The following is a 72,089-nucleotide window of genomic DNA, read 5'->3' as shown; positions in this document are numbered from 1 at the left end:
AGAGTAGACCCACAGAAAATAAAAGCAGCTAAGAGTTGGCCTAGGCCGACGGCCCCTACAGAGATTCGTAATTTTCTACAGTTCGCAGGTTACTACTGTCGTTTTGTTGAAGGGTTCTCTTCAGTAGCTGGCCCGTTAACAAAGTTAACTCAGAAAAATGTGAAGTTCCAATGGTCTGAAGCTTGTGAGAAAAGTTTTTAAGAACTCAAGAACAGGTTGACTACAACCCCAATCCTGACGCTACCTACCCCTACAGGTAAATTTGTGATCTATTGTAATGCTTTCAGAGTAGGATTATGATGTGTTCTTATGCAGAATGATAAGGTAATTGCTTATGCTTCTAGGCAGTTAAAGAACCATGAGAGAAATTATCCTACCCACGATCTTGAGCTAGCAGCGATTATGTTTTGTCTAAAAATATGGCGCCACTACCTTTATGGAGAGCAATGTGACATTTATACAGATCACAAAAGTTTGCAGTATATATTAAGGCAAAAAGAGTTGAATTTGAGACAACGCAGGTGGTTGGAGTTTCTTAAAGATTATGATTGTAATATCCTTTACCATCCCGGCAAAGCGAATGTGGTTGCTGATGCTCTGAGCAGAAGATCCATGGAGAGTTTGACCAGGTTGTGTGTGGTCGAACGTCCAATTGTTAAGGAAGCCCAACAAATAGTTAGCCAATGGGTTTGTCTCGATGAGAAGTATGGTGGAAGGTTGATAGCAAGTATGGGTTCTAAGTCTACTTTAGTAGATCAAGTTAAAGACAAACAATTTGATGACCCTAGCTTGCTTAAGCTCAAGGAAGGTGTCCTCAGTAGCAAGATTGAGAATTTTGCACTTGATGAGAATGGTGTGATGAGACTTGATAGCCGCTTATGCGTGCCTAATGTAGAAGATCTTCGAAGGGCAATTATGGTAGAAGCTCATAGCTCCAGATATTCAATACATCCAGGTTCTACCAAAATGTATCATGATTTGAGGGATGTTTATTGGTGGAATAATATGAAGCGAGATATTACAGATTGTAAGCACGTAATTTTTGACCCGTCACCTTTTGAGCTATTTTTAGTGTTTAAAATATTTATTTAACTTAACTTTAATTTTTATGGAGTTTTAGTCAATTTTTACTTCAAATTACAATTTAAAAAACACAAAAATATTTTCATCTTTAGTCTAAGGTCAATTAGTATATTTATGTTTATAGTATTTTAATTTTGCCATGACTTTAGCCTATTTTCTCTACTTTTATTTTATTTTATTATAACATTTGAAAATACAAAAATAGTTTCACTTTTAATATTTAGTTTTATTTTAGTAGTTTATTTTAATTAATTAAGAGTAATTTTTATTATATTATTTTTAGTCTTTTTGGCCCAAATTTAAACCCAACATGACATGGACCCAACCCAATTTTCTAAATCCAAGCCCAAATCCCTCAACCCTAAAAAATATCCTATATCTTCTTTCACAAAAATTGAAAAATACACCGAAGAGACTGTCACGACCCAAAATCCCATCAAAGGCGTCGTGATGGCACCTATTCTCTAAGAATAGGTAAGCCGATTTCAATTACCTTTTGAAGCCATTTTGTTTTTGAAACTAACAACGGAAATAATTACAATATACAACCTACCAATACTGGTAGTACTGAGTCACAAACTCTAACTGAATAAATGGAATGATCACGAAGACCGAATATATAATACTGTTTGATTATAAATTAACAGTACAATGAAATGAATAGACTCCAAGGGACTACGACGACTAAGTAGCTCTACCTTGAATCCTTACGATCTTGCTTTAACTCTGCTCAAGTCCGATATCTCCAATACCTGGCTCTGCACAAAAATGTACAGAAGTGTAGTATGAGTACACCACGGTTGGTACCCAGTAAGTATCAAGACTAACCTCAGTGGAGTAGAGACGGGGTACAGTCAAGACATTCACTAGTCTAATAACCTATGCAATATAATATACAAAATAATAGGAAATAAATAACAATAAGGGCAACATAAAACAACCAGTGATGTACACAGTAAGACAATAAAATCACTATTAATATCGCTCAACAATTGATAAATACATTTACACCCAGTTAAATCAAGTTCTTCAATTAAATATCTTTCACACATAATTCTTACGAATAAAACTCTTTTCCAAATATAATTTCCTCAAATAAACATCTTTCGAATATAAAATTCTTTCAATAAATATCTTCAAACATAATTTTCTTAAAATAAATATCTTTCAAATACAATTCTTTCATATAATTCTTTTTGAATAAAAATCCTTCCAAATAAATATTTTGAATATAATTCTTTCAATTAAATGTCACCATGTGACACCTCATTTCAAAATCATAAAAATACGGGTCTCGGCCCATTTTCATATTTTTCGTAAACATGGGTCTCAGCCCATTTTTCATGTTTCCACGACACCTCGTGCTCATAATTAAATCATGATATTTCTCCGGCACCTCGTGCCCTCATTTCATATCACAACTGCACGGATAACTCACGTGCCAAATATCATTATCATTTTATCACATCAATTCATGCCCACATTTCATATCTCAACTGCATGGATAATTCATGTGCCAAATATCTTTATTATTTACTCACGGCACCTCGTGCCCACATTTCATTTTATAATCTGCCTGGCCATAGCCACAAGCTCTCAATTTCAACATAAATCAGATTGTTATCAATTTACCAACAACACGATAAATTGCACAACGTATAAAAATAAACACAAGAAAACCACAACATCACATGAAAATCATCAACACCACAACCCCACATCATCACATATCGTCCCTGATAATAGCCACCCTTATCGCTCCTATAGCCATCCTTATCGCTCTGCCCAGACAATATCAATAGCCATCCTTATCGCTCCGCCTAGACAATATTCCAACAACACAACAACAGTGAAATGCCACCCTTATACCCAAATAATATCGACGGTGAAATGCCACCCTTATCTCCTCAAAATAATAATTCATACAACACAATAATTTACACGGCAAATTATCACGGCAACATAACAAAATCAATTCACATTACAGTTTGCTCAATGGCCACAACAAATTCCAAGGATATAACAAAATCAATTAATTTCACAACAAATAGCCAAAAGCTCCATACTATGTGTACAACACCCAAAAACAACCAATAGAGATAGAAATTACTCAACATAAAGCAAAGTCTTCATTAAATTCAAATTTTTAATAATTATATAAACACCTCTTCTTAAGCTCATTTAATTAATTATTTGCAGAGGAAAAATCCATAATGAAATTCAATTACAATAATTATCAAACCGACAAATTCACAGAATTACATAAATAATCAAGTAACAATCACATCAAATTGTTATATAACAACAGATTCAACAACAACAAGGGTTTAGACATGACAAATAGATGATTAAATATATACCAACAATTACCCAATTTACCACACAATATGCTCAAGACTTTAACTCAATAAAACTTTACACATATAAGCCGAGTACGTACTCGTCACCTCACGTACACGGCTTTTCACATTTCACAAATGGCACATAAGACTCGATGCCTAAGGAGTAATTCCCCCACTCGAGGTTAAGTAAGACACTTACCTCTTTGAAGTTATGTTGATATTCCAAAATCGCCAATTGCTTGAATTGACCTCCGGACCGCTCAAATCTATCCAAATTAATGGTATAACTTCATTAAAATTCATCGGAAACAATTAAGAATAATAATACGTCAACTTAAAAATTCATTCCAAAAAGTCAACAAAAGTCAATGCTGGACCCGCCCCTCGGAACACGGCATAATTTTCATAAAATCCGAATACCCATTCCGATATGAGTTCAACCATATCAATTTTATCGAATTCCAATAACAACTCGACCTCCAAATCTTAAATTTTCGTTTTTGGAAGATTTTACAAAAAGTTTGATTTTCCTCCATTTAAATCCGAATTAAATGATGGATTCAAAGACATAATCATGAAAATTAATCAAAACTAGATAAGAATCACTTACCCCAAACACCCACGCAAGAATCTCTCCAAAAATCGCCTTCTACCGAGCTCCCAATTTGATTTTGAGTTATGAACTCAAACCCTCATTTTTGGGACTTTCAATTCTACCCAGATACACCTTCTTCGCGTTCGCGACTATTACTTCACGTTCCCGAAGGCCAAAACCCAGCTGCCTCAAATCCTTCTTCGTGTTCGCGTGACCAGAGTCGCGTTTGCGAAGGCCAACTGTTCCTGCCCCATCATTTCCTCTTCGCGTTCGCGACCTCCTCGTCATGTTCGCGATGACCAGCTGACCAGCTCTTTCGCGTTCGCGAAGGTCACACGACCTCAGCCCCAACTCTTCCTTTATTCGTCGCGTTTGCGTTGACTTGGCTGCGTTCCGAAGGCTTTCCCTGCTCCTTCTTCGCGTTCACGTCCACAGCTTTGCGTTCGCGAAGAAGGAAACCAGACTTCAGCAACAGTAGTCCAAACAGCTCCAATTTGGTCCGAAACCACCCTGAAACACACCTGAGCCCCTCAGGACCCCGTCCAATCATACCAACCTGTCCCATAACATAACACGGACCTGCTCGAAGCCTCAAATCACATCAAACAACATCAAAATCATGAATCGCACCCTAATTCAAACTTAATAAACTTTGAAACTTCAACTTCTACCATCGATGCTGAAACCTATCAAATCACGTCCGATTGACCTCAAATTTTGTACACAAGTCACATTCGACATTACGGACTTACTCCCACTTCCAAAATTAGATTTTGACCCCGATATCAAAAAGTCAACCCCCCGGTCAAACTTTTCAAAATTTTGAGTTTCACCATTTCAAGCTTAAATTCCACTACGGACCTCCTAATAATTTTTCGGACACACTCCTAAGTCAAAAATTATCATACGGAGCTAACAGAACCGACAGAACTCTATTCCGGAGTCATTTTCATACGGTTCCGACTACGGTCAAAATCCTAAGACTTAAGCTTCCTTTTAGGGACCAAGTGTCCCAAATCATTTTGAATCATCCGGTAACGGAATTCAACCACGCTCGCAAATTAATATGCGTAATATGAAGCTGCTCCGGGCCTTATACTGCCGAACGGGACTTAAATTCTTGAAACGACAAGTCGGGTCGTTACATTCTCCACCTCTTAAACACGTTCGTCCTCGAACGTGCTAAGAATCTTTCTGAGGACTTTAAATTACTGAGTATATTCTTGCACACATACTTATGCGCGATTCTACATTCCTGCAATTTAACACGGGTCCGACAACACCATCTCGATTGAGATTATTTCTTTTCTCCATTCTTATAAGCTTTAGAGCAAAAATCCCTAACTCTCCAATCATTTTCAAAATGTCTGATTTTTACTTCGACGTACGGTATTAGTCTCAACTGGCTATAGTAACTCGTGCCTATGCACACATTAATCTTCTTGATAGTGTTGAAGTACTTCAAAATTTTTCTGGGGTGTTTCATTCTTCCCCGCTTAGGATCATTTGCCCTCAAACACATAACACAATTTGTCTCTTCTTTTGCACGTTTCAATCCCTCAAATTTTTACTAACTCTCAAATTTTTCAGAAATTTTGGTAGAGTCTCCCTTGTAATTGGGCCTAACCACCTGCCAAAGTAACACCAAAATAACTCCTACAACACATCCGTAACCTAACAAAACACCACAGGGTATATATCAATAACATTAATCTCAGTATTGCATTATCATAATGATATCAGAACACGAAGCACATCATATGTATGCTCATCACCACATATCTAGTCTTAAAAGTTATTCATAATTAATTCCAGCATCATCAATTGATCTCATATTAACCACCACCTCATTTCGAATTTGTACAACACTGACAACAGAATGTGAGGTATGAAGACCTCATAATTGCTTACTCGGATTAATGAGTCACATTTAACGCCACTTGGACACTCATCTCATAGGCTAAAACTAAATGTTCACAGCACGAAAATGGCTGAATATGCACAGAAAATATGCAAGAATTATCAAATAAGCCTAACATGCATGATTCCCTATTAATACTATTGTACATTTAAATTACACAAAGGAAAAATTTTAAACTCATAAATATTTCAGCACAAGGACCTCGTCCTTACATAACTTCCACTGCAGCTTACAGCCCAGTTTAAATATTTCACATCATGTAAAAATGCGAGGATCTCATCCTCAACTTCGAATCACAAGTATGTTGCATATTGTGCTAACTGAAATTTTCAATTTCTTTTCTTTCTTCTTTTCATTATATTTCATAAACAATTTTCATAACACATAATGAACCCTCATACCGGTAGGGCGTATAATTCATAAATATTGGAATCAATTATTCTGAAACACATTAAACCCACTGTAATGAATAATAAAAATTACTTTTGGACTTATAGCCCTCAATGGTGTACAAAAATAAATGACAGACACGGGCTCACACCTTCAAATCTCCCAACATAGATAAACATATAATTGGGTCACAAATTTACAAAGCTCACCCATAAGTGGAGCATAATAGGAGGACTCACCTCAATATTCAGAATCGAATCAAATTAAAAAAAATATCCTTTTATAATAAAAATCAGGATCGTACCTGTAACGACACCATCTGGTGTATTGGACTCAGCCAAATCATAGTGATTAAATCAACGGGTCGGGCCTCCACCTCTTAGGCTCCCACTACCCGCCTGTCCTCCACCTCTAGCTGACTGTGCACGTGGAGTATCAACTGGAATAAAGCTTGTAGCTGGAGTGCTCTGATGAAATCCACCCTTCCTAAGTCCGGCACAATCTCTTATGATGTGCCTAGTATCACCACACTCATAACAACCCTTCTGAGGTCGCGGCTGCTCGTATTGAGTCTGTGCCGGATAACTGGAATAACCACTGTAAGAATCTCGTGTCGGTAGTACACTATAAACTGGAGGACCCCGAGTAATCTGATGTGTAGACTGAGCTAACCGACTGCTCGAGCCTCCGCTATAATAGGTCCTAGCTGAAGAGTAAAATTCACTGAACTCTCTAGATCTTCGAGACCTTTTGGCCTTCTTAGACTCCCATTCCTCGCCTAAAACATCCTCAATCTTCCTTGCAATCTCCACTACTTGTTGAAATGAAGTATCAGTTTGCAACTCTCGAGCCATACATATTTTAATATCATAATCGAGCCCCTCAATGAATCTGTGAACCCGCTCTCTAATTGTAGGAACCAAGATCGGTGCATGACGGGCTAACTCATTGAACCTGATAGCATATTCTGACACTGTCATAGTGCCCTGACGCAACCGTTCAAACTCTGTGCGCCATGTATCTCGGAGAGTCTGGGGAATAAATTTTTTCAAGAACATTTCCAAAAATTGAGCCTAAGTTGGTGGTGTTGCATCGACTGGTCTACCTTCTTCATAGATTTACCACCACCGACACGCTACGCCTGATAGTTGAAATGTTGTAAAGGAAACTCCGCTCACCTCTACAATACCCATGGTGCGGAGAATATGGTGATAATTTTCTAGAAATTCTTGGGCATCCTCTGTAGCTGTGCCACTGAAAGTAGGTGGACTATACCACTTAAACCTTTCAAGTCTCTTTTGTTCTTCTTCTGATACGTCGGGCCTGGCCTCAGGCCGAACCGGAATAACAGGTTGTACCGGTGCTACACCCGGAACCTGACCAACGTTAACCTGCTGCTCTGGAGTTGTGGTAGGAGTCGGAGCTACTCCTTCAATCTGTGAAATATTTGGTGCAACGGAAATCAATCCCGCCTGAGTTAATGTACCAAACATACTCAGGAACTGTGCTAAAGTCTCCTGAAGTCCGGGGGTAACAATAGGTGCTTCTGGTACCTGTCCCCCAACTGGAGCTACTAGTGGCTCCTCAACTGTTGTTCTGACAAGTGCTCTAGTCGCAGAACGTGCCCTTCCTCATCCTCTACCTCGGCCTCTACCTCGGCCCCGGCCTCTTGCAGTCCTAGCAGTATGTGCGGATGTCTGCTCAGCTAACCCAGTAGCATGTGTCCTCACCATCTGTGAGAGAATGGAGATACAAAGGTTCAAATTCCAAATTCAACAAATTCCGCACAACAGGAATGAAAGAAAGTGGAAATTTCCTAACATTTTTGTAGCCTCTCGAAAATAAGTACAGACGTCTCCGTACCAATCCACAAGACTCTACTAGACTCGTTCGTGACTCGTAGAACCTATGAACCTAGAGCTCTGATACCAACTTGTCACGACCCAAAATCCCACCACAAGAGTCGTGATGGCTCCTAGTCTCTAAGACTAGGTAAGCCGATTTCAATTACCTTTTGAAGCCATTTTTTTTTAAACTAACAGCGGAAATAATTACAATATACAACCTCCCAAGACTAGTAGTACTGAGTTACAAACTCTAACTTAATACATGGAATGATCACGAGGATCGAATATACAATACTATTTGATTACAAATTAACAGTACAATGAAATGAAAAGATTCCAAGGGACTGCGACGACTAAGCAGCTCTACCTTGAATCCTTACGATCTCGCTTTAACTCTGCTCAAGTCCGATATCTCCAATACCTGGTTCTGCACAACAATGTGCAGAAGTGTAGTATGAGTACACCACAGTCGGTACCCAGTCAGTATCAAGACAAACCTCAGTGGAGTATAGACGGGGTACAGTCAAGACATTCACTAGTCTAATAACCTGTACAATATAATATACAAAATAATAGGAATCAAATAATAATATGGGATACATAAAATAACCAGTGATGTGCACAGTAAGACAAAAAATCACCATTAATATCGCTCAACAATTGATAAATATATTTACACCCACTTAAATCAAGTTCTTCAATTAAATATCTTTTACACATAATTCTTACGAATAAAACTCTTTTTCAAATATAATTTTCTCAAATAAACATCTTTCGAATATAAAATTCTTTCAATAAATATCTTCAAATATAATTTTCTTAAATAAATATATTTCAAATACAATTTTTTCATATAATTCTTTTTGAATAAAAATCCATCCAAATAAATATTTTGAATATAATTCTTTCAATTAAAAGTCACCATGTGACACTTCATTTCAAAATCATAAAAATACGGGTCTCAGACCATTTTTATATTTTTCGTAAACATGGGTTTCAGCCCATTTTTCATGTTTTCACGGCACCTCGTGCCCTCATTTCATATCACAACTGCACGGACAACTCACGTGTCAAATATCATTATCATTTCATCACAGCACCTCGTGCCCACATTTCATATCTCAACTGCACAGACAATTCACGTGCCAAATATTCTCATTATTTACTCACGGCACCTCGTGCCCACATTTCATTTTATAATCCGCCTGACCATAGCCACATGCTCTTAATTTTAACATAAATCAGATTGTTACCAATTTACCAACAACAAGACAAATTGCACAAGGTATAAAAATAAATACAAGAAAATTACAACATGACATGAAAATCATCAACACCACAACCCCACATCATCACATATCGTACCTGACAATAGCCACCCTTATCGCTCCTATTGGCACCCTTATCGCTCCTATAGCCACCCTTATCGCTCCGCCCAGACAATATCAATAGCAACCCTTATCGCTCCTAGTGCCACCCTTATCGCTCCGCCAGATAATATTCCAACAACACAACAACAGTGAAATGCCACCCTTATACCCTCATAATATTAACGGTAAAATGCCACCCTTATCTCCTCAAAATAATAATTCACACAATACAACAATTTACACGGCAAATTATCACGGCAACATAACAAAATCAATTCACATTATAGTTTGCTCAATGGCCACAACAAATTCCAAGTATATAACAAAATTAATTAATTTTACAACAAATAGCCAAAAGCTCCACACTATGTGTACAACACCCAAAAATAACCAATAGAGATAGAAATTACTCAACATAAAGCAAAGTCTTCATTAAATTCAAATTTTTAATAATTATATAAACACCTCTTTTTAAGCTCGTTTAATTAATTATTTGCAGAGGAAAAATCCATAATGAAATTCAATTCCAATAATTATCAAACCAACAAATTCACAGAATTACATAAATAATCAAGTAACAATCACATCAAATTATTATATAACAACAGATTCAACAACAACAAGGATTTAGGCACGACAAATAAATAATTAAATATATACCAATAATTACCCAATTTACCACACAATATGCTCAAGACTTTAACTCAATAAAAATTTACACATATAAGCCGAGTACGTACTCGTCACCTCGCGTACACGGCTTTTCACATTTCACAAATGGCATATAAGACTCGATGCCTAAGGGGTAATTCCCCCACTCGAGGTTAAGTAAGACACTTACCTCTTTGAAGTTATATTGATATTCCAAAATTGCCTTCTTGCTTGAATTGACCTCCGGACCGCTCAAATCTATCCAAATCAATGGTCTAACTTTATTAAAATTTATCGGAAACAATTAAGAATAATAATACGTCGACTTAAAAATTCATTCCAAAAAGTCAACAAAAGTCAACGCTGGACCCGCCCCTCGGAACACGGCATAATTTTCATGATATCCGAACACCCATTCCGATACGAGTTCAACCATACCAATTTTATCGAATTCCAATAACAACTCGACCTCCAAATCTTAAATTTTTGTTTTTAGAAGATTTTACAAAAAGTTTGATTTTCCTCCATTTAAATCTGAATTAAATGATGGATTCAAAGACATAATCATGGAAATTAATCAAAACTGGATAAGAATCACTTACCCCAAACACCCACACAAGAATCTCTCCAAAAATCGTCTTCTACCGAGCTCCCAATTTGATTTTGAGTTATGAACTCAAACCCCCGTTTTTGGGACTTTTAATTCTACCCAGATACACCTTCTTCGCGTTCGCGAAGGCCAAAACCCAGCTGCCTCAAATCTTTCTTCGCGTTTGCGTGACCAGAGTCGCGTTCGCGAAGGCCAACTGTTCCTGCCCCATCATTTCCTCTTTGCGTTCACGACCTCCTCGTCGCGTTCGCGATGACCAGTTCTTTCGCGTTCGCGTTCGCGAAGGTCACACGACCTCAGCCCCAACTCTTCCTTTCTTCTTCTCGTTTGCGTTCACGCTGCATTGGCCGCGTTCGCGAAGGCTTTCCCTGCTCCTTCTTCGCGTTCACGTCCACAGCTTCACGTTCGCAAAGGCCAAATCATCAGTCCCTCAAATTCCTCTTCACGAACGCGGGACTCCCTTCGTGTTCGCGAAGAAGGAAACCAAACTTCAGCAACAACAGTCCAATTAGCTCCAATTTGGTCCGAAACCACCCTAAAACACACCCGAGCCCCTCGGGACCCCGTCCAATCATACAAACCTGTCCCATAACATAATATGGACCTGCTCGAAGCCTCAAATCACATCAAACAATATCGAAATCATGAATCGCACCCTAATTCAAACTTAATGAACTGTGAAACTTCAACTTCTACTGTCATTGACGAAACCTATCAAATCACATCCGATTGACCTCAAATTTTGTACACAAGTCACATTCGATATTACGGACCTACTCCCACTTCCAGAATCGGATTCTGACCCCGATATAAAAAAGTCAACCCCCCGGTTGAACTTTTCAAAATTTTGAGTTTCGTCATTTTAAGCTTAAATTCCACTACGGATCTCCAAATATTTTTTTCGTACACGCTCCTTAGTCCAAAATTTTCATACGGAGCTAACGAAACCGACGGAACTCCATTCCGGAGTCGTCTTCACACAGTTACGACTACGGTCAAAATCCTAAGACTTAAGCTTCCTTTTTAGGGACCAAGTGTCCCAAATCACTTTGAATCATCCGGTAACTGAATTCAACCACGCACGCAAGTCAATACGCGTAGTACGAAGCTGCTCCGGGCCTTATGCCACCGAACGGGACTTAAATTTTTTAAACGACAAGTCGGGTCGTTACAGAGACCTGGCAACAGCAACAGAATTCGTCTCTCTGAACTTAGCCACACCTCCTCCGACATCAGCCGAAAATAACTCTACATCACCACAAAAACGCAGCCATGGAGCCATTGAAACACCTCTAAAACCAACCATGGACATCACCTTAACTCCAGCTCCAAACAACCATGAAAACCAGCCTTGAAGCTCTAGTGTTTCAGCCATTAACCACTCCAAACTCCTGCTGAAATTCAGCTCCAAACTCAGCTAAAAAAACAGCCCTTCGAAATCAGCAAAGCAACTGCGTAAATGACTCCGAAACACAACCATGAAACTCCTCAAAATCCCACTTGAAACCAATGTGAAAATCAGCCAACACGCGGCTGAAAGCCAACTCGGAACTTAGTTGAAATCTGCCTTTCAACGCTTAAAACTAGCTCCCAAAACACCATTAGAACACAGGCTTTAGTTGAGTTTGAGGTTGAGGACGAGTCGAGGTCATTGTTCGAGCTCCGGTCAGCGATCTTGGTTGGAACGTCACTGTTGGCGTCAGTTTTCATAGCTGAAGCTCATATTTTTGTACGCAACAAAAAAGGTTAGAGATCCTTCAATTGAAATGTCCACTCCTAAATCGTTGTTGGTTTAATGTTATATGCATATGGGGGTTTGTCTCTATTTGTGTGTATTTCTGCATGTATATATAATTTTGATTCAAAGTTGTGGTATTTTTGTTGAAAGTTTGATTTTTGTAATAAAGTTGAATTTGGGTTTTTATGTGTTTGCTGTTTGGTTGTTGTATCATTGTTATGGGATTTTGGGTTTTCACTTCAAATAGCAATTCAGTTATGTTTAATCATTTGAGAACCAGCTGTTCGTTAAAGTAGCACTTTAAATAGCTAATATAATTCTTGACTCTCACGTCAATTTCATATCCATAAGTCATGCCTCACAACAATCTCAAATTAGATTTAGAAAAATAATTAATATACATACGTAGTTTATTTTAGGCGCGATTAATAATAAATCATCGTAGTTTGTGTCACGTGACTCGACCATAACTTCAAATAATAATTATAAACACGTTGTAAATCACGGGTGCGTTTCACGTGGCGCGATTCGCAATGTATACAAAAACAAACGAGTGTGCGACATAGCGATTTGTTCAAACAAATTTCATAAATATTAAAAATGGTTTAAAAGGTAAAAATACACAATAGGTTTTAAACATGTAATACAATTAGATAATTAAGCTAATTATTAATAGTTGAGCGACCGTGCTAAAATCACAGAACCCAGGAATGGCTAATACCTTTTCTCGGGTTAACAAAATTCCTTACCCGGTCTTCTGTGTTCGCGGACCATAAAATAGAGTCAATTTCCTCGATTTGGGATTCTAAAATGAACCAGTGACTTGGGACACCATAAATTATCCCAAGTGGCGACTCTGATTAATTAAATAATTTCATTTCGAATAATATCACTTAAATTGAAAAAACTCTCTATCCCTTATCCTCTCGGGAAAAAGGAGGTGTGACAGCTCTGGTGACTCTGCTGGGGAAAAGAACCCAGAATATCTTGTTCAGGGTTCAGAATTTGAGCTTAGATGACTTTTATACTTGGCTTTTGTTTATTATATGATCTTACGTGTTTGGAACTAATGTGCTAATTGCCGCTCATTTACCGCTTTGATATTGATTGAACTGTATATAAACTGTTAGGAAACCCTCTTCTCTCTAAGTCTTCTGAATCTTCTGGGAAGCGTGCGCTTCGCGTGGCTTCCTTTCTATTAGAGTCATATCCTAATTTTAGAACGAGGTACGGACAAGTTGCAAAGTCGGTGAAACTTCTGTATTTTCGGTACGCTGCCTCCCTCGGCTCAAGTTGTCCGCTCGGGTAAGCCAGGTCTAGAATAATACACCCTAGGATTTAAGCTTAGAATAATATAACCTCATGCCGGATCCCTAGTAGGAATATTTATTTGCATCACGTGCATATTGACTTTGGGGACTCAATACAGGGGTTGGGTCCATCTAGGACATGTGTACCCAATTTAAAAAGATCATCCTCATGCATCTTACGTGCTACTTGCGCATTTGTTTGTGTCGGCTTGCATGTTGACTGGCTTCTAGAATATGAAAAGAAAAATAAATAAATAAATAAATAAAGAAAAAAAACAAGAGTGAGAGGTAGGTATTTAAAAAAAATCGAAACTCTACCGAAATTTTGAAGGAAAAAAGAAAGAAAATAAGCCAATACTTTCAAAAAGTCATGTTTCCTCTGTTCCGTCAAAACTGACTAAACTACGCGGGTCTGATTCTCATCGGATGTGAGATACGTAGGCAAACCTCATCGGTTCTGGCCCCAATTTTCAAAAATCCAAAAATATTTTTCTTTAATTCCCTCTTTAGAAGTTTTTCCTTAGAAAATTCAAAAAAAAAAAATTAAAACCAAAAATATTTTCTCTCTTTTTAGAAGTCTTTCATTCAAAAAAGAAAATCGAATAAAAATCTAAAATATTTTTTTTTAGAAGTTTTCATGGTCCGATTTTTAGAAAAAGTAAACAAAAAAAAGGAGTTAGTTTATTTAGTTCATTTCTTATCTTCCCGAACTATGCAAGATCTGATTCATGTTCTTACATGATACATAGGCAACCCACATCAGGTTCGATCGAATGATTTTAAAAAAAAAAAAAGGAAAAAAAAGTGACAAAAGAAAAAGAAAAAAAAAGAGTGTTCATTCTAACGTATTTATTGTTTTGAAATAAAACCTGGTTTAAGGTGGTCGGTTTGTTGATTTGCAATGGCGAGTCTAGGATCTCTCAGAAATAACAAGATCTTCTCAACCGAATGAACAAGTACCACTATTGTGGATCCAACTAAGGTCATGAAAAGACAAGTAGACAAGTTGGTGACAAAAATAGATGTAAATGTTGGCTGACTTCTACCAGTTTTGAGCAACAGGACATGCTTTGCTGGATGATCTATGATGATAGGGAGACATGAGAATTCGTCTAAGTCCTTTGGCGAATTAGTAACTGTGAAAATTCCCATGATGTCAATCCTGAAATCTGACAGCCAATATGGGGAACTGTTTGATCAAAAGTCAAAATTTGAGTGTTGAATCCAAAGCAATCAAAATGGTTAAATGTCGTAGTAATGCTGATGTGCGAATGTGTGGCTAAAATGTCGCTTAGTAACTGGAAAGTCACTCCTCTTTTAGCCATGGTAGCTTATTTTGTCGTCTTTTCTTCTTCTTTTTGTGTTATCGGACCCTGCTATCCTTTATTCAATAAAAACAACCAGTCATTTTGTATCCATTTTGTGTATTGTTCTTTTCACACTAGTTCTAGGGACATGACATGCATGCCGAATTTTTGGCCAGATCTTAGAAAACTGATTTAGTCTTGAATAGGATAACTGAGAACAAGACATGTTTGAGGATGAATAAAGAGTCGAAATACTTTGGAATTAAGCTCGGTTCAAATTCATATGGAACTAGAATAGTCATACCCGTAGAGGTTAATGATCTTTACCTTCAAATCATTGTGAAGGTCGGGTTTGAGGAAGAACCAATTGAAGTTTGGTGGAAAGTTTGATATTAATGGATGGAAAGTGTCTTTCAACCACGACACACCAAGAAGACATACATGTTCATCAATGCTGTGACCGCGAAAGGATACTATGTTTGGCATTCTCGAGGCTGGGAGGCCCTTTTTCTACTACCCAAATACTTTATACCCTTTGTTACCCCTTTTGAGTCTGTGTTATTTTCTTTGACCACCCTCTTTTGGAATCAAGTTTAGAGTTAAAAGTACCAAAAAATTAAAAAAATAAAAAAAAGTCCATGCCCCAAGAGTACAAATTGGGGCAACTCTTAGAAAGTTCAAGTAAAAAAAAAAAGAAAAAGAAAAAACCCAGTCAAAGGCCCGTGCCCCCAGAAAATAAACGCCGGGGCAACTTATTTTGAAAGAAAAAAAAAAGAAAAAAAAAGACCAAAAAAAAAGTAAGATGAAAAAAAATAGTTAGGTCAGATGTTTGAACTACGTTTGACCCGATTCCTTTAAAAAAAGGATATGGAAGCAGCCTTACATGGTTCGGTCCAACCAAATAAGAATTCATAAAAAAAATTCAAAAATCCCCAGTATCTAAAACTGGAGCATGAGTTTGTTTTAGTTTTTTTTTTTTTGAAAGAGTCAATTCCAAGAGTTGTAAATGTACAACCCATCATATTGAATCTACTTTGAGCCCTCATACTGCCCTTTCTTTCCAACCATATCCAAAAACTTTCCTAATAAGACCTCCCGATAAGCCTTCAAGAATGTCAAGAGAAGCATGCAATGAGCAATGGTTGTCACGCGACATAGGACACTGTGAAGTTGCTCACACAAGAAAGTAAAAGAAAAATAAAAATAAAGAAGAAAAAATGAGAGTCTTACTAGTGAAAACCCTCACGGGCACTGTTAGACAACGGTAAGTAGAGATAAAGAAATAAGATAGACTTGTTGGTGAAAATCTCTCGGGGCACCACTAGTCGAAAGTGAGTCGTGAAGCTGATGCAAAGAATTGGCACAACAATCCCGACTTTAAAGGTCATAGGAATGGTAAAAGGAAAGATTAGATCAGTTTGATAGATCAGGCCGTTGAGTCCAAAATGTATGTCCCAATCATTAAGGCTAGTTATTGAAAAAAAAAACTCTTTCTTCTGTCCTTCCCGACAAGGGCATTTCTTGTTAATATTATTTCTTTGCATCATTGTGTCCTTCACTCTGAGTCCATCCTTATCAAAACAAGCAAGAAAAGATTTCAAAATCTGCTACCAGCTTTTCAGTTGCACAAAGTAAATTTGTCCAGTACACTTAGTTGTTACAGTCTACATGCCTTGAGGATTCATGCAAAGGCTCCCCCCAAAAGACACTTGTCAGCCTACTTGGCTAAAGCAAGCAAAGATAACCTCAAGGTTAATCATGGATTCTCTGTAGTATCGAATAAGGACTATGAAGTGTGCACATCGTGCAAAAGGCACTTACTAATTGTGATTCTCTTTGACATACAAATTGCTCCAAAAGCAAAAGCCATTCAAGATATCAGAAAAGGTTATCTAAGAAAAGAAATCTCTTTTTTGAGACAAGGCTGATTGAGCCACAAAACACCAATGGCATTGGAAGCGAAACAATCAGGGTTGATACAGAAAGTAAAGGTCCCTTGAAAGCAACAACAGAGTCTTCCAGCAGTGCAACCAACTACCAATGCAGTTGATCTTCCGAAGGCTGGATGATCACAAAGCCAAGCTGCCCAAGACTCAAGGCCACAAATCGACCACCACTTTCAAAACTGACAAAATTTTCTTTGTTTGAAACAGGATCAAAGCAGTGCAAGGATAGTGGTTCAAAAAAAGATTAAAAAAAATAGGATGAAAAAAAGAAGAAAAAAAGAATGAAAAAGAAAAAAAGAAAAGATCCACAAAGGGAAGTTTCTCAAATCTTGCCTTTATCTGTCTTGCTAGTGTGCATAAAAGTTTTGCCATTGCTCTTCACATTTTTCCTCCTTGGATAAAAAGTCCTAGTCTGATGAATCTTTCTCCTAAGATAGAAAACCTAGTCTGATGAATTTTTTCTAGGATAAACGTCTTAGTCTGATGAATCTTTCTCCTAAGATAAAACGCCCTAGTCTGATGAACTTTCTCCTAGGATCGAAGTGTTAATCTGATGAATCTTTTTCCTAAGAAAAAAAAAAAACCTAGTATGATGAACTTTCTCCAAGGATCGAAGTCTTAGTCTAATAAATTTTTCTCCTAAGATAAAAGAACCTAGTTTGATGAATCTTTCTCCTAGGATAAACGTCTTAGTCTGATGAATCTTTCTCCTAAGATAAGTAAACCTAGTATGATGAATTTTCTCCTAGGATACAGAGTCTTAGTCTGATGAATCTTTCTCCTAAGATAACAAAACCTAGTCTGATGAATTTTCTCCTAGGATAGAAATCTTAGTCTGATAAATCTTTCTCCTAAGATAATATATTAAAAAACCTAGTCTGATAAACTCTCTTCTAGGATCGAAGTCTTAGTCTGATAAATATTTCTCCTAAGATGACAGAAAAAAAAAAACTAGTCTGATGAATTTTCCCATAGAATAGAAATCTTAGTCTGATGAATCTTTCTCCTAAGATAAAAATCTAGTCTGATGAATTTTCTCCTAAGATAATAAAAAAAAGTCTAGATTAAAATAAAATAAAAAAAAGAGGTCATTTGTTCTTGCCCTCAGAAAATAAGCGTTGGGGCAATTTATTTAAAAGAATGATTTTCTCAAAAGTAAAAAAAAAATGATGATGCTAAAAAAAAAAAAAAAAATCCTTCTTGGTTCGTTTTAGCATAGGGTACACAATTCCCTAGTTAACGTAGGGTCTCCACTCTCTAGTTGAATTTTATTTTTAGACATACGGTCTCTACTCCCTAGTCTTCTTTTCCAACATAGGGTCTCCACTCCCTAGTTGATTTTTTTTTTAAGACATAGGGTCTCCATTTCCTAGTCTTTTTTTCCAACATAGGGTCTTCACTCCCTAGTTGATTTTATTTTAGACATGGGATCTCCCTTCCCTAGTCTTCTTTTCCAACATAGGGTCTCCACTCCCTAGTTGGTTTTATTTTAAACATAGGGTTTTCACTCCATAGTCTACTTTTCCAACATAGGGCCTCCACTCCCTAGTTGATTTGATCTTAAATACAGGGTACAACACTCCATGATCTTTTCGGGGTACACCATTCCCGACCTTTTATTGCTTTCAATAAAGAAGTAGTTTAGAATTTTGTTACAAATAACTCACAAAAATTTTTTAGTGAAAATTGGGGCATAAAAATTTCGTTCGTTTATTTGTTTTGGTGTTTGAGCAGGTTTTACCTCGAGGCACAGTGTTTGAGATGACCAAAAGAAGAAGTCTCAATCCAGAATAAAGAAAATAAAAGGAAAAGAAGTGAAGCCAAAATGCAGAAGCGGATGAAAGGATATGGATTGCTCAAGACATGACTGAAGTCACGAGCATTGCATTTTCCGTTTTGATCAGAAAAAGTCGTAGAAGAATGAACTAGCACCTGCAACTAGCAAGTATCAAAGTTCAAGTCAAAAGTCTGCATGAAGAACCATTCAAGACTCAAGATCAAGCTTCAGAAGACTTATAGATAGGAATCTTGTAAATCATAGCTGATAGGCTTATTTAGTTCCTTTAGATCTTGATTTTGATGTAATAACAGGACCATGGACCGGAGCCTCGAACGGTACCTCACTCGACTCCCTCATCCTCTCCACATACTCCATCACTTCATTCACTGTTGAACTACATGTGGCCTGATTCCTTTATAGCCAAGGATATGTAGGCAGCTCAGATACCAGGGTTCGGTCACAAACTTTTGTCCATCTTCATTTTGTTTTGAATAAATGTCGGGTTAGAAATCAATTACGCCGCTTACTTGATTCTTTGCTCAAAAACACTTCGTATTTCCAAGCAAAGAAGGGCAGCTGTAAGCACGTAATTTTTGACCCGTCACCTTTTTGAGTTATTTTTAGTGTTTAAAATATTTATTTAACTTAACTTTAATTTTTATAGAGTTTTAGTCAATTTTTACTTCAAATTAAAGTTTAAAAAATACAAAAATATTTTCATCTTTAGTTTAAGATCAATTAGTATATTTATGTTTATAGTATTTTAATTTTACCATGACTTTAGCCTATTTTCTCTATTTGTTTTACTTTATTATAACATTTGAAAATACAAAAATAGTTCACTTTTAATATTTAGTTTTATTTTAGTAGTTTATTTTTATTAATTAAGAGTGATTTTTATATCTTTATAGATACATTGTATTATTTTTAGTCTTTTTAGCCCAAATTTAAACCCAACAAGATATGGACCCAACCCAATTTCCTAAATCCAAGTCCGAATCCCTCGACCATAAAAAAACCCTATATCTTTTTTTCAAAAATTAAAAAATACACCGAAGAGACCTAGCAACAGCAGCAGACATCGTCTCTCTGAACTTAGCCACACCTCCTCCAACATCAGCCGAAAATAACACTACATTACCACAAAAATGCAGCCATGGAGCCATTGAAACACCTCTAAAACCAGCCATGGACATCACCTAAACTCCAGCTCCAAATAACCATAAAAATCAGCCTTGAAGCTCTAGTGTTTCAGCCATTAACCACTCCAAACTCCTGCTGAAATTCAGCTCCAAGCTCAGCTAAAAAAAAACAACCCTTCGAAATTAGCAAAGCAGCTGCGAAAATGACTCCGAAACACACCCATGAAACTCCTCAAAATCCCACTTGGAACTGTCACGACCTGAAATTTTTCACCGACGGGACCGTGATGGCGCCTAACATTTCACTTGCTAGGCAAGCCAACGTTAGAGAATCATTAAACCAATTCCTTATTTCCATTCAGTAATTAATAATAATTAACTAAGATAAAATATAATAAGTGCGGAATATCATAAAACTGTATTAATTACTACCACCCGGATGTGGAGTCACAATTCATGAGCATTCTAGAATTTGCTACAAGTAATAGTCTGAAAGAAATACAACTGTCTGAATGAAAGAAATAGTAGAACAAAAAAGATAGACGGGGACTTCAAGGTCTGTGAACGCCGACAGATCTATCTTGAGTCTTCGGACAGCGGACCAATAGCAAAAATCTCGATCAACCCGAGCCGGTATCAAAATATGCACATAAAGTACAGAGTGCAGTATCAATACAACTGATCCCATGTACTGGTAATTGTCGAACCTAACCTCAATGAAGTAGTGACGAGGCTAAGGCAAGGCACCTACAAATCAACCTTTACAATTTAACAATGTATATACAAATAACAGAAATGAACAACTAAACAGGAAATGTCGGGAGAGGAACATACCGAAGGGAATACAAGATAAAGAACAACAACAGAATAATCACCGGAGCAGTTAATATACCATGAATCAACAGGAATAGTGAATACAGTAAGGAAAAATGCACGGCATCACCCTTCGTGCTTTTACTCTCAATCTCACCATAAAATTAATAGAAACGGCACGGCATCACCATTCGTGCATTAACTCTCATATCATGGAACGGCATCACCCTTCGTGCATTAACACTCACAATATGGCACGACATCACCCTTCGTGCATTAACACTCACAATATGGCACGGCATCACCCTTCGTGCATTAACACTCTCCCTTATCATAATGCAATGCATAAATAACAACAGGGAAATAGAATAATAAGTGCAAACCTTACTTCAACATTTGGTTCCATAATATTAATCTCAACTTTGCAATAAAAACTCAATTATCACCAGAAAATCCGTAAACATGATAAGAACGATAAATTAAACAACACTAGTATAACACGTAGCAATTAGGCATAGGAATGAGACAATATAAGAAAACAGAGAAACATGAAAAATAGGTAAATTGGCGGCGCCAAAGTACTCGTCGCCTCACATATACGCCACTCACATGAATTTTACTTAGCAGGTAATCTAAGGTTCCTAATTCCCTTAAGTCAGGGTTAGACATAACACTTACCTCGCTCTGAAGGCCACTTAATTCTCAATCACAATTTTTCCTTTAGAATTCACCTCCAAACCACCCGTATCTATTCAAAAATGACTCAATAATATCAAATATTGCTAAAGGAATCAATTATATTGCATAAATTAAATTTCCCAAATTTTCCTCCAAAAAGTCGAAAAATCGACCTCGGGTCCGCTTGGTCAAAACCCGAGGTTCGGACCAAAATCCATTTACCCATTCATCCCCGAGCCCGAATATATAATTGGTTTTGGAATCCGACCTTAAATTGAGGTCTAAATCCTCAAGTTCCCGAAATCTCTAGTTTCTACCCAAACCCCTAATTCTACCATGAAAACTCTAGATTTTAGATTGTAAATTCAAGAAATGTAATGTGTAATTGAAAGAAAATGGCTTAGAATCATTTACCAACAATTTGGGAAAGAAATGTCTCTTGAAAAGTCGCCTCTCACTATTTGGTTTTTGAGAAAATGAATTTTTGGCTAAAATTCAGTTTTTGGATTCTATTAAGTGTTGGGCGACAGTGTTCATTGCGTTCATGATAGCACTGTCGCGTTCGCGAAGGGTACTAGCTACCAAGCCTTCGCATTCGCAAGACCCAGCTCGTGTTCGCGATGGTTACTCCCCCTGGCCTTCGCGTTCGCGAGGCATTGCTCGTGCTCGTGATGAAGGAACGGCTGACTCCCCCTCCCGAATGTCTAACACTACGCGTTTGCGATGGGCTTGTCGTGTTCGCGAAGGGTAACGCCCCCATCACTTCGTGTTCGCGACCAAGCCTTCGCGTTCTCGAAGAAGAAATCTTCAGCTGCCCAGTTTACTCTTCGCGTTCGCGAGAGTACCTTCGCGAACGCATAGAAGGACATGCCAGAACATCTGCTACAGCAAAATACCAGATTTCCAAAGTCCAAAACATCCTGTGGCCTATTCAAAACTCACCCGAGCCCTCGGGGCTCCAAACCAAACATGCACACAAGTCTAAAAACATCATACGAACTTGCTCGCGCGATCAAATCGCCAAAATAACACCTAGAACTATGAATTTAGCACCAAATCAAATGAAATTCTCAAGAACACTTTAAAATTTGTATTTTCTCAACTGGACGTCCGAATCACGTCAAATCAACTCCGTTTCTCACCAAATTTCACAGACAAGTCTTTAATATCATAATGAACCTATACCGGACTCCGAAACCAGAATACGCACCGGCACTAACAATGCCAAACATCAATCAATATTTATAAACAATTAATTTTCATCAAAAATTCATAACTTGAGCTAGGGACCTCCGAATTCGATTCCGGGCATACGCCCAGGTCCCATAATTCGATATGGACCCACCGGGACCGTTAAAATATGGATCTAGATCCGTTTACCAAAAATATTAACCGAAGTCAACTAAAATCAACTTTTAAGGTAAAAATTCTTATTTTCATTAGCTTTCAACATAAAAGCTTTTCAGAAACCTGCCCGGACTGTGCATGCAAATCGAGGAGGGTAAAAATGAGATTTTTAAGGCTTAAGAACGTATATTCGAGTTCTAAAACATAAGATAACCTTTTGGTCATCACAATCTCCACCTCTAAAACAACCGTTCGTCCTCGAACGGACATAGAAAAGTGCTTGGGCTGGTGAAAAGGTGGGGATATCTACTCCGCATATCGGACTCGGACTCCCAAGTAGCTGCCTCAATAGGCTGACCTTTTCACTGCACTCGAACTGAAGGGTAACTCTTTGATCTCACATGGCGAACTTGCCGGGCTAGAATTGCCATCGGCTCCTCCTCGTATGTCAATTCCTTTTCCAACTGGACAGAGCTGAAATCTAACACATAGGACGGATCGCCGTGATACTTTCGAAGCATGGACACATGGAATATCGGATGAACAGCTGATAAACTAGGTGGTAACTCAAGCCTGTAAGCCATCTCTCCTACTCTCTCCAGAATCTCAAAAGGTCCAATATACCTAGGGCTCAACTTGCCCTTCTTTCCGAACCTCATTACACCCTTCATGGGTGATACCCGAATTAACACTCTCTCTCTGACCATGAATGCAACATCACGTACTCTACGGTCGGCATAACTTTTCTGCCTGGACTGAGCTGTGCGAAGTAGATCCTGAATAATCTTGACCTTATCCAAGGCATCCTGTACTAAGTCTGTACCCAACAACCGAGCCTCTCCCGGCTCGAACCACACAAGTGGAGACCGATACCACCTACCATATAATGCCTTATAGGGAGCCATCTGAATGCTCGACTAGTAGTTGTTGTTGTAGGCGAACTCGGCAAGGGGCAAGAACTGATCCCACGATCCTCCAAAGTCTATAACACAAGCGCGGAGCATATCCTCCAAGATCTTAATAGTACGCTCGGACTGCCCGTCCGTCTGAGGATGGAATGTTGTGCTCAACTCAACCCGCGTACCTAACCCACATTGTACTGCCCTCCAAAAGTGCGAGGTAAACTGCGTACCTCGATCAGAAATGATAGGCACGGGCACACCGTGAAGACGGATGATCTCACGAATATAAATCTCTGCTAACCTCTCCGAGGAATAGGTAACTGCCATAGGAATGAAGTGCGCTGACTTAGTCAGCCTATCCACAATAACCCATACGGCGTCGAACTTCCTCTGAGTCCGTGGGAGTCCAACAACAAAGTCCATAGTGATACGCTCCCACTTCCACTCAGGAATCTCCATCTGCTGAAGCAAACCACCGGGTCTTTGATGCTCATATTTTACCTGCTGACAATTTAGGTAACGAGCTACGTAAGCAACTATATCTTTCTTCGTCCTCCTCTACCAATAATGTTGCCGCAGGTCCTGGCATATCTTGGCAACGCCCGGGTGAATAGAATACCGAGAACTGTGAGCCTCCTCAAGGATCAACTCACGAAGCTCATCAACATTAGGCACACAAATACGACCCTACATCCTCAAAACTCCGTCATCTCCAACAGTAACCTGCTTGGCACCACCGTGCCGCACTGTGTCTCTAAGGACAAGTAAATGAGGATCGTCATCCTGCCGATCTCTGATGCGCTCAAACAAAGAAGACCGAGTAACTGTACAAGCTAGAACACGGCTGGGCTCAGAAACATCTAACCTCACGAACTGGTTGGCCAAGGCCTGAACATCAATTGCAAGCGGTCTCTCACCAACTGGAATATATGCAAGGCTACCCATACTGACTGACTTTCTACTCAAAGAATCTGCCACCACATTGGCCTTCCCAGGATGATACAATATGGTGATATCATAGTCTTTCAATAGCTCCAGCTACCTCCTCTGCCTCAAATTGAGTTCCTTCTGCTTGAACAAATACTGCAAGCTCTGATGATCAGTGAATACCTCACATGGCATGCCGTAAAGATAGTGCCTCCAAATTTTCAGCGCGTGAACAATGGCTTCCACCTTTAGATCATGAACAGGGTAATTCTTCTCGTGAACCTTTAGCTGTCGTGAAGCATATGCAATAACCTTGCCACCCTGCATCAATACCGTACCCAGACCAATACGAGATGCGTCACAATATACTGCATAAGATCCTGAACCTGTGGGTAACACCAATACCGGTGTCGTGGTCAAAACAGTTTTAAGCTTCTGAAAGCTCGCTTCACACTCATCTGACCACCTAAACGGGGCACCCTTCTAGGTCAATCTGGTCAACGGGGCTGCTATGGATAAAAAAACCCTCCACAAATCGACGGTAATAGCCCGCCAAACCCTGAAAACTACGGATCTCTATAGCTGATGTGGGTCTAGGCCAGTTCCGGAGTGCCTCAATATTCTTAGGATCCAGCTGAATACCCTCTGCTGATACAACGTGACCCAATAAAGCAACTGAACTCAACCAAAACTCGTATTTTGAGAACTTAGCATATAACTGGCTGTCTTTCAGAGTCTGAAGAATGATCCGGAAGTGCTGCTCATGCTCTTCTCGACTGTGGGAGTAGATCAAGATATCATCAATAAACACAACCACAAAGGAATCCAAGTAGGGTTTGAACACCCGGTTCATCAAATCCATGAATGTTGTTGGGGCATTTGTCAGCCTAAATGACATCACTAGAAACTCATAATGCCCATACCGAGTCCAAAGAGCTGTCTTAGGAACATCGGATTCCCTAATCCTCAACTGATGGTAGCCAGATCTCAAATCAATCTTTGAAAACACCTTGGCACCCTGAAGCCGATCAAATAAATCATCAATCCTCGGCAATGGATATTTGTTCTTGATGGTGACTTTGTTCAACTGCCGATAATCTATACACATCCTCATCGATCCATCTTTCTTCTTCACAAACAACACAGGTGCACCCCAACTGCTCCTTAAATTCTTTCAACTCTGGCGGGGCCATGCGATATGGTGGAATGGAAATAGGCTGAGAACCCAGAGCCAAATCAATGCAGAAATCAATATCCCTGTCGTGTGGCATCCCCGGTAGGTCTGCAGGAAACACCTCTAGAAACTCACGAACAACCGGCACCGAATTCATGGAAGGAACCTCCGTACTAGAATCGCGAACATAAGCCAAACTTATCAACCATATGCCGAGCCTTCACATAAGAGATAACCCTGCTGGCATAATGGCCAAGATTCCCTCACCACTCTAATCGAGGCAACCCCTGCAAGACTAAGGTCACCGTCTTGGCGTGACAATCTAATATAACATGATAAGGTGATAGCCAATCCATACCCAGTATGACATCAAAATCAACCATGCCGAGAAGTAGAAGATCTACACGAGTCTCAAGACTCCCAATGGTGACCACACACGAACGATAAACATGATCTACAACAATAGCATCTCCCACTGGTATGGACACATACACAGGAGCACTCAAAGAATCACGGGGCACAACCATATAGGAAGCAAAATAGGATTACACATAGGAGTAAGTAGATCCCGGATCAAATAGAACTGAAGCATCTCTACTGCAAACTGAAGCAGTACCTGTGATAACAGCGTCAGATGACTTAGCCTCAAGTCTGGCTGGGAAAGCATAACACTGGGGCTGGGGCCCACCACCCTAAACTACGTCCCTAGGACGGCCTCTAGCTGGCTGGTCTCCGCCTCTAACGGCCTGACCTCCACCTCTAACTGTCTGGCCCCTACCTCTGGCTGCCTGAACCCTGCCTCTGGCTGGCTGAGCAGGTGGTGCAGCAACTGGTGCCAGAACCATGGCACGAGAACTCTAATGTTGTGAGCTGCCCGTTGCCCGAGGGAAAAATCTAGCAATGTACCTCGGATCACCACAAGTATAACATAACCTCGATTGTTGTGACTGCTGACCCTGAAACTGACCTTGCCGACTTGAATAACCACCCTGATAACTCTGGAGTGGAGGTGCACTAATAGGAGCTGGTGGTGCACTGTAGGCTAGCTGGTCGGAATAATGCATTTGAGGGCCACGACCACCTGAGGCATTGTGGGATGCCTGGAGCGATGAATAAAATAGCCTGGGAGGATGGCCTCTACCAAAAGTACTCCTGCCTCTAGATGAGGCCCCGTTGAACTCACCAGAATAACGAGGTCTCTTGTTAGACCCCTGACCTCCCTGAGTAAGAACCATTTCGACTCGTCTGGTAACATTAGCAGCCGCCTGAAAAGAAATCTCACTCCCGGTCTCCTTAGCCATCTACAATCTGATAGGCTGAGCAAGTCCATCGATAAACCTCCTTACCCTCTCTCTCTCTCTCTCTCTCTCTCGGTGGGAAGCAGAAGAATGGCATGACGGGCCAAATCCACAAAACGGGTCTCATACTGAGTAACAGTCATACTGCCCTGCTGGAGACACTCAAACTGACGGCGACGCTCCTCTCTCAATGTGATAGGCAGAAACTTCTCTATGAAAAGCTAAGAGAACTGGTCCCAAGTAAGAGCAGGCGGCCTAGCTGGCCTGGTCAATAAGTAATCTCTCTACCATTTTTTGGCAGAACCAGTCATCTGAAATGCAGCAAAATCGACTCCATTGGTCTCCACTATACCCATATTTCGTAGAACCTCGTGACAGCTGTCAAGATATTCTTGGGGGTCCTCTGAAGGAGCACCACTGAAGTAAACAGGAAAGAGCTTGGTAAACCTGTCCAATCTCCATAAAGCCTCAAAAGACATAGCTGGCCCATCTCCGACCTGTGCCGCAATAACCGGCTGAACTAATCCGACTGGCTGAGCTGCTGGAGCCTGATACTGGGGAGCTATCTGCTCCGTAGCGGGAGTGGTAGGAGTCTGGGCTCCTCCTCCAGCCTGAGAGACTACTGGTGCCATGGAAAATGCGCCAGTCTGGGCCACACTCTCCATAAGTCCCACCAAACGGACCAAAGCGTCCTGAAGTACTAGGGTGGCAATGAAGCCCTCCGGAACCTGAGCTGGTCTGGTAGGAACAGTCTGGGCTGGAACCTCCTCGTCAAGCTCTATTTGAGGCTCCACTGCTGGGACTACTGCTCGGGCTCTAGGCTGAGCCCTGCCTCGGCCTCGACCTCTGCCCCGCGTAGGAGCTGTCACTGGAGGCTCTGGCTGCTGCTTAGCTGAGGAAGCGGTACGTGTTTTCGCCATCTGCGAGAGAATAAGAGTAGAAGAATTCAATTAGCATTGAGAAAGCAAAATCGCACGACAGAGAAGAATAGAAGTGAAACTTGTTCCTAAACTTCATAGCCTCTGGAAGATAAGCACAGACGTCTCCGTACCGATCCTCCAGACTCTACTAAGCTTGCTCGTGAATCATGAGACCTAGGCAACCTAGTGCTCTGATACCAACTGTCACGACCAGAAATTTCTGACTAACGGGACCGTGATGGCGCCTAACATTTCACTTGTTAGGCAAGTCAACGTTAGAGAATCATTAAACCAATTCCTTATTCCCATTCAGTAATTAATAATAATTAACTAAGATAAAATATAATAAGTGCGGAATATCATAAAACTGTATTAATTACTACCACCCGGATCTTGAGTCACAATTCACGAGCATTCTAGAATTTGCTACAAGTAATAGTCTGTAAACACCGACAGATCTACCTTGAGTCTCCGGACAGCGGACCAATAGCAAAAATCTCGATCAACCTGAGCCGGTATCAAAATCTGCACAGAAAATGCAGAGTGCAGTATCAGTACAACTGACCCCATGTACTGGTAATTGTCGAGCCTAACCTCAATGAAGTAGTGACGAGGCTAAGGCAAGGCACCTACAAATCAACCTGTACAATTTAACAATGTATATACAAATAACAGAAATAAAGAACTAAATAGAAAATGTCGGGAGGGGAATATACCGAAGGGAATACAAGATAAAGAACTACAACAGAATAATCACAGGAGCAGTCAATATACCATGAATCAACAGGAATAGTGAATACAGTAAGGAAAAATGCACGGCATCACCCTTCGTGCTTTTACTCTCAATCTCACCATAAAATTAATAAAAACGGCACGGCATCACCCTTCGTGCATTAACTCTCATATCATGGCACGACATCACCCTTCGTGCATTAACACTCACAATATGGCACGGCATCACCCTTCGTGCATTAACACTCACAATATAGGCACGGCATCACCCTTCGTGCATTAACACTCTCCCTTATCATAATGCAATGCATAAATAATAACAGGGAAATAGAATAATAAGTGCAAACCTTACTTCAACATTTGGTTCCATAATATCAATCTCAACTTTGCAATAAAAACTCAATTATCACCAGAAAATCCGTAAACATGATAAGAACGATAAATTGAACAACACTAGTATAACACGTAGCAATTAGGCATAGGAATGAGACAATATAAGAAAACAGAGAAACATGAAAAACAGGTAAATTGGCGGCGCCAAAGTACTCGTCGCCTCACATATACGCCACTCACATGAATTTTACTTAGCAAGTAATCTAAGGTTCCTAATTCCCTTAAGTCAGGGTTAGACATAACATTTACCTCGCTCTGAAGGCCACTTAATTCTCAATCACAATTTTTCCTTTAGAATTCACCTCCAAACCACCCGTATCTATTCAAAAATGACTCAATAATATCAAATATTGCTAAAGGAATCAATTATATTGCATAAATTAAATTTCTCAAATTTTCCTCCAAAAAGTCAAAAAATCGACCTCGGGTCCGCTTGGTCAAAACCCGAGGTTCGGACCAAAATCCATTTACCCATTCATCTCCGAGCCCGAATATATAATTGGTTTTGGAATCCGACCTCAAATTGAGGTCTAAATCCCCAAGTTTCCGAAATTTCTAGTTTCTACCCTAACCCCTAATTCTACCATGAAAACTCTAGAGTTTAGGTTGAAAATTCAAGAAATGTAATGGGTAATTGAAAGAAAATGATTTAGAATCACTTCTCAATAACTTGGGGAAGAAATGTCTCTTGAAAAAATGCCTCTCACCGTTTGGTTTTTGAGAAAATAAATTTTTGGCTAAAATCCCCTTTTTGGATTTTGTTAAGTGCTGGGCGACAGTGTTCATCGCGTTCGCGAGAGCACTGCCGCGTTCGCGAAGGGTACTGGCTGCCAAGCCTTCGCGTTCGCGAGACCCAACTCGCGTTCGTGATGGTTACTCCCCCCTGGCCTTCGTGTTCGCGAGGCATTGCTCGCGTTCGCGATGAAGGAACGACTGACTCCCCCTCCCCAATGCCTAACACTACGTGTTCGCGATGGGCTTATCGCGTTCGCGAAGGGCAACGCCCCCATCGCTTCGCGTTCGCGACCAAGCCTTCGCGTTCGCGAAGAATAAATCTTCAGCTGCCCAATTTACTCTTCGCATTCGCGAAAGTACCTTCGCGAACGCGAAGAAGGACATGCCAGAACACCCGCTGCAGCAAAATACTAGATTTCCAAATCAAACATGCACACAAGTCTAAAAACATCATACGAATATACTCGCGTGATCAAATCGCCAAAATAACACCTAGAACTACGAATTTAGCACCAAATCAAATGAAATTCTCAAGAACACTTTAAAATTTCTATGTTCTCAACTGGAAGTCCAAATCATATCAAATCAACTCCGTTTCTCACCAAATTTCACAGACAAGTCTTAAATATCATAATGAACCTGTACCGGGCTCCGAAACCAGAATATGGACCTGGCACTAACAATGTCAAACATCAACCAATTCTTAAAAACAATTAATTTTCAGACTTTTAATTTTCATCAAAAATTCATAACTTGAGCTAGGGACCACCGAATTCGATTTAGGGCATACGCCCAGGTCCCATAATTTGTTACGGACCCACAGGGACCGTCAAAACATGGATCCGGGTCTGTTTACCAAAAATATTGACCGAAATCAACTAAAATCAACTTTTAAAGTAAAAATTCTTATTTTTATTAGTTTTCAATATAAAAGCTTTCCGGAAACCTGTCCGGAATGTGCACGCAAATCGAGGGGGTAAAAATAAGATTTTTAAAGCTTAAGAGCGTAGATTCGAGTTCTAAAATATAAGATGAACTTTTGAGTTATCACAGAAATCAATGTGAAAATCAGCCAACACGCGTCTGAAAGTCAACTGGGAACTCAGTTGAATCTGCCTTTCAATACTCAAAACTAGCTCCCAAAACACCATTAGAACACAGGCTTTAGGCGAGTTTGAGATTGAGGACGAGTCGAGGTCATTGCTCGAGCTCAGGTCAGCGATCTTGGTTGGAACGTCATTGTTGGCGTCAGTTTTCATAGCTGAAGCTCAAATTTTTGTACGCAACAAAAAGGGTTAGAGATCCTTCAATTGAAATGTCCACTCCTAAATCGTTGTTGGTTTAATGTTATATGCATATGGGGGTTTGTCTCTATTTGTGTGTATTTCTGCATGTATATATAATTTTGATTCAAAGTTGTGGTATTTTTGTTGAAAGTTTGATTTTTGTAATAAAGTTGAATTTGGGTTTTTATGTGTTTGCTGTTTGGTTGTTGTATCATTGTTATGGGATTTTGGGTTTTCACTTCAAATAGCAATTCAGTTATGTTTAATCATTTGAGAACCAGCTGTTCGTTAAAGTAGCACTTTAAATAGCTAATATATTTATTGACCCTCACGTCAATTTTATATCCATAAGTCATGGCCTCACAACAATTTCAAATTAGATTTAGGAAAATAATTAATATACATTCATAGTTTACTTTAGGCGCGATTAATAATAAATCATCGTGGTCATGGGTACGATTCCCGTGGCATGGTCACGATACCTAAACCCCAACTCGAGTGTGTGTTTCACGTGACTCGACCATAACTTCAAATAATAATAATAAACATGTTATATATCGCGGGTGCGTTTCACGTGGCGCGATTCGCAATATGTACAAAAATAAACGGGTGTGCGATATCGCGACTTGTTCAAACAAATTTCATAAATACTAAAAGCGGTTTAAAAGGTAAAAATACACAATAGATTTTAAACATATAATAAAATTAGATAATTAAGCCAATTATTAATAATTGAGCGACCGTGCTAAAACCACGAAACTCGGGAATGCCTAATACCTTTTCTCGGATTAACAGAATTTCTTACCCGGTCTTCTGTATTCGCGGACCATAAAATAGAGTCAATTTTCTCGATTTGGGATTCTAAAATAAACCGGTGACTTGGAACACCATAAATTATCCCAAGTGGCGACTCTGATTAATTAAATAATCCTATTTCGAATAATGTCACTTAAATTGGAAAAACTCCATATCCCTTATCCCCTCGAGAAAAAGGAGGTGTGACACAGATTATGTATCACGATGCCTTAACTGTCAGCAAGTAAAAGCTGAACACCAGAAGCCAGGTGGCTTAGCTCAAGTCATTGAAATACCAAAATGGAAATATGAACGAATAAATATGGATTTTGTGATTGGCTTGCCGCGAATTTTTAAGAAACATGACTCCATTTGGGTCATAGTAGACCGACTCACTAAGTCAGCTCACTTTTTGCCAGTCAAAACAACCTATGCGATACCCCACTATGCATCATTATACATAAATGAGATTGTTCAGTTGCATGGTTCTCCCATGTCTATTGTTTCTGACAAGGGTGCACAGTTTACTGCCCAGTTCTGGCAGAGTTTTTAGGAAGGTCTCGGTACCCGAGTTAATCTGAGTACAGCTTTTCACCCTCAAACGGACGGACATGCCGAAAGGACAATTCAGACTTTGGAAGATATGTTACGAGCATGTGTTCTTGATTTAAAAGGAAAATGGGATGATCATCTACCTTTGATTGAGTTTGCATATAATAACAGTTATCAAGCAAGCATTCAGATGGCCCCATTCGAGGCCCTTTATGGGAGGCGATGTCGTTCGCCTGTAGGGTGATTTGAGATAGGTGAAACGAAGCTTATTGGGCCAAACATAGTACAGGATGCCTTAAAAAAAGTAAAACTTATTCATGAATGACTTAAAACAGCTCAAAGTCGACAAAAGTCATACTTTGATATAAGACGTCGTGATCTTGAGTTCAAAGAGGGTGACTATGTATTTTTAAAGGTGTCTCTAATGAAGGGTATCATGAGGTTTGGTAGAAAAGGGAAGCTTAGCCCAAGATATATAGGGCCTTATCCAATTCTTAAAAGGATTGGGCTTGTGGCGTATCGACGAGCTTTACCTCTAGAGTTATCTTCTGTGCATCCAGTTTTTCATGTGTCCATGCTGAGACAGTACTTTCACGACCCGAGTCATGTACTTGATAGACAGGAGATAGAGGTAAATGATACTCTGACATATGAGGAGGTCCCTGTAACTATAGTAGACAGGCAGGTTCGTAGACTTCGAACCAAAGACGTTGCTTAGGTGAAAGTAATATGGAGTAATCACTCAGCTGAGAAAGCTACGTGGGAGCCCGAGGAAGTCATGAAGAAAAAGTATCCTTATTTGTTCGAGATTTCAAGTACATTCAATTTAAGCTTTAAAATATTTAGATTGTCAAGTTATGTGATATTTGTACTTATAATGATGTAAAATGGCTTTGGCGGATAAATGGGTATGCCTTGATGTTGTATATTATTGGATTGAGTAGCTGGAGGTACAAAGTGTTATTGTTCGATTGGCTTTAACAAGTTGAAAATTTTGGGATAACTCCAGTTACAAAGGAAACTCTGTCAAAATTTTTGAAAATTTTAGGAGTTAGCCAAATGTTGAGGTCCTAAGAGATAGTGAGAGTGGCATAAGGCCTAAGATCTTTCTTTATACTCAAGAATAACTGTGATAGGACATTTGAGGATGAATATTTCTAAGGGGGAGAGAATGTAATACCCAATTTCGCTAGCTTTTAAATACATATTGCTTAATAATAGCAAGTAGCAACTACAATGATTAAAAAGCAAAAAGAGAAAAAGAAAAAGAGACTTAGTGGGACCGAAGCCTAAGGGAATTAGAGTGGTAAAAGTTTTATTTCCGCGAGAAGGGTTGGTAAAAGTTTTTTTCTGAAAAAATAAAGAGGAAAAATGAGGTTTTAGCAAGAAAACCAAAGCAATTTAATTGCTTTAGGAGTTAGGCAACACAGAGAACATAGAAAGCTATAAAAAAAATTCAAGGTTTTGCAATTTGCCATTCTCGAAATCCAGGTATTCAATTCTTCCAAATTTTTTTTGGTTATTATCGCTAGGTGAAAATTTAGTTAAAATCCTTTACGTTCTCATTCTATGAAATTATTTTTATACGTAAGTTTAATATTCATTGAAATAAATTGATAGAGCTTTTGAGGTTCATATTTTCTAGTCATGGCAGAGAAGTTTTCTTTGAATGGCCATATGATAAAAGTTTATCTTTTAGTTAGTGCCAAAGTTAAGTGAGAGATTTTTCTATATCTAGTATTTAATTATAGAACACATAATTGATGTTATGGGTCTAGAACCAAGAATTTATAACGAGGTCACTTTATCTTTTTGTAAAATCAATTTACTTGAATTCATGGCCATGTCATCTATATACCTTTGTGGAAGAATGAAAATATTTAGTTGAAAACTTTACTTGAATCAGTGAGGTGAGAGTTTCTAGATTTATAGCTAAATAACAACAAGTAAGACTTAATAGTTTATGAATTGACATGGTTAAGCCTATTATTATAGATTTTGCGTTGTCAAATACTCGAAAAACTTGAAGAGACGAATTGTAGCTAAAGTTTTAAGGTGAGTTGATGTTTACTTTCCTAGTAGGGAATTCCATTATAACCCTTGTGCTCCATATGTTAGCTAAAGATAAGTCTTGTCTTCTCGTGATCCAATACTCAGTTCACTTATTCTTATTCAGTACGACAGTATATGTGACATGAATACATGCTTATATGTATTACCAATTATTATGTGCCTTTAATTGTGATATTCACATTCAGTAGGGAGAAGTGGCCAACCTCCCCCAGCGTGAGTGCCATGATGTCAGGGTTACATACTCCACGCTCGCATGTGCCAACTGTTTGTTGGGGAGATAAGCCGACACTCCCCCGTACGTGTTCCCAGATGCTCACGTACGCAGGGCCATTATGCAAAGTTATATCTTAAAATATATATAACTCAGATTCTATTTCAGATATCAGTTATGGGATCAATTTCTACGTTAAGCTTCAGTTTTAGCTTACAGTTTCAGTTTCCAGATTATTACTTGATTGTAAAATTTTATATGATTTATATGATTTTTCGTATATCCCTTTTCTTTCTTATATTTTCCAGAGGGTCTCGCTCCGTCTTTTTAGGAGGTAGCCTATGAGACTTACTGGGTAACCTTTGGTGTTACTTAGCCCATTTGGGTCTGCTACGTCATGTGGCAGGTATTGAGGAGGCAGGTAACGAGGCACGTGGCTAGAGGAGATATTCTAGATTCAGTTTACAGACTCCGTTGATTCATCCCAACGGTAGCGGACCATTTTCAGACTATTATTTTTAACTTTTTTTTTACGTTTATTTTATTTCTGGGGGATGCCCCCGTAGGCTATGTATTTTAAATTTTGTTTTTCAGATTCTAAGGGCTCATGACTTGCTAGTGAGTCAGTATTAAAATATATTTGAGATTTATCCTTTATTTATTATATTTTATGAGTCAGTTTAAGAACTGCAATTTGATTAGAATTAATATTTAAGTATGTTAGTTTCTTTGCTATTAACCTTGAAGTTTGATACAAATAGTACAGGGTTCACTCAACGAGTAGTAAGGGTTGAGTGACAATCACGTCCCACCCCAGTTTGGGGCGTGACAAACCCGCATACCAAATGACCCCTTAGGCTGTTAACTGTTAAGCGATATTTTGTAAAACTTTTTGGAATCTAATGACGACATATATTGAGGTGATAGAGGTGTAGCAAAAGAGAAAAGTTATAATCATTTTTATGTATTTTGCTTTTATGTCCATATGTTCACGTATAAAGAAGAAGAATTGACAGTAGAAGAAAGGGGAATTTTGCTTTCAGCAATCTAAGAACTCTAGAGGAGACCACGGAATGCAGCATGTGGTTATGTTAATGCAGTGTTTGGCCAAATAAGAAAGGATATGAGGAGGTAAAGGAATGGACTCCATTGAATGGAGTAGGGCTAGTAAGTGGGCTGGTCCCGGACCTAAACGGGCCAAGTGGACCGGTCCAAACGGTCCCAGGCCGATCCCAAATTAAACGGGCTTTTTGTAGGGACCGAGACCGTTTGGTCCCCGGCTAAACGGTCCCGGCCCGCGGGCTAAGTGGGCCCAACATATTTTTTTTTAAAATATTAAATAGATATTAGAGACAAAAGGATGTTAAAAAAAATATCTAAGGTAATGCTTTGTAAATTTTATTATAGAATTCTGACCTAAATTTTATTTAACATCCTAAATTTTAATATTCAATATTTAATATCGAATATATATAGTATATAAGATGTATATATAGTATATCGATATAAGATGTATATATAGTATATATATATATATATAAAAGTTATATTCGATAAGCTATATATACATCTTATAATTACATCTTATAATTACACCCAATCTCATATTGATCAAGTAATTACTTGGTCAGACAAACATGCCAAATTGTGCAATTATACTCAATTACACCTAAATCCAATTCATACCTGGCTTTCCAAACCGTCTCTAAAAGTTCTCTAGGCTTGAAGTTTAACATTTTCTTTTGTTAATATCTTATCTCATGTCCATTGTTTCACCGTGACTTTCAGGTTCATTTTTATGGTGTTTCATAGCCATGCGATACAGATGTGTGATTATATCCGCTTTTTCATGTGTAATATTACATGCTGATTTTGTACAATATTTTTGGAAAAATGACACTATGTAGCCGCTGCAAAAATAATAGCAAAAAAATGTATAAATTTTGTATATTTTCTGTATACAAAATAATAGCATGCTGATTTTTGTGTGTATATATATATATATATATATATATATATACACACAAATTTTATATTTTTTTTTGGCTACCATATGTAAATAGTTTCTGGTGCAGGCTAAAAATGATAATACCCCAATTTTTTTGACGGATTCCGTTCTGCATGAAATTTTATAGGTCTTTAGGGAACGGCCTAGTGACCAATACTCATTGTTTCGACATGACTTTCAGGTAAATTTTATGGCGTTTCGAACTCATTGCTGATTTTATAGAATTTTTTTGACTGATTCAGATTTGCCCGAAAATTCGTAAGTCCATATGAACGGCCCTTTGAGTATTTCTTTAGAAGAAGAAAAAAGACTAGAGGAAGATTGAGGAAGATATTTCTTATACGCAAATATACTTGGTAACATACCAAAACAAGATCAACAGAAACATTAGATGCAAAAGGTCTCTGTTATGATGCTAGCTAACACTGGTAGAAATAGTAAATATATGTGCCTGTTATTCAAATCTTTCTGATTAAACCAACTGTTGCCATCCTTTTGCAAAATGTGGTCCATAATGATTATCAAGAACATTAATCTGCAGTATTGATTATTTAATTAAGTAGAACTGAGTGATTCTAGCTGTTGATGGTAATCCAATTCTACTAACGGTGAAAAGCTTTAACAGTTGCTTTTCTCTATTTGGTTTACGTAATACTCTAATAACAACAAGCATATCTCAATTTCAAGCTAGTTGAGCCGGTTATATAGACCCTTTTATAGGGTGGGCGTTCGGGCAATTCGGATTGGATATAAAAATTTTAGTTTAGATTTTCGATTTTCGGATTGAAGAAATGACAATCCAAGTCCAATCCAAATAAACTCGGATTGGATCAGATTTTTTAAGTTTGGATTCACATTAATCGGTTTGGATATTTTGGATTTTCGTATTTGAGCTTATAAGTTGAGATGTTTCTTCTTTCTACGATAATGAACATCCAAATGAAGTATTCATGTTAAATTGCTTAAAAAGTTCCTCATTTCATCGCAATCACCCAAATAAAGTACTTAAGTAATGAAATTATCATCAAAGAAATACAACAAAGACATTAGTAAGACCGATAATATGTAGCAATAGTAAAATTATGTCCAAATAGAAAGTATTCTGATATTAACTTAGTAATTAGTATTGAATATATGAGATTATGTCTAATGGTTAGGATATTGGACTTGTTACTATTGGCATATGAATAATGGACTAAATATTAGTATAAAATTTCGGATTTTTGGATATCCAAAAATCTGAAGTACCAAATCCAATATCCAATCCGAAATTCAAAAAATACAAAAATTAAATCCGAAATCAAATCCATAATCCGAAAATTCAAACCAAAAATCCAAACAATTCGGATTTCGGGTTTGTCCAAACTATGCCCACACCTGCCCTTTTATACCAATTATGCCATATTTTTCCAATTTCATTTAGATACTCAATAATTTGTAGTCTTCAAATGACAAAAATAGTGAAAACTCTAAAATAATGGATGGTAATACACTATAATGAAGTATTATATGCTAAAGGAGCAAAATTTGAGGTTGCAAATAAGTTTAACAGCGTAAGAGAAGAGAAGTGTGGAATCCACCCAAGTATGCATGAACAAACAAACATCTTCGTGTTATAAGAAAAATCAAATTATGGTGGATGTCCACTCTTCCTCCATAATCTTCTCAAATGTTTAATGACATATTCAATGACATATTTCTATGCTTAATGACATATTCAATGACATATTTTTCTTCACTTTTCATGTCTCTATAAAGGTCTCTCCTCTCTTTCTCTCTATATCTCTTAGCTTGTTTTTTCTTGTTCTATATTGTTACTTTGAGCTATATTTTCTAACACGTTATCAGCACGAAGTCTCTGACCTCAAGGTTGAATTCCACTTCTGATAAGGTATATCTCGATGATCTATTGTCAAAATTATCCAGATTTTATTCATAAAGGTATGTAATATTACAGACACATCTTTCTCCTACAACAACAAGTCCGAGCTTTAAACCAGATAAGTTTGTACCACTATTTAGAATAAGCAATGGTCTGGTTATTAGAAAACCAGTATTTATGTGGCTGCTAAGGATGTCACCTTGTTAAATTTTCATGAACTAAATAATAGGTGGCATGCGTTATACTAAATAATCTATAAAATTAAAATTGTACTTTATTATGTATGCTTATGGTTTTACCTTATAATACGATTTTAGTATGCCTAGTATAATGATTATACATTAGTTTACTGTCAAATATAATATAATAATAATAATAATAATAATAATAATAATAATAATAATAATAATAATAATAATAATAATAATAATAATAATAATATTCGTAACTATTTTATTTTGATAAGATAAAATATTAGTACAAGAAGTATATACTACACCAAATTTTTCATTGATGATAGTTCTTATCAAATTAACATGTAAAATCATTTCTATATGGAAATCATATAGTAGTAGATAGTAGACATAGACTTGTCCGCTATTTTTTTGATTCCCTGATTGACTTAAAGGTTCTGATATATCTTTTTATTTTTCTAGAGAGCATAATACTTAGTTTCCACAAAAGTGCATGGTAACTAGTAGTACTATTATTCTGTTTGATACATAATTTTTTCTTAATGTTCTGGTCATATCAGTTTTATTTTGGAGTAAGCTTATTGCAGCAAAGACCACATGTGAATTTTCAATATTGTTTTGTATTTTCATATATCTGTTTGACACTAATTACTTAGCTGATTTGAGTAAACGAAAGTCTATTGTTGAGAATTATATCCAAATGATATTATGAAAAGTTTAACTCAAGAGGTAATAATTTCCTTTGTATTTGAAATTATTTTTGTCCTTTGCTATTAATGATATCAACTTCAATGAGTTCAAGTCGCAATACACCATGAGGGTAAGACATCAGGATCAAGTCCCGATGCTCCATGATAATAAGAGTTGGGTTTGAGTCCCAATTCATTATGGCCTAACATGCCTTTATATTGGTAATACATTGGGTTTGAGTCTCACTATACCATATTGATGATATAATGACAACTAAAGAAAAATAATATATTTTTCATGAAAAGACATGAATATTGTCCCACTTGATTTGTTCCATTTTTAAAGTGAATGTGATAGCGGCGCATAATAAGTCTAAATGAAGACAAGTAGTTGAACAATGAACGTGGGTGTTCCAAAGATCAAAATAATAATAATAATCATCACTATGATTATAAAAGGAGAACAATAAGGGTTCTCAAACTTCAAAATAAGATGGCAATGTTTACCATCAAATTGGTATGAAAAATAATAAAGCACGCCGCTGATTATGATCCATTCCTTGAAGAGAATGTGACTTCTGATAAGCATTGAGAATGCAAACCCATTTCTAAAGGTGAATGTGGCAATATGTGATAAAAGTAATGAATAAAGACATGCAATGCATGATTAGATGAATACCACACAACTCACTTCTAAAGGATGTTTGAGTAAAATAAAGAGAATAAATATTATTGTGTGGTTACATAAATATGTCATTGATCGGGTACATGTGATACGCCAAAAAAATATATTTTGTTGTGCCTTATAAAAGGTTATTAAAGGAAAAATTAAAACAAGAAATGATTTTGCTTATGATGATTTTGTCCATGATAATTTATTATAATATAATTTTCTCCGCGAATGAAACATTTACCATATGAATGGAGTGACAAAATATCTTATAGTATAAAAATTATTAAGAGCTCCGGAAAAATTAATTTGTTACTACCCGGATAAAAAAAATTATTCACGATATTGATAATGTAAAGTCTCAAAAGAAACTTTTTGAGTTTCAAATGTATAAGTCAAAGTGGTTGGCATATTGAGACTATAAATGAAAGGAATATTGAATATCTTCATATTTCTATAATCATAACGGGTAAATATGAAAGGTTACCCGATTTTTTTTCTATTTATACTACACAAATATAAGCATGATGATGGAATCATATGTCACAAGTAAACTAGATGTTTACTGAAACAAATATTAGTTGGCATGACCGGTTGACCATCCCGGTTCAATTATGATACGAAAAATTAATTGAGAATTACATTGGCATATATTAAAGAAATAGAAGATTCTTCAAGAATTCCCTTGTGCTGATTATTCTCATGATATACCAGTTAAGGTTGGGATTGAATCCCTTGATTTCTGGAACAAATAAAAGGTGATAAATATATGGGCTCAGTCACCTGCCATGTTAACCATTTACTATTATATGATTTTAATAGATGCATCTATTCTATGGTTACATGTGCATTTGTTATCAACTTGCAGTTTCGCTTTTGCAAGATTGATTGCTCAAATTATTAGAGCACAGTTCCAGAATATAAGTTATGATGATTTATCTGGATAATACTGGTTTAAATTTAAGTTGGTTTAGCAGAAATTGTATGCCTTCAATTATATCTAAACCATTGGTTATGAGAACAAAACTACCAAAATAAAATTTGGTATGTGATGTATTATTTAATATACAATAACATTTGTACGCATCTAGCCAAGTTATAATAAGTTCTTGTCACGACCCAATTTTCCATCCGTTTGGTATCGTGATGGCACATAGTCTTAGGGACTATGTAAGCCTAACATTTATTGAAACAACAACATTATTTAAATAACATCTAACAATTTAAATAGAAATCTCTTACAATTCTCAAAACCGGCAGTACAAGTCATAAGCTCTACAGAGTGTTTGCTAGAAAATCTCCAAATACAATTGTCCAAAAATAGAAATAAACAGTGCAAAACGAAAACTTGAAGGTGACTCCGAGGCCTGCGAATGCAGCAACAGATTTACTGTGAATCTCCACAGCAACAGTCCACATAGCTAGCTAACGAACAAGTACCTGGATCTGCACAAAAATGTGCAGAAGTGTAGAATGAGCACACCACAACGTGCCCAGTAGGTATCAAGACTAACCTCGGTGGAGTAGTGACGAGGAACAGTCAAGACACCTACTGGTCTAATAAACTGAACAGGTATAAGTATATGAACAACAGAAGTATGATGTCTACATAAACACTATGCAATATGGCTCACTATACAGTAATGGCAACCAGGAAGAAAACAACAAGTATCAACGGAATATCATGAAAATGACACAGACAAGTGAATGGAGCACAACCTAAATCCGGAATCACAAATACAGCAAGGACAAGTAATAACTCAGCGACTACAAATGCTTTTACATCGGGTTTTAGTCAACAACTCCACGAGGTGCCGAACCTCGGACAAATCACAACTCACAGGTCTCAATACCTGAACCATAACACTTGGCATCATGTGCCCTCATAACACCTCATAACCGCATTGACGGCTCACGTGCCAATAGAGCCATTCTTACATAGAAGTAAAGTAAACAAGGGTGAGCATCTATGCTCAACAATATTAAAAATACCTCTTATCCGATAAGAGTGCTTAACTACGTGTATGCTTGTGCAAATGTCCTACCATAGTCCATGTTAGCAAATAATCATAAGGAAAAAAAAGAACGGACAACACGTAGAATATTTTCTTATAGCTTTCACAAGAGAAAGCTCACACAGGTACGTATACCACTACACAAATATCAACAACAAGAATGCCCCCAGGCCACAAATCATCACAATTCAATCCCTGACACAACCCACCTTGTCTTGCCACGTATGCAATAATAAAGTAAGTGCCCGCCTTGTCTCGCCACACGTTCATAACAATGTTCCCACCTTATCTCGCCACATGCGCAACCCACATATATATACATATCCCGCTTTGTCACACCGCATGTGCAATTATCAATAGTAACAATAGCACAACAGAAATCTCGTGCATCACCGCAACAAGTACAACATCAACAATGGCAATAATACAAGGTACAACAAGTAAATCAACTCAAGAACTTTAAATCACAAGAAACGGTAGAACCAATTCACAAAGAATAACCACAATAAAGAATGCTAGGCGTAAAGAGAAAACTCAATAAGGGAAAGACTAATATGTAGCAACGGTACCACAATATACATTTCAACAACAGGGAAGCTAACATGAGTCAAATAAATTAAAATAAAACAAGTCGACTAAGATGTGGGATATCTAAAACTTCTTTTAAGGTTGAGGAATTTTCGAAGGATATTCAACAATTCAATTAAGGATAAGCAGCGGAAAGATAATCATAACCTCAATTAGGAGTGATCAAATTATAGGATGAGATAATAATAATTCCAAATAAAAATAAATAATTATGAAAAGATAGCATGAGAACAGATGAGGTAAAATCTTTAGTTAAGTCAAATAAGAGTCAAATAGGCAATAAGAGTGAATCCTGAAAATAATTAATTCTAATTAAAACATGTAGAGGTGAAACTAGTAAATATGAACTTAATCATATCAAGAACAACTTCATACTCAGTGAACATAAGGACCTAAGAATCTTAAAAGACCAACTTTTCACAAATAAGTCTGAGCACGCACTTGTCACCTCGCGTATATAGACTACAATCAACATAGAAGACTCAAATCCTAAGGGAAAAATCCCCCCCACAAGGTTAGGCAAGATACTTACTTCGACCCAAGTTCAAACAATCGGTCACAATGTCTTTTCCACGGATATCCAACTCCTGAATGGCCTAAATCTAGCAAAAATAATTACATATCATAAATACAACTATATTAGGCTAATCAAAAATAGATTAAATGGAGAAAACAACTATAGATTAATGGAAAACAACAAAAAATGAGTTAGTAATCATTACCCCAAAGCATCCTCTGAAAATCCCTCGAAAAATCACCAATTCCCGAGCTCCCGAGTCCAAAAATGAAGAAATGAATCAAACCCTCGATTTGGCCCATTTTCTGCCAGTTAAACCACATATGCGGACCTGCCTTCGCATATGCATCACCGCACCTGCGGAATTCCCATCGCAGGTGTGGATTACACTCAAATCTCAGCGTCCACTTCTGCGATCCAAGGGTCGCACCTGCGTGTGTGCACCTGTGGGACCATGTCCGCTTCTGCGGTCCTTCACCGCTCCTGCGATTGCTCCATCGCATCTGCGGGCATCCCAGATGCGGAATTTAACTCGCACCTGCGACCCCTGACACTCCTCCACTTTTTCGCTTCTGCGCTTGCCTCTCCGCACGTGCGATCCCTCACCTGCGGTCTCTCCACCGCAGGTGCGAAAATACCAGATGCCTGAAGACTTCAGCAACAACACAAATCCAACTTTTGATCCCTTAAGCACCTGAAACTCACTCGAGACCCCCAAAACCTCAACCAAACATACCAACTAATCCTAAAATACCATACGAACTTAGTCTAGCCCTCAAATTACATCAACTAACGCTAAAATCATGAATCACCCTCCAATTCAAACTTAAAGAACTTGAAACTTCAAATTCCTACAACCGATGCCGAAACCTATCAAATCACGTCCGAATGACCTCAAATTTTGCGCACAAGTCATATTCAACATTAAAAACCTACTCCAACTTCCGGAATCATAATCCGACCTCGATATAAAAAATTTCACTACCGATCCAAATCTCCAAAAAATCGACTTTCGTCATTTCAAGCCTTAATAAGCTACAGACCTCAAATTAACAGTTCGGACATGCTCCTAAGTCCAAAATTACCCAATGTAGCTAACAGTACCGATGAAACTCTATTTTGGAGTCGTTTTCACACAGTTCCAACTACGATAAAAATCCTAAGACTTAAGCTTCCGTTTTAGGGACTAAGTGTCCCAAATCACTCTGAATCATCCGGTAACTGAATTCGACCACACACACAAGTCAATATACATAATACGAAGTTGCTCAGGGTCTTATGCTGCCGAACGAGACTTAAATTCTCAAAACGATCGGCCAGGTCGTTACAGTTCTCCCTATCACAATCGGTTTAGGGTTAGGAACCAACTAATTTCCATTTAGAAATATGAATGTGTTATATGATTTAATTGTTTCACCACAATGCACAAAGATGGATCCCCAAATAAGGCTAGGGATATATGTTGGTGATCCCAACAATAGGGGGAGAAATGGGTAGCTGAAAAAGTAATGCATGTAATGAATTATTATGGGTACATCTAGATCCTCGTATGAGAAAATGTGAACTTGAAGCTCAAGTGATAATTCATTTGCAAAAAATTGCCAGGAATATTTGCTGACCCAAATCTAAATGTCATATTCAGTTGCTAATTCTCCAAATAATATAAAGTTCATAATGAATATAGTCTATGGCATGCGTGAAGCATAATAGACTAATTGGTTCCAAAGATAAAACTCCTTGAAGAAGGAGATGAGAAAATGTTCAAGATGGTCATAATAAGGAGGCAAGTGCTCTATAACAGCACCACGACATAACACTTCATAAGACCCCATGGGAGAGACTCGGGTACCTGAAAATAATAAGATAAAGAGATCTCAATAAGTTATGTCTTTATTGGGTAATAGTAAAACCGATATAAAATGATCATCGATGATATTGTTAGTATAATGTAGCGCTCAATATTATTAATATTGACGAGGATCTTGAGCTCAAATCTGTCATGAAATTTGGACAGATAAATGATTGGCCAAATGAAAAATACGCAATGAAAATTGATTTCACCAGAAAAATATGAAGTTGGACGGATAGTCCCAATACCTGAAAGTATAAATCCAGTGGAGGTATAAATGTGTTCTTGTGCGAAAAAAAAGGTCAAGCCGATAGACATAAAGACGACTTATGTCACTAGAAGATTTGTAAATATCCTGGCATTGATTATATAGAGACATGTTCTCCTGTGGTGGATGTCATCATTTCAAATTTTAATCTGGCAATACAAGAAAAATGTGACATGCGTATAATGGAAATCATTGAAGGATTTAAATTGTTCTGAAGCATATTAAGGTTTCCAAGAAATTTATTAAATAAAGCTTCAAAAATCCTTATACGGATTGAAACAATCAGGACGCATGTGGCATAATCGCCTGAGTGAGTACATGTTGAAAGAAGGGTACAAAAATTATTCAATTTGTCCTTGTGTCTTTATAAAAAGATATGGATCTAAATTTGTTATAATCGCATGTATGTTGATGATTTAAATATCATTGGAACTCCTAGGGAGCTTCCTAAAGTAGTAAACTATTTAAAGAAAGAATTTAAAATGAAAGATCTTGGAAAGATAAAATTTTATCTTGGTCTACAAATTAAGTATATGATAAATGAAATTTTTGTCCATCAATCACCATACACTAAAAAGATTGTAAAACGATTCTATATGGATAAAACACATCCATTGAGTACCCCAATGGTTGTGATATCACTCGATATAAAAAAATATCCATTCCGACCTCATAAAAATAATGAAGAGCTTCTTGGTCTCGAAATACCATATCTTAGTTCAATTGATGCACTAATATATCTTTCTAACATTACAAGATATGGCATAAATTTTTCAGTTAATGTCTTATCAAGATATAGCTCTGCTCCTACAAGGAGTCACTAGAATGGAATCAAATACATATTGCGGTATTTAAAAGGGACTACTGATATGAGATTATTTTATGGCAATGATTGCAGTCCCGATCTTGTTGGTCATGCCGATACTGGGTATTTATCTGACCCACAGAAGGCTCGATCTCAAACATGCTATGTGTTTATATATGGAGGCACTGCCATATCTTGGCGATCGACTAAGCAATTAATCGTGGCTATTTCATCTAATCATGCTGAGATAATTGTTATTCATGAAGCAAGTCGAGAATGTGTATGGTTGAGGTCTATAATACACCTTATTGAGACAAATGTGATTTGAAGTGTGACAAACTACCCACAATTTTGTATGAAGACAATGCAGCATGCATAGCCAAATTGAAAGGAGGATTCATAAAAGGGGATGGGATAAAGCACATTTCACCAAAGTTATTTTTCACACATGATATTCAAAAGAATGGTGATATCAATGTGCAACAGATCCGTTCAAGTGATAATATGACTGATTTGTTCACCAAATCTCTACCGACGTCAACCTTCAAGAAACTAGTGTACATGATTGAGATGCGAAGGCTCAAGTATGTGAATTGATGCTCTCATCAGGGGGAGTTAATACACGTTATACTCTTTTTCCCTTACAAGGTTTTGTCCCACTAAATTTTTCTTGCAAGGTTTTTAACGAGGCAACCAAAAGGCGTATTTCTAAATATGTGTACTCTTTTTCCTTCATTAGGATTTTTTTCCCATAGGGTTTTTTTCCTAATAAGGTTTTAACGAGGCATATTATCTATGGACATCCAAGGGGGAGTGTTATAAGAAAAATCAAATTATGGTAGATGTCTACTCTTCCTCCATGATCTTCTCAAATGATTAATGACATATTCAATGACATATTTCTATGCTTAATGACATATTCAATGACATATTTTTCTTCACTTTTCATGCCTATATAAAGCCCTTTTAATAGATAGGAAAATAAAGAAGAAATAAGAATCTCTCCTCTCTTTCTCTCTATATCTCCTAACTTGTTTTTTCTTGTTCTATATTGTTACTTTGAGCTGTATTTTATAACACTTCAATATTTTCTAATTACTTCATTTTTCAATACTAATTTTTGCACCTCCATTACAAGTTGTAAAGTTACTTTGGCACATGACCCATGATTCAGTATAAAGCTCTATCATTGAATATGAATTTTATTAGTATTTCTGAATGAAAGAGAAACCTCCGTAGCCTTGACATCACTTTTCCCATTTAAGTTGCAGATTAGCACAAAGGTCTTTTTCAAATAATCTACTCTATTATTCTCAGTGGGGACACTCACCTTAAAAATAGACAAAAATGTGCAAAATTAACGAATAATTAATATAATAAGTAACTCAGAATAATTGCAATTTGCAAACACACAACAAAGCTCTTTCATAAATGCTTGAAATGATAAAACCAGCATCTGTTTCCATCAAATGACACCATAAGTGCACAAACACCACAGCTAAGCAAAACCAATAAATAGAGTCATAGTAAACTATGTTCTCAATAGTTTAGCTACTTACTGTCACAGGCCACACAATAAAAATGAAAAACCAAGCAATATAGACATAAAAAAGAAATGAAAATGAAAGATATTAGGCTTGCTAGAATTAGGAATTGTCAATTGAACAACTGCACAAAATTCCTGAAAACCAGTAACCTAAAATAATCCATGTTCAATAATAGATGTAGAAACAAGCATACATGTCAAAACAAAAGGCACCAGTGGTCTAGTGGTAGAATAGTACCCTGCCACGGTACAGACCCGGGTTCGATTCCCGGCTGGTGCATTCCGTTTGGGCCATACTTTTGCATCTTTTATTTTTTTGTCTCATCTACAAGCTTGATAAAAGAGCATGACAATCCTCAACCGCAAGCCTAAAAATATGGATGTTCAAAAGAGCATCTGTTAAGTACAAGTACAAATTGTTATATACTACCATTTAAGTACCAAGTCCCGTTAGGCATAAACAAAAAACTATTAAGAAATAATCTATATTGCATAATTTATTTAGCTAGAATTTAATCATAATCCTTTAATTTGAAAAAAAAAAATCTGGCCTTTATTGTTGGTTTTTAACTTTCCATGAGCATATGGGTTGTCTCATTTTAAACTGACCTGCACACCAGTTCTCAAATACGTGGAGTTTAACTTCTATACGCTATTATTGTAATAGAGTTTTACATTATTGGATCACTTAATATATAATACATGTAATTGGAAATTATGTATAATTAATAACTTGAGAAATAAGGCAGACAGCCAAGACAACCAATACAAAAGATTAATTATATTGACCTATCGGTATATATAATTCAAATCCTAAAATATAGAACAAAAGTTTGTTCAACATAGATATCTCTATTTTAAAGAATAAAATTACCACATATCTAGCACAAGCATATTGTAAAGAACAACAAATACCAGTATAATCTTACGAGTGAGATCTAGAAATGGTAGAGAGTATTAGAGTACACAACCTTACCTCTACCTTGTGTAGGTAGAAAGAATATTTTCGAACACTTATAGTTAAAACTTGAATAAAAAATTCAAATTGTTGAGAAGGTATAAATAAATTACTACGTATAAAAGTATGATGCATTTACACTTTTAGATCCAAAATATCAACAATTTTTAATTTGCATTGTAATATATGGTTAAGCATATATAACCTTCAACTACTTGTGATGTACACTTTTGATCCTGCTACTTGTTAATCTTCATAATTTTAATAAGCTTTTAGCTGTTAATGAACTATCACAACTTCACAAGGACTAAAAGTATAATTTAATAAAACATGAAGGACCGAAAGTGCCACCAAATAAAACCCCCATTTATTTATTAATAAATGTCTGAAATAACTTAAATATAGCCCCTTTCGTTCCCTTAAAACCCTAGCAATTTCTGTAAGGCAAAGGCATCCCCATAAACCCTAACTGCAGCTCCCTCCTTTTCAACTCTCCGCCACCATGGTATTCTCTCTCTCGCTCTATGTTTTTTTTTGGGTGTGTTTGTGTGTGTATTTGTTGGTAACCTTCATTTTGCTTGGTTATTGTGTTTCGTCACTAAAAGCTAATGTCTTTTTTCACTATGTGAAAATGTTTAATTGTAGACTACAGAAACAGTGAACCCAAAAGCCTATCCACTTGCGGATGCGCAGCTTACTACAACGATAATGGACTTGGTTCAACAAGCTGCCAACTATAAGCAGCTTAAAAAGGGTGCTAATGAAGGTAAAATATTTGTAAAGATTCAATTTTTATGTCTTTTTTAGTAGATAAGTGATTTATAAATGTACCGTAGATAACATGAGTTTGCTTTTGTATCAGCCACTAAGACACTAAACAGAGGGATTGCGGAGTTTGTTGTAATGGCAGCTGATACAGAGCCCCTTGAAATCCTTCTTCACCTCCCACTCCTTGCTGAAGATAAGGTAATATTGTTTTCCCTTCTTCTTCTTTATGTCTTTTTTACCTTTTTGGCTGTAGTTATACGCTACAGAGTTGGGACTGTCAAACACATGCATAAAATTGTTTTGATTGCTTATTTATAAATCGCCAACCCCAACTTGTTTGGGACTGAGGTATAGTTGCTGTTTGCTTGCTTCTTTATAAAAGTAAAAGGAAATTAGCTTTGGTTGCTTTAATAGCTTGATTACTTGAGTGAATTGCAGTTTTTCTTCGATAGCTTAATAGCTTTGTGCCTTGGATGAAACACAGTTACTCTTATTAACTCAGTTAATATCTAAATGAGAAAGCCTTTTGCATTCTCTACAATGGAATGATATTTCACCTTGTGTTGTGATATGCTTAGCATCATATAAGGATGATGTAGTGATGTCTGAGTCTATCAATGCTAAAAAGCTTAACTACTTTAGTGCAGGATAGAGAGTTATAGAATAGGCAAGCCAGTGTTGTAAATAGCGAGCGCTACAGCGCTAATAGTGTGTAGTGACGCGAGGCGAGACATCATCGCTATTTTGGTCTGTTGCGTTGCGAGGAAGAAAAGGCGAGCGCCTCTGCCTGTGTAGTGAGAGGCGCTGCGAGGCGTCATTTTTTGAATAAAACGGAAGAAAAAGCAGCATTAATATTAAAACACAAAATTAGGGCTTGGGTTTCACTTTTCTCCTTCAGCACGACCAGCTACCTTCTTCTCCTTCAGCGACCTTCTTCTCCTTCAGCGACCTTCGATCTTCTTCTTCTTCCATCATCAGCCATCATCACCAGGTATGTTACTTTCTTTTCTTTTCTTCTTCTTCTCCTTTTTTCTTCTACTTTCTTCTTCTATTTCAGCAGCGACTTCTTCTTTTTTCTTTATCTTCTTCTTTCTTCTTTCTTCAATCATTCAATGATCAGCTCTTTCTTCTTTCTTTCTTCATTTTTCTTCTTCTTTCTTTGCTGATTTCCAGAGGCAGTAGCCTTTTTTTTTGCTCTGTTTTTCTTCTTCTTTCTTTGCTGAATTCCAGAGGCAGTAGCCTTTTTCTTTTTGCTCTGTTTTTCTTCTTCTTTCTTTGCTGTTAGTTTCTTCATTTTTCTTCTTCTTTCTTTGTTGTTAGTTTCTTCATTTTTCTTCTTCTTTCTTTGCTGTTTTCCAGAGGCAGTAGCCTTTTTTTTTGCTCTGTTTTTCTTCTTTCTTTGCTGTTTTTCCAGAGGCAGTAGCCTTTTTTTTTTTTGCTCTGTTTTTTCAATTATAGAATTATAGTCTTATACTTATATACTTAGTTTATGAATCTACTATGAGTCTATGACTATCTATTGAGTCTTTAATTTTTGAATGATATATTTATTAATATATTATTGTTATTGAGTTTTTAGTTATATGCATATAATATTTTATGTTTTTGTATAAATTGTCGCTTCACATCAAAAAGGCGAGCGCTTCGCTGCACGCCTCTCGCCTCTCGCCTCAGTGAAGCGGGCCCTCGTCGCTATTTGTCGCCGCACGCTATCCAAAACACTGAGGTCCCTCATCCTCTGCGGTACTGGTTATCAGAGTAATTTGCTTTCTATTTAGCAATATAGATGCCTTGTACCCAACCCCCACCCTGCCTGCAACCCCTCCTCTAAAGAAAGGTTCTGTTGATGGAGAAAGTGGATTCCAGCCACAGAAGAGCTTGTATTTAAAAAGAGTCTTCTGGCTGTTTCTTGTGTTATTCTTTTTTCTGATGTTTAATCTCTTTATTTGGCTTGGAAAACAATCTAAAACAAGAAGACCGAGCATGTGTACGCAAACTCTTATACTTCTACAAGTCTAAAACATAGGTTTTACGGCTCAATTTCTTTGCATATTTTGAAATCTTTGTGACTTAGTAGTTCAAATGAAGTTCCTTGTCAGTCTATTTGAAGAATTATTCACGGTAGGTTCTTTAAATATGCTTGGAGCCATGAACTTCCATTGTCATATAGTCGAGCACACTAAATTTTCAGAAGGGAAAAGTTCTAGGATTTTAGAGATGTGAAGATAGGCAAGTTTTTTGCTGGAGGAGAATAGTTACATAAGTTTATGATTCTTTCTTTCAAAGTGTTTGGAAGACACTGCTTTCGAAGTGATTTTGTTTTCCCTGATTTTTCTCAGGTTTTCTGTTAGTCAGGTTACACTTAAGTTATAGCATGTAGTGTTATTAGCCGTGTGCATATTTGAATTAACCTTCCCTGCTTTGCTCTGTTGACCATGCTTACTATACTAAGCAATACCTCCAGGTTTTGGTGCTAATTAACCCTACTTTTGGCAAATAGAATCGTGTTTTTCTATATTTCAAGAAATGTTGGTAATTGCTAAATGTTTCTTATCCTCGTTTCTCTCAAAATTTCAGAATGTCCCATATGTTTTTGTTCCCTCGAAGCAAGCTCTTGGTCGAGCATGTGGTGTTACCCGACCTGTGATTGCTGCTTCTGTAACAAGCAACGAGGGAAGTCAGTTGAAATCACAAATTCAGCAATTGAAGGTAATGTCATGGAAGATTTCTTTTTGATTATTTCTAGAATTTTTTTAAGTTCCTTGCTTTATTTAATACCGAAATGGATTTACTCTTTTCTTGTGATGCAGGATGCTATTGAGAAGCTTCTTATATAAATCTTGAGCCTTTTCAGCATGAGGGGCCTCATGATTTCTGAAGTGGATTGAGTGGGCTTTGACTGAAGCAGTTATTTCCTCTCTTTTTTTCTTTTTTTTCCTTTCTCATTTCCCTTGTCTGGTTACAATGACTTTTTATGAGTTATGTTAAGACAACCTATTATGCTTGAGAAGTTAAAATCAAGTTTACATTGCCGTTAAGCCTGAGTTTTCATGTATCATGTATTATATCTTTTTAAAGGGATAAAGGTTTTTAGAAAAATCATGTTGAGCCAGCACTGGCTTTCAGCACTTGGTTGAAGATTTCCCGTCCAGAGAGAGATCTGCTCTAGATTCTTTTTTACGTGCATCATACTCTGTTAAAGTTAGGGAAAAACTGGCTGACTTCTATTCTGCGGTAAAATTTGTAAGTTATTCATTATGTGCAGTGGGTTTGGACTTAGTTGGATTGATTAAAATTCCAAGGTTTGAGCCTAGGGTTTATTGAAAACAACCTCTCAATCTCGCACAAGGTAAGGCTAAGGTTTGCATGCACCCCATTCTCCCCAAATCTCACTTGTCGGATTAAACTGGGTATGTTGTTTAGAATTCTGAGGTTTGACGTGTGATGATACTGTTATTTTGAATGGCCATTGACTAAGAATCATAATGTCATTCCACCCATTTTTGAGAATTTGTTCTTGTGAAGTCTTTATTTGATGTATAGGTTTTAGTGGTTGGTACTAAACTGTTGAATCATTCAATTGATAACTATTTCTCAATCCTAAATTTGTTTAGGGCGGCAGTCTGAATTTTCAGTTCCATTCCTTTTTCTTTGAACTTTTAATTACTGGTAGTTAATTCGTCTTCTAAAACAATTTGAGGATTCTTAAAGCTAGGTCTCACACTTCCATACATTGATGTTGTAAGCTAATGAAGTCCTGTGTTTATTATAAGAAGCGTGAATATTGTACTTAGCATGTAAAGAGATGTCATGTGGCCTTGAAAATGTCCAAAACCACTGTGCACGTGCAATTAACAAACTCATCTTTCCCTGCTGTTTTTGAGTTTTGACTAGTTCAGAGTCATCAGCTGGCCATGGCATTGCCAGCAAATATCTTTGTTTAAAGCCAATGCAATAACTACTTCATTATGATACAAAGACAGGAAATTATACTTTATTATATAGTTTATACGTATAATTTATATAATTAATGTTGCTTATTTCCAAGTCTTTTAGACCCCCATTCGAAAGTCACTTTAGTGATTAAAATCAATTAACAAAGGGTTAAGAAGAGCCCTTTGCTTGTTTAAGAATGTTAGAAATAACTGCTTATGTCTGCCTTACTTTTAACAAATGCAACTTGAAGCCATGGATTCCTATGCCACATAATTTCCAGCACCAAACTAGAGAATCATCTAATTTCTGCCTAGTTAAATGAACCATAATCACACTATCAAAAATGAACCATAATCACGCTATCAAACTAATTTTTGTAAATTATGTTCCTTACTGCGTTATGATATTATAATCCTAACGATAATGGGACAATAATTTTAACTGTTAGGCACATCTGTTTGGCGGTGGCGGCTCGAGTTTCTGAACGGCCATAATTTCAGGAGATGCATAGTGTAAAGAAAGAAGCCATAGATTAAATTAGCAAAATAAAGCCAACTCCCAAAAATAAAACTTCAACTTCGCATCATCTTCCAAATATAGTCAAATCTCTCTATAATAATATTTCACTATAACGGCTTAGTTTTCTTTGGAACCAACTTTTAATATTATGTTATGATATACGTTTTCTATAACAACTCTTCAATATAGCGTCCAAAAAATGTGGGAACAAGCGCTGCTGTTATAAAGAGGTTTAACTCCATTATTCAAAACTCGTTTACATTTCAAAGCAACTATGCATCACAAACTTAACAAATAAACATAGTATAAACATCATGTTCCCTTCATTTAAGTCCAGATGCATTGCAAATATTCTATAGTTTTCACGTGTGACTTGGTCTGTTTCCCCTATTTTGCAGACAATTCTATAACAAACACTAAATTATTCTTCAAACTCTTTTTTGAATCAAGACAAAGGGAACTTTCCATCAAACTACATGGTTGTTAGATCTTCCACTCTATGGCTCTATATATACATAATGTTGCAAAGTACGAGACTCAAAAGCAACTTGAAAATATCAAGAATTAATCACCATGTCTAAATTTCTTCTTCTCTGTTTGATCTTGACACAAGCTCTTGTAGCCATGGCTGATACTACAACAGCTTTTGGAAATTCCCCAGCTCCTAGCCCATCGCCTTTGTTCCGAAAACTTGGAAAACAACATCATAAGTTGGTTAAATCTTCTGCTGCAGCCGCGCCTACACAACAGAAAGAAGAAGAAAAGAAGGCTAAGGAGGTTGGTGAACACAATGGGATTGTTCAATCACAGGATATTCATATTGAGAAGAAGCACCATCACCATTCAATTGACAAGTCTTTTTATGGAGGTGGAGTTATTCTTGGGGGCTTAGCCACTGCATTTTTTGTGGCTATTGTCTGTTATATCAGAGCAACTAGAAGGAAACATACTAAGCCTAGTGCCTCCTCAGCTGCATGACTTTAGTACACATATACTTTTGATGATATTAGAAACCACACCCCTTTTGGTAAAAATTGTAAAGATAACCATTACTCTATTCTGATTTTGCTTGTATTCTTGTATAAAATCAACAAAACATAGTATTAGATATTTTGAACTTCTCTGGCCTCTACCTACCTTTGGTGTTTTCATCAGGAATCAAGAATTTTACATTCTATCTAATCCTTGGCACAAGATTTTTAAAAAGCAGACTGTGTCTAGCTAAAATTGTGTTACATTTTCTAGCTAAAATTATTTTTTAGAATTGGTGTCTAGCTAGTCCACTCCATTAGCTAGAATTGGTTACTATTTCTGGTGAACCTTATCTCTAGATTTTATTTCTGGAGTTCTCTTTGATGCCATTTTGTCTACTTTGTTAAGTTTGATAATATTTGGTTCATTGTCCAATCAAGCAAACATTATTATCTGTTTTCATCCAACTTCTTTAGCATCTTCTAGAGTTACAAAAATAATGGTGACTTTCATCCATAATATACTAGCATATATACATTCATCATCACCTTCAATGGATATGGGTCGATTTAACATCCAAAGGCAGAGTGTATCCTGCAAAATGCAGAAATTGAAGCACTAGGTAAAAATATATGGAGAAGTAAAAAGTAAATCTATAGAATGTTTTACGAATTAGAAAAGGATTTAACTTATATACCACGAGCGACAGTGTAAAGACTTATGTCCCCGTTTGTATCATTGCAGCGCTTGAGAATGGTAATAATGACATTTTCAGGAAAACCAAGACATGCCTAGTGACAGATTCATAATTTAGACGTTGTGAGTTGTGAGTTCTGAGTTGCGAGATTAGGTTTTATAATGTATCTCTACCTCTATACTTGTTTTTTGCAAAATATAGGATTGGAACAGAAACATTGAGTTTTATTGAGGCCACAAAATCATTGTTGGATTCGCCACTAGCGCTGCTCCTTGCGCATAAATTCACTAGGACGAGAAAGGCCAGAATACTCATAACATTCATTGTTTTGGTTAAGTAGATCTGTATCTTCTTTATCTATTTCAGTGTCTTCTGAAAATATATTAGTGATTAATATAGCTTCACACCTCAATGAACTCATCTCCCGGAGCTTTCTAACCAAAAAAGATAGACCAGAAATGATTTAACAAACGTGGAGGTTGATTGGAGATCAATAATATTAATTTAAAAGTGGCAAAAAATAACGCCGTTGCCGGGGATCGAACCCGGGTCACCCGCGTGACAGGCGGGAATACTTACCACTATACTACAACGACTTGTTGCTTTTCGATGCTTATGATCTTATAACTATTCTAAAGCTGTAAAAATGTTGGCCCACTTTGAAACAGTATTTAATATACTACTATCTCCGTTCACTTTTACTTATCCATTTTAGTAAATCAAGAGAAAGACAATTCTTTTTTTTTACCCTTATCATTAACTACTCATTCCCCAAATTACTTTCCAAGATTTTTTGAAATATTATCATTATATAGCTAAAATTGTAAAATATATACTTTATTTTTTTTTTAAAGGGAGTGCACCGTTAAAAATGATCGGAGGGGGTATAAAAACTGTAAACACTTGAATGTTTTGCCATTAATCGGTGATGCCCTTGCTTTTATCCAATGTTTGTTGTGAGATGAAGCATCATGCCAATATGCATACGACAATTATAGAAGTATATGTAAAAATTTCTAAAAGGTATTACAAATATTAATTTTTGAACTCATTAGTTTAAAGAACTCAAAACCTTCAATTTATTAAATTTAAATCATGAATCTCCCACTACAACCTTGTTTATCTATCACATCCATGCACCTTGCCCCAATATAATAAACACACACAATAATTAATTAATACGAAATTTCATAACTATATGTTTAAGGAATGAAGCAGGTTTAAAAAACCATTAATACTTCCGACTTCCGAGATATTATTAGCATATAAAGTGTTAGTGCATGTAGATACTTCATTTATGACTTGCAATTATGTTGCATGTTTCGATCTTGATATCGTTTATTATTTGTTAAAAGAAAATTATACTTTTTTGTAGTATAAGAATCTGACTACTTTTTAAGCATGATCTTATGTAATGGTTTCAGAAGGCTATCCTTAAAAAATAGAAAGAGAGAAATACACATAGATGGAGACAAATACTAGAAAAGATACAATAATGTAAACATCTTCCCTAGGCCAAAGTGAAGAATTTGAAAGAATCAAGGGAAGAAAGTTATTTGTGTCGTGATTAGCTTAGATTTAGCCAAATTTTAGTTAATAACGGTACGCAAATGAAGATTTTAAATATACAGTAATAAAAAAAAGTAAATCGCGAAACTATCTTATGAGTCAGTAAAAGTAAAAATTTACATGAACGTTAGTTTAAACAAACCTCGTCATAAAAAGTACATTTTCTATGTGCAAGACTGAGAAGCTTATCTAAAGACAAGACAATGCCGTTTAAGAAACCTAAATGTGAGAATGATAGAAGTCATCAAATATCTTAACAATAGTACTATTTGATATCTTAATATGAACTTTAAGTTCTCAAATGAAAGCACAATAATATTACTTGGCTTAAAATTCAAGAATTGTCACATTCTTTTTATTTAAAGTTTGATAAAGCGTGCATTTCACTTCAAATAGTTTTCTACCATATTCCGTGAATCGGTTCAAGTGCATTTGTGTCCTTTTTCTGTTTCTTCAAAATTGACCTGTATCCTAAAATCAAATAAATAGTTTTATGTCAAGACAATATGTAGGGCATTTGGTCTAGTGGTATGATTCTCGCTTAGGGTGCGAGAGGTCCCGAGTTCAATTCTCGGAATGCCCCTTAATAATATATTTTGCTGCCACTCCTTATTTTTGCACTTCTATCCTTTTGACATCAACATATTGCAGTATTTTTGCACTTCTATCCTTTTCTGTAAAAATCCTTTGGACATCAACATATTGCAGATCTAGTCTGCCCAATGTTACTTAACAGATTGAGAGTTTTGTCGTACATAATTCTTGGTATAAATGCAATCTTTAGTAGTATTATTACAAGGAAAAATCAAATTTAGGCGCCACTGGCTGATAATTATACATGGTACAGGAGTACCCTACAACATTCTTCTGCACAATCCGTCGTAACATGACTCATAAGAGAATTTACCTTAGGAACAAGACTGCACAATTGAGGACGTGCAAAGATAACAGAGGATGTCGGTTTATGACCATAAAGATATCTTGATGAATGTAGCCTAAATAGTGGGAGTATATGCTAAAACCTATCTCACACTCAAATACATGGCTCTAGAGCATGCACAAAAGGATCTTTCTTGAGAAGAAAAATATACAGGAGTTCATTCACATAACCGAGTACTGATCGATCTTATTATTCTTTCTGAGGCGAGTCGTGTGTCAGTGGGCTGGCAATTTCTCTTGAACATTCTGAAGAGCCTATTGACGCGGTTGCTGAAACATCTTGAGTAGTGCTTGAAAATGAATCTGATCGTTTGAAATCACTGCTGCTGAAGTCCTTCCCTTTTGAATCAACGCTCAAATAATCAGTCAAAATCTTTTTCACACCAAACCCGCGATGAGAAAGCTTGCTGCTATCAATGATTTTTGATCTTTCTCCCTTTGCTGGACTAACAAGTTGGGAAGGAGAGAAGCTTGGTGTGGTGAAAGCTGTTTTGTACGGAGTGCCATTGACAGGTACTGAGAGTGGAGTTCCCATGCTCTTATGAGCAATGATACCGACTTTGGAAATTGGAACAAATTGATCCGAGTGCTTATTCAAATCATCCACATAAAGAAGGTCATCAACGCGTGCAATAATATTGAATGCCAGGCTCTCAAGAACTCTTGAGTAGCTCTCCAATACGGATTTTCCGACATCCTAAGGAACAACAAGAAACATTAGATTTCAATAATTATGATTGGTCATGAGCGAAAAAAGTTCTTTTCTTAGAAAATAAACAAAAATAGATGAGTTAGATTTCCATATCAAACCTTGTTATATTGAATTTTGCTCATGTCTAAGGTTGTCTGTGGAAGACCAGGAAACCGTTGCTTTAAGCAAAGCAAAAGGCTTTCAGCTCTATCAGCAAGCAGCTCTCTCTTATCACTGTCGATCATCAAATCCTTAACCATTTCCCACGAGGACTTTGAACTGGACCTATGCGCGCCACTCAAAGGTTTCGAGTGAGTTCTTCTACGCCATACATAAATCGAGGCCTCCACTCGATTTGCTATCTCTAGTGCTTGATGCTCAGAAGACAAATCCAGGCAGTCAAGCAAACATTCAGGTGAAAATTGATCCGAGGTGATATATCGGTGGATAAGATCACCTAAGCTACCTTTTCCATTCTGCAAGATTAAAAATTAAGTAACTGCAAATAGTAATTCCCAGGTGAATTGTAGTATACAAACATCAGTTAAAAGAATTGTAGTTCTGTACCTTAGGAAGGCCTTCTAAATATGATTCGGGCACATCCATTTCAGCTAAGGTGTTGCTGTTAATAGCCAATGCAGCTTTCAGTATTTGGTTTGTGCAGTCACGTCTGTGCTGCAACTGCCTTCTTGCATCTTCACTGAGGCCACCGGAGGGAACTCTAGGTACGGGAAGCCACCATTTCTCCTCTTGACGAGGGAGAGGATTTCTGAAAGATGACGACCCATCAGATTCCGAGGCTAAGATCCCTTGCTCAACATACCAAAATTCTGTGCGTCTGAAACTGTCTAATATCTCCTGTGAAAGGAGCAAACACTTTAGAATATATCACTCAGCATTCAACAGCAAAGACTCAATTCCCAAGGAACAAGGAATGGCTATCTTACAAGAAGCATATTGTCGAGTTTACGAAGTGCTGGAAGGTTGATATAAAGGTCTGACCGCGGCCTAGACGTCATGATCTGAAATAGATAACAGATTAACACATCACCACATATGAGTCCATTTTCAAAATTACAAGTAAAAATGTAAGTGATTGTCAAAATCTCCAAACATTTGATAAAGTCCGGTGCACAAAGCATCCCACATTCACGTAGGATTCGGGGAAGGGCAGCACCTAAGAGGTGTGATGTAGACAGCCTACCATAATGCAAGCATTAATGGTTGCTTCCAAGGCTTGAACCCGTAACCTATAGGTCACACGGAGACAACTTTACCGTTGCTCCAAGGCTCCCCTTCAAAACATTTGATAAAGTGATTGGTATAAAAGATTAGTCCCGCCACGTCCTCAAACCAAAGGAGCAGGATTTTCAACAGTGGTAGATAGCTTAAAGTACAAGAATAACTTCAAAGAAACCAGATTTACCTCAAGCTTGGTTCCATCTGGAAATGTTTGCCAAGAGGGTATCAGTTCTACAATATGATCACTAACACAGAGAAGCCATTCCATTTCTCTCCTCCACATTAACTTTTTCTCTGGAGGTAAAGGTTCTAATCTCCAAATTTGCCCAAAAAGAGTAGCTAATGGTAACAAAAGGAGGAATGAGTAAAAAAAATGTACAACTTAGTCACCATAAATCAAATCCACACAATTAAAAGAGAATCCTATAGACAATAAAAGTAACATACCACATAGATTAGTTATAGCATTTGATATTGCTAGTGCTGTGCAAACCCCATTTCCACAACCAGACATGTCTTCTCCCAACAGCAATTTTGAAAATCTCTCCTTCATCATTTCAATCTCTACACCAAAATCCAGTTTATTAAACAGCCACATTATATACAAAAATAAAAAAAGCGCAGGCCGGTGCACTAAGCTCCCGTTATGCGCGGCCGGACCACAAGGTCTATTATAGGCAGCCTTAACCTACATTTCTGCCGAGAGTTTGTTTCGGCGAGCTTGAACACGTGAGCTCCTAGTCACATAGGGACAAATTTACCGGTTACGGCAAGACTCCCTTCATGTACAAAAATAGAACAAGAATATATGAATAGAAAGAACACATAAAATCTTACCAGACAAACAAGACCCTTGTTTCTCTAACTTCCTTTTATTCACATAAGGTTTCTCTACTTCTTCAGAAACATCAGAATTAGCACAATGCCGCTGGACCTCATTCTCCTCAATATGCCAAACAATTGAAGATGGAGAACATGAATCCTCAGACCCACTATCTTCTTCTTCATTCACAGTTTCCTCTGACACCAAAATACCAGAACTTGAACAGCTCTCTCTACCTATCATCTTTTCATTCAAACACATTAAAGACTCAATCTTGCCACCATTTTCCCTATAATTATCAGACAAAACCTCCATTTTATCATCAAGAAAACCAGGAGAAGCACAATAAACAGAGTTGGTCATCACAATGCCATCAAATTCAAACCTTCTACTACCAAAGTTTGAGACTTTAGCTTTGTGATAAAGATTTTTGAGGGATTTTGAAACCTTAAATTTCAATGCAGAAAAATGGGTTTGGTTCTTGGACTTGGTACAAGGCTCTAGTGGAATAAAATGCTTGAGCTGTGGCTGAAATTCCAAAGAGACCTCTTTTTTGTCATTGTGTGACACAGGCCTATCCATAAGGTTTTTTCAACTTCAACCATGTTTGCTTCTGAAAATGGGGTAAAAATGAAAAAACAAGAAATGGGGTATTTTTTTTTAAGAAAAAAGATTTAAAAAAAGAAAATGGAGAATCTTGTTGATTAGAAGAGTGAAGGTGGGCAATGATTAATGGAAATGTAAGTGTTGTAAAGTAGGGAAGGTTGGATAATAATAAGAGTAATGGAAAGGGAACAATGATGGTAGAGAGTGAGGCTACAAAAGCAGACCAAAAAACAGCGCAAGAAGTAGTATTTGGTGGGCTATAGGTGGCATTGCTTTTGCTTAAATGAGGAGCCTTCTACTTCTCTCTCACACTGCCACCATCACTATCTTGCTTTTGTTGGGCTTTGCTTAAACAAGGGCTCTTAACATAATTATTGCTTACTTCACTAGCCTAATAGTACACATTTCTTTTTCTTTAAGTTTTTTTAATTACATCAGGGGAGAGTAAAGGGGTAGAGGATGCTACAGTAAAAATTTATTTGCACCGGCTCACTTGATATTCGTTAATCAATATACATTTTCACTGTATTAAGTCATCTAACCATGGTAAATTGATATGGTTTGATATTAACCCATAAAATTTTACCGGAACTCTATATTATTAATGAGGTTTGAATCCTTCTATCTCACTTATGGAAAATAGGAATTCGCCAAGTAAGCTAAGCGAATCCAATAAAACAAATATTTCAACTTTAAGTTCGTTTTGAAAAAAATATTAAAGTAATAGTTTTGTGTATGTGACATGGTCATTGGAGTCGTGTAAAGGAAGGATTAAAATAAATTATATAGCTCATTTTCCTAGATTTTAAAGTTTTCAATTTTTGGGTATCATTGTGAAATTGTTTAGTTGGATAAATAGATATAATGTTTGAATTACCTTACAGAACAAAAAAGAAAAGAAAGAAATAGGGACACTTAAAAGTATAAAATAATTTCCGTTGTCATTTGTCTAAAACAAAGCAGGTTAGTTAACTATTGGTAAGATATTATTTCCTCTATTCTTATAGCTAAATTTTAGTTTCATTTACTTCTGTTTTACAACTCCATCTAGGTAATTTCCTTAATTGCTTGGTTGGCAAATAAATTAAACATAGTCTAATTTGGTTAAATCTTCAAAATATTATTTGGATCTGGAATAGAGTAAAGTGAATACAAAGAATTCACACAATCAATTCCAACTAATTAAAGATTGGAGCATAATAAATTTGAACTTCATATAGTTAACTATAATAATTCCACCTGTTGTTGTGTCATTTTCTCTATGTTGATTTGTTGTGCTTTCCTTAAACAAGCGCTCTTACATAATTATTGCTAACTTCAGTGGGTAATTAATAGTTCAAATTTCAGCTTGCAAGATCGTTTTGAAAAATAATAAAGTAATAAGTGGAGCACATGACTTGGTTATGACATGAGAGTCGTGTAAAGGATAAAAATCAACCATATATAGTTTTTTTTTTTTTTTTGTTTCCCACCCGATATTCGGTACCCGTATTGGAGCCCGACTATACCCGTATTCGCGCCGCGTATGGTCCCATTCGGGAGAAAGCGCTTCCTACCAAGAATTTTTCCATACCCAGGGCTTGAACCCGAGACCTTTGGTTACGGAAAAAACAGTCTCATTCACTGCACCACATCCTTTGGTGATAACCCTATAAAGTCCACAATCTAACTTTCCTAACTTTTTTCTTATGTTGGGATCGTTCTTAACCGGAAACTTATACAAATGTCTCAAATAAGTTTCAACTTACCAACCTCTAGCCATTAGTCATAGACTTACCAAAACTAGCCAAACATATATAAAAATTGAAAAATCAAATAAATAAGGTTCTTTCACTCAAAGAATCATATGAAAAATCTCTTTCTATATTTTTAAACGTGATTAGCAACATTAGATGCAAGACGAAAAGGAAATTTCATGGATGAGGTAGCAAATAAGGTGATGAAATACAAAAAAAAAAATACAATATTTCAAAAATCTAAGCGAAAGGAACTTTTTCAATAGGTATAGTTGAAATTCATTGAAAACATATAGATAAGTCAATATACAAAATTTGAGTAAGATTAGAGATGATTTGGACTGGTTTTGTATCAAAATTCGTAATTAAATCAAGTTCAAAAAATTCTTCTGCGACACATATATCAAACATGTATCACGCATGTATCTCACACACAGATATACATGTAATACACAATTGATACAAATATGATACATATGTGATACACAAATGATACACATATCATTTTTTCATGTTTAGTTTTTACTTCGAATTTTCAATTCAAACCACCTCAAAACTTCACTAAATTATCCCAAAACTGAGATTCAAGTTCCTTAAGATGTACCCATTGAAAATTTGTACCTATAGTTGAAATTCATTGAAAACATATAGATAAGTCAATATACAAAATTTGAGGAAGATTGAAGGTGATTTGGACTGGTTTTGTATCAAAATTCGTAATTAAATCAAGTTCAAAAAATTCTTCTGCGACACATGTATCAAACATGTATCACGCATGTATCTCACACACAGGTATACATGTGATACACAATTGATACAAATATGATACACATATTATTTTTTTTCATGTTCAGTTTTTACTTTGAATTTTCAATTCAAACCACCTCAAAACTTCACTAAATCATCCCAAAACTGAGATTCAAGCTTCTTAAGATGTACCCAATCTATTCTAATAACACTCACTCAAAAGAAAGCAAAAATTTGACTTTTTGTTTGCTACAAATAACTAATTGGCTAATATTAGTAATATTTGGCTAATATTAATAATATTTTATAAATTGGCCAATTTTGGTAATGAGCTATTTATAAATGGACATAGCTGATAGTAATTTATAACTTAATCATGATAAATTAGCATAATTTGATGTAAACATCAGGTGTGAATAAGGGTCTTTTGCCTAATAAATTAATAAAGTGTTCTTTATCAAAAGGTTTTCTATCTTCTTAGACTGAAATCCAAAACCATTAAGAATAGAGGAATCCAAAAAAATGTATTCGTACATGATATTTGCTAATTAACTAAACAGACAGAGGCAAACTTACGCTATACTTAGAGGGATCACCGCTACCCGTAAAGTTCGGTAAAAATTTCATGTATACTTATCTGTATATATTTTTAGAAAATAGTGATATATTAATAGTAGACACCCTATATACAAAGCAGATTTTAATTGAATCCAATAATTCACTCACGACCTTGCAATCCTGGTTCCGCCTCTATAAACGGAGATGACAACCAACTGAAATGCACATGCACGACTACTAAAGATTGTGATTGAATGACAAGTAATCACTTTGAATTAGAAGTCTCACGAGCTTTAGGTAGAAAGTTTCTTTTTATAGGGAGATATTTTCCTCCAAAAGAAACTTCGTGATATAAGTCCGAATTATCATTTCCAAAGCACGTACCGCACACCAAATAGTAACGAAAAGAAACATTGCACATGCTAAGTGCAATAAGTTTACTGTGAGTACTTTCAACTGGCTAGCAAATCCAAGGCCATACCTACCATTAGGTTAATTTGGAAAACTATGAAAATGACCAAAAAGGATGTTTTTTTTGTCCACCTGAGAAATTAAAGGGATCCCAACTCCCAAACAATATTACCAATTGCTAGGTCCACAATCACAAGCTTGTTGTTGGAGGAATATCAAAGTTTGGTCAGTGGTCCGCTCCTAACTAACTCCCCCAACCCTACGGCGTTTCTTTTTTGTTCTTTTCTAATCATCAATCTTTTATTTCTTCTAATTTTTAATATGTTTTTATCCATCGACTTTTGTAAATAGTTTGACATGTTAATTTAATGTACTTTTATAAGTCACAACATGTTATTCCCTTTCTTCTTTTTCAAATAATTTTACCCATATATATTCATAGTAGAAATTTATGTTTAACTGATTAAGTAACTTGATTTTAAAAACTTTCTCTTTAAAACTGAGGGTAAATGTACTGATACATAGGTGGGACATTATAGTTATCGAATGTTCGAAGATCAATCGACTTAGACCTAAAATCACATGAAGTAGGTTGTCTAGAAAAAACCTAGAACAAACACAAACTTATCTAAATGCTACGATTTTACGGTTTATTTGTTGATGTTAAACGTACAATAGGTTTAATTACGATTAAATACTAAATTTAGAGAACTTTTATATTTAGAACACCCCTAATGTTTCTTTAAAAATACTAGTAATGGAATGAAATAAGCCCAAATAGAGTGGACATAGAGGATTTCACTATATACAGACATGACAAGAGAAGTTGCCAAATAGGAGTTAAATGGCAACATGGTAGAACTGGAAATAACTGAAGGAATAGGTACCCTCCTAAAGAAAAAAAATCAATGAACCTTTCACTTCCTTTAGGAAAAAGATATAGGTTATATAGTGGGAGATATAGGAAAATGACCTTACTTCCACAAAGAATTAGTTGGCACTATAAATGGGCCATTACTGAAAATGATACTTATAGTATCTTGTGGAGCTGAAAATTTAATTTGGTATTTATTTCTTGTTTGGGCCACTAATAATCATAGTATCTTCTAACGCATCTAACACTTTAAAACCCCACATAAGGTTTTTACTTTATTTTCTTGTAGCTTTCCTTGTAAGGTATAAAGTTGTCCATGACAATTAATACGGTGTTGATCATAATGCCGGTTGTTCCAGCTGAAAATAACAACCAGAGGTGTAGTATTTTACATAAGTAGTATTAATCTATTGTCACAATTCGACTTGTAATGAATTTAGATATATGAGTATATCCGTTTTATGACTTTATTTTTCGTCTGAAAGTGATATTTACTTTGGTATTATTTTTATGCGATGGCAACTTATTGTTCGTATAAATATTGTATTTAAAAGAATTATTTACACGCATATATTAAGCAATTTTTTATATTATTAAGTGTTGTCGAATAACACCCCTTTTTAAAGGTTGTTTAATTTCCACCACTGTTTGAACTATATTACACCATGTAGGAGCAGAATAAAATTGAAATCATTCTTATTTTTTCCAAGCAAGGTGTGCTCTTCATCTTACCTCGACTTTGTATTTTTTCTTTATTTTTCTGTCGAAACCCAACCCATGCAGTTCGGAATCTGCTGGAGCATTTTGAACTAATCCGCAACAATAATAAAAAAATTACAGAAATATGACACTTTTTTGGGTGGTATTTAATTTTTGATCCCTGCTTGTTCTATAGACAGAGTTTCAAGGTCAAAAGTTAAAAAATGTTGTCAATGGGACAATCGAGGGACAACACTTGCTAAACTTGAAGTTCTGCACATGGGCAAGCGAGGATAAAAATTAGAAATTTTACATCCTATAGCAAACTATTACACCCTATTTATTATAAACCAAAACAATTTCAAAATATTATTACTTATAGCTATATTTTTTATTTTATAACAAAATAGGTATTTATTTTATACCCTACCATTGAGGTGTCAAATACGCCAGTTGTGTTCTTTCTCTCTCTCTCTCTCTATCAGCAAGATTCGCAATTCTCTCTCCTCTCCCTCAAATCTCTCTCCCTTTTCCATCAAGGCAGTCATCGTAGCAACCATTTTTGGTGGACTTTCTGAAGCGAAGAGAATATATCTGAAGCGAAGAGAGAGCAGGCGAACAGATCTGGCCATGGCTACAGATTGAGCTTTTGGAAATCTGAAGCATAGTCGCCGAAGAAGATTTGAGGGTCGGATTTTTGTTTGTCTCCATTTTTAGTTTTAATACAATATATGCAGTATTTTGCTTGCCGAAAAATGCCATCTCCAACAAACTTTCTTCTCTTCTTTGCTATTGAGTCACATATAATGATATAAATACATTATATTTTGTACAAATACACTCAAATACATTATATTTTTGTATAAATACTTATATTTTCGCCTGTATTAATGTATTCCGAAGGTCTATTTTTTTAATACAGTCGAATATCACTATTTTGTAATTTTTTATTATTTGAATACAGTCGAATTGAATACGGTGAATTGAATACAATGTATAATAGTGAATAATAAATATATGTGAATTGATTACAATGTATACAGTCGAATTGAATAGAACGGTATACACCATATTTTTTGATTTTTTGTTGTTTGAATACAATTGAATTCAATATAGTGAAATTGAATACAACTCAATATTGTGCTTTCCGTTATTAAACACTCGTAATCACTATTTGTTAGGTGGATTACCTCGCTATATTTATAAATATATTCGCGCGAATACATGAAAGACATAATTAAACAGCTGTAATCCCTGTTTTGGGCGGATTACCTTACTGTATTTCTAAATACAGTCTCACAAATATATGAAATACATAATTAAATAGTTATAATCCCTATTTTTAGGCGGATTACCTCACTGTATTTATAAATACAGTTGCGCGAATACATGGAATACATCACAGTAACAACGAAATTTTATAGAATTGATTTTGTTGAGTTAAATAGGAGTGATACACGCTAATTGATCCCTTTCCGTTATTAAACAGTTGGAGTCCCTACTTATTAGGCAAATTCCGTAACTGTATTTATGAATACAGTAGCGCGAATACACGAATACAATCCGGTAGCAATGAAATATTAGATATAGGAAGTAAATATGTATATGGTAGCTATAGTTAATAGCCACTAGACCATAGTGATTTATGAAAATTTCTAAGACCATCCACTTTGAGGGCTATTTGTGTACTTTACGCGGCAATAATTGTATTTGGGCCACTGCTAATAGGCCTGGACATAGAAATGCTGGGCTTTGTCTCTTTGGAGCCCTTAAAGGTTAGACCCTTAACAAACAAAAAGTATGGTCAATATCAAGGGATAGCTGGGGCCTGGGAGGTACTATAATGGGTTTTGCACCAAGTAATTAGTTACACAACTAAGCAGCTCTGCCCCAATAATTCCTTTTCAACCACCCCACATTTAAATGTTTCAGTAAATATCACTTTGTTTTTTAACCTACTCTACAATTAATGCCTACCTCAATTCAGTATCTTATGCTAAAATGAATTTAAATGATTACTAGTTACTGGCTTAAATTAAACCCCATAATGTCTTATGTCACACTAACTAAACGCTATCAAAGTGAATACATAGTTACATTACAACATCAACAAACCCAGTGGAATCTCATAAATGGAGTCTGGCGGTAGTATGTATGGAGCCTTACCCCAGAGTCGGATGCAATGTATCAGTTCCGGGTTCAACTGAATCCAATACTTCTGGCGCAAAGCATAAATTTATGTGTAAAAATTCATTAATATTGCAATATATAACACTATGAGCCCATAACTTTAAAAATACAATGAGTTCAATACTAAAAACTTTAAAGGTTGAATCCATAAAACATCAATCTCAAATCCGTCTCTGCTTACTCCTACCTTGTGCAGGCAGAGTTGCTGCTTCCGGTAGACCCCAGCTCAAGCCAGCATAATCCCAGCATTAGAGCAACATAGACTCACTACTATAAAGTGCTTTTCATAGTTCACTTTTTCTTCGTTATTCTAATTTTGGTTTTCGTATCATGGATCTTGGGTCACGCTTTATGGCATTTTCACTATAAAAAAAATCCAATCCCGCAAAAGATTGTTCATGGAACAACTATCGAGATTCTTCGGACCATATATCCTAGTATCATCCTTATGTTCATTGCTATACCATTATTTACTCTGTTATACTCAATGGATGAAGTAGTAGTAGATCCAACAATTACTATAAAAGTTATTGGACATCAATGGTATCAGAGTGCGCCTCTTCACGAGGGTGATTAAAGTGCAACGAAATGCCTTAAAGTTGAATATGGTTTGCGAAGCATCTGGCTTACCGATAATCTCCCATTCCCGCCGTCGAGAGACTTTAATAACTATAGCATGCCAGAAACGGAGAATTGAGGTGGTTAGACCTATACCCCGAAATGCTAGAGAAGAAATTAGAAAAACGATAAACCCGATGGGTTGACGCCACAAATTCCACCCCCAAAGAAGGGGAGAGAAGATTGACCAGAAAAATATTGGTCGCAAATTATTTAGTTCACATTTCTGATCAAAACCAGACCGAAGCTGTCTCGTTGTAGTATTGAGAGTTAGCTATAAGAGAAAGAATTTTAACTACTGCACATTAACAGTGCATAGTAATTTTATAACCTACAATAACATAAAACTAGTCATATCAAACCTGATATGATAGCGTAGAAAATAGAGTAATTAATCTGTTGTAATATATAAGTTAAATCCTAAGAGATAGAAATCATATAAAAACCATTCATGTTTCAACTTATTCATTCATTAGCAAAAAAATAAACACTTATTCATTCATTAGCAAAAAAAAAAACACTTATTCATTTGGCACTCACTTCTCATCAATGCTTGTGGAAATCAGGATCCTTTACTATAGTCACAGGACAGGCAGCATTTGCCAATACATAGTTTGTTACACTTCCCAACATTATCCTGTTTTATCAGCACCACACCAAAAGGAACATATTCAAACGTTAATTCAGTATTTATAGAGTGAAAAAAGAGAAGAATAGAAATGGATTAGAGTTATAGAAAATAAGTACCTTTGGATGGTACTTAGGCCTCTGCTACCCATGACCAATGAATTCAACTTCAGATCTTCAATAGAGTCACATACCTTTTCTCTGGCATCTCCCCAATACACTTTTGCCATAATGTTTATCTGTAAAAAAAATCAAGAAATGACTAAAGAGAATGCAACAATTAGCATATACGGTCAAAACTCTCTATAACAACATCGCTATATAACAACCAAAAAAATCTGGAACAAACGAGGTTGTTATAGAAAAATTTGACCGTAATTAATAGATCAAAACCTCTTTCTGCTTAGCAGCTGTATCAAGCAAATCAAGAACTTGGACATCACTCTTGATATCATAATACTTCAGCACATCTGGCTCCCTAAACTCCACCCACGGAACAAGTGCTAACAAAAAAAAAGAAGAATATTTACACCATCATATCACTTAACAATAACTACAGATAGCTGCTAAGAAGTAATTGTTGAGAAAATAAAACAGATAATATTTTATAACTGATTAAATTATACTGATCGGATAACTTACGAGAACCAGTTTTAGCCCAGAGCTGATCGCGGGACTCACTGAGAGTGTGAGTTTTGATGTGGATGATGTAAATGGTGTCACCTTTAGCAGCCAAGTTTTCAATGGTCCATTTTAGAGCTGCTTTACTGCTCTTTGAGAAGTCCACTGCTACCCCCAATTGCCTTGTCCTTAGCCATTTTTTCACTCATTTTTCCTGGAGTTGTTCTTTGTTAATTATTCTTGTCCTTAACAAAGAGAGGAGAATCACTTTTCTTGCTTGTGAAAACAGTTTATTTTTATTTTTATTTTTATTTTTACTCTTTTCTCGACCACAAAATTCTTTTGAGGTAAGAGGTGGTACGTGAATTGTGGAGATGAGAACTAGAGAAACTCTCATCTAAGTGTTGAACAGTAAATTTATAGCCACTAGGCTTAAACTTGATCCATTGTTTTCGTTTTTGGCTTCTCTTTATGTTTTTATAATTTATGTGTCCAGAAATTGGATTGCTTATTTAGCATACACAATTTTTCCGTTTGCTATCTTCAATTAGCTTCCCAATAATTGAAAGAATACTGTAGAGAAAGCAGTATAGAATTTTTTGTGTATTTATTCATTCACTTTACATGTATTTAAATAGATAAAAGAATCAAAAGTTGTTCAGCTACTTTACAGGTGTAATATTTCTATTTGTCTAATCCTAACAAACTTTCTAATATGCAAGAATATAAAAACAGTTTTCTCTGCATTATCACGTACTCACATGCACAGGGAATAATTTAGAATAGATATCCAAAGTTAACAGCTGTGCCAAATCACCAGTGTTGATTAAAATGAGTCAACATGAGATGAACGTTTGAGATTAAAATACTTGCTTTGTATTGGACGGCTGAGATCTGTTGAATTATGAAAAGACAAAAAAATTTGGTTATGCTATGGTAGATATTGAATAACCAGCTAAATAACCATCTCCAATACCCCCTCAAGTTAGAGGGGGTATTAACCACACCCAACTTGCCAACAATGGAATTGTGGGCTGGCCCAACCAAGGGTTTTGTGAAGATATCCGCTAGCTGAGATTTGGACGGGATGTAAGAGAGTGAGATGATTCCAGCCAAAAATTGTTGCCGCACAAAGTGGCAATCCAACTCCACGTTCTTGGTACGTTCATGGAAGACCGGATTTTTGGCGATGTGGATAGCCGTCTGACTATCAGAGAAGAGATTTACCGGCAAGGAAGGGGAAATAGATAGATCATCTAATAAACGAACCAACCAGGTAACTTCCGTTGTAACTCTTCTCATTGAGCGATACTCCGCTTCAGCAGAGGAAAGAGAGACTGAAGTCTGCTTCTTTGATTTTCAGGAAACAAGAGTGCCTCCCACGTTAAT

General features: G+C 36.6%; 3 protein-coding genes and 3 non-coding genes across 6 annotated transcripts; 3 read left to right on the top strand and 3 right to left on the bottom strand.

Annotated features, from left to right (window-relative positions):
- The first annotated feature begins 48,108 nt into the window (after positions 1-48,108).
- TRNAG-GCC (transfer RNA glycine (anticodon GCC)) lies at positions 48,109-48,179 on the top strand. The gene has a single exon. It is a non-coding gene; the product is annotated as a tRNA-Gly (tRNA).
- Positions 48,180-49,245: 1,066 nt separating this feature from the next.
- On the top strand, positions 49,246-52,724 carry LOC107788355 (uncharacterized). Its single transcript, XM_016610033.2, has 5 exons — positions 49,246-49,362; positions 49,503-49,623; positions 49,720-49,823; positions 52,203-52,334; positions 52,436-52,724. Exons 1-5 carry the CDS (start codon positions 49,360-49,362, stop codon positions 52,460-52,462), a joined length of 387 nt encoding a protein of 128 aa, XP_016465519.1. The 5' UTR covers positions 49,246-49,359; the 3' UTR covers positions 52,463-52,724.
- A 3,549-nt stretch (positions 52,725-56,273) lies between these two features.
- Positions 56,274-56,345, bottom strand: TRNAD-GUC (transfer RNA aspartic acid (anticodon GUC)). The gene has a single exon. It is a non-coding gene; the product is annotated as a tRNA-Asp (tRNA).
- A 1,484-nt stretch (positions 56,346-57,829) lies between these two features.
- Positions 57,830-57,901, top strand: TRNAP-AGG (transfer RNA proline (anticodon AGG)). Its single transcript has one exon. It is a non-coding gene; the product is annotated as a tRNA-Pro (tRNA).
- Positions 57,902-58,062: 161 nt separating this feature from the next.
- On the bottom strand, positions 58,063-61,873 carry LOC107788354 (rop guanine nucleotide exchange factor 7). The gene is made up of 7 exons (XM_016610032.2): positions 61,028-61,873; positions 60,638-60,754; positions 60,375-60,529; positions 59,896-59,970; positions 59,516-59,806; positions 59,068-59,424; positions 58,063-58,954 (listed from the first exon to the last, which is right to left on the bottom strand). The coding sequence occupies exons 1-7, from the start codon at positions 61,593-61,595 to the stop codon at positions 58,448-58,450; spliced, it is 2,070 nt and encodes a 689-aa protein (XP_016465518.1). The 5' UTR covers positions 61,596-61,873; the 3' UTR covers positions 58,063-58,447.
- Positions 61,874-69,886: 8,013 nt separating this feature from the next.
- On the bottom strand, positions 69,887-72,002 carry LOC107788353 (universal stress protein PHOS32-like). The gene is made up of 5 exons (XM_016610031.2): positions 71,703-72,002; positions 70,722-70,905; positions 70,473-70,582; positions 70,200-70,318; positions 69,887-70,089 (listed from the first exon to the last, which is right to left on the bottom strand). The coding sequence occupies exons 1-5, from the start codon at positions 72,000-72,002 to the stop codon at positions 69,999-70,001; spliced, it is 804 nt and encodes a 267-aa protein (XP_016465517.2). The 3' UTR covers positions 69,887-69,998.
- Positions 72,003-72,089: the final 87 nt, after the last annotated feature.

Source organism: Nicotiana tabacum, chromosome 24, assembly GCF_000715075.1.
Source record: "Nicotiana tabacum cultivar K326 chromosome 24, ASM71507v2, whole genome shotgun sequence".
NCBI lineage: Eukaryota > Viridiplantae > Streptophyta > Magnoliopsida > Solanales > Solanaceae > Nicotiana > Nicotiana tabacum.
Note: the sequence above shows the minus strand (reverse complement) of the source record. Positions and strands in the feature narration are given on the sequence as shown.

Bases quoted from the DNA above. Each gene is read 5' to 3' on its own strand.
- LOC107788354 (XM_016610032.2), bottom strand. From the start codon at position 61,595: ATGGATAGGCCTGTGTCACACAATGACAAAAAAGAGGTCTCTTTGGAA. The intron at 60,530-60,637 runs GTATGTTACTTT...TGTTACCATTAG, and splicing joins TGCTATAACTAATCTATGTG to CTACTCTTTTTGGGCAAATT. The intron at 59,807-59,895 runs GTAAGATAGCCA...CTCCTTTCACAG, and splicing joins AACTCGACAATATGCTTCTT to GAGATATTAGACAGTTTCAG.
- LOC107788355 (XM_016610033.2), top strand. The intron at 49,624-49,719 runs GTAAAATATTTG...CTTTTGTATCAG, and splicing joins TAAAAAGGGTGCTAATGAAG to CCACTAAGACACTAAACAGA. The intron at 52,335-52,435 runs GTAATGTCATGG...CTTGTGATGCAG, and splicing joins CACAAATTCAGCAATTGAAG to GATGCTATTGAGAAGCTTCT.
- LOC107788353 (XM_016610031.2), bottom strand. From the start codon at position 72,002: ATGAGAAGAGTTACAACGGAAGTTACCTGGTTGGTTCGTTTATTAGAT. The intron at 70,906-71,702 runs GTTAATACCCCC...CAGGAAAAATGA, and splicing joins TTGTTGGCAAGTTGGGTGTG to GTGAAAAAATGGCTAAGGAC. The intron at 70,090-70,199 runs GTACTTATTTTC...CTGATAAAACAG, and splicing joins GGCCTAAGTACCATCCAAAG to GATAATGTTGGGAAGTGTAA.